This window comes from Athene noctua, chromosome 6 (genome assembly GCF_965140245.1).
Source record: "Athene noctua chromosome 6, bAthNoc1.hap1.1, whole genome shotgun sequence".
Classification (NCBI taxonomy): Eukaryota; Metazoa; Chordata; class Aves; order Strigiformes; family Strigidae; genus Athene; species Athene noctua.
In genome coordinates, this window is record NC_134042.1 from 21243728 (window position 1) to 21315816 (window position 72089).

Genomic DNA, 72089 nt, shown 5'->3' on the forward strand with positions numbered 1-72089 from the left:
ACTACATCTCAGCCTGGATCAGCTACCACTGTAACTCCCTCATCAGTTTTTGTGATAGTTCTGTTTACATTCAGGGCTATCAAAGCTGAGAGAATGTGTCTTACTCACCTGTGTTAGCTCTTCTGTAAAAGGGAGAATGCAGGGAAGAGGTGAGAGTACAGGTGGCTCTAGACATGGACTGCTGGGCATAAGAGGTATCTATCCCAATCCCAAGGTCCATGCCTCTATTTTTACATATCTTGCTAACAGCTGAATAGGATCTCACTAAATCCTCTTGATTTTCCTGAAATGCATTCCTCTAAAGACAATATTTTAGATAAACCAAACAATCTTATTCAAGAGGTTATATTTGTTTGTTTTTCCTGTCATCAACCCTACCTGATCTGCCTTTCACTGCCTTTCTAACTCCCCTATTCAAATGGTTCTGCACTTGCTTTAAACATCAGTTCGTACTTCCTGCCTGGATTTGTTGCACCACAGGTGCTGAATGCAGAATATCTGCAAGGGCACACTGATGAGTCTTGTACTGCTGGTTCTGCTTCTTAATCTTTTTCTTAAATTCCAAATATTCAGTTTCCTTCTGATGAGCTGTAAATTTCTTCCCAATTTCTTTCTTGACTGTCTGAAAAGACTACTCAGATTATTTGCAACTTTACACAAAACTGCACTTCAGCTGTCTTAAGCATCTTCTGTAGATTTAGTGTTGTCCTGGGGGAATACAAAAAATTTTCCTTCTTTTCACACAGAAAGGCTTACAGCTTCCTTTCCAGATGAACTGTTCCCCTAAAAAAATCTTCTAGGTAGGAGAGAGTGTCTCTCACTCTCTCTTTCTGTCATACTCAGCATCCTAATAAAAGCACATTCCTTGAATTTCTAATTTTCCTTATTCCACATGTGGCCAGACATTTAAACCCATGTTTAAACCTGTCTGGCTGAGATGGAGTTAATTTTCCCCATGGCAGCCCTCATAGTGCTGTGCTGTGTATTGGTAGCTGTAAAGGTGTTGACAGACCAGTGTTTTAGCTACTTCTGAGCAGTGCTCGCACAGCATCAAGGCTGCGTCTCCAACATCCCCTCTCACCAGCAGGCAGAGGGAAAATAGCCAGGACAGCTGACCCAAATGGACCAAAAGGATATTCCATACCTTATGACATCTGCTTAGCAATAAAAACTAAGGAGGAGGAGCTGGGGTGTTTATTATTACAATGTCTGTCTTCCAGAGCAACTGCTATACATACTGAAGCCCTACTTCCCTGGAAGTGGCTGGACATCACCTGCTGATGGGAAGTAGAGAATAAATCTTCTGTTTTTCCTTTGCTTTTGTGCTCAGCCTTTGCTTTTGCTTTATTAAATTGACTTTATCTTAAGCCACAGATTGTTTTTTAAAATTTCCATCTTTTTTTCTCCCTCCCTGTCCTGCTGAGGAGGGGAATGATAGAGCAGCTTAGTGGCCACCTAACATCCAGCCAAGTCAACGCACAACAGTGTTTTAAGTCCAAGCCAGCAAACTGTGTCATACAGGATTAACTGGAATTTTTGATATCTCACAGTCTTCCTCCTTTCCAAAAGTTTACACAAACACACACAACAAATACATTTTAAGAAAGCTGAACTGCAAGAAACAAACTTTAGATATATTGCAATCCAATACAAATTCTATGCTTCTAAGTAGTTTTCTAATATATGAGAAGCAATAAATGTAAATTTTTTTTTGTTGCTGCACACAAAACTTGAAAAATAAGTGTTTATTGCTGTAAGTTGCAGTTACTGGCAGCAAGACAGCTGACTAGGGTCCTGAGGATGTGCTGCATTTGATTTTTATTACCCTAAAGATTGATATTCACTGTCGATCTAGCATGAGCTAAAGCTAAAGATATGTATTTAAGTTTTAAGGAAAGATTTCACCCAACGGAGCTATATACAGAAATTTCTACATTGCTATTCTATATATTTCAGTTTACATTCTATCAGACATAGAAGTGTTGATGGTACAAATTACAGTGTAAGCTGCTATTTTTTTTTTCCTTTTAAAAGATCTATATTTTGCTAGTTCTGTTTCAAAAACCGTTGAAGCTGAGTTTCATCAATAAAATATTTTTGTCACTATAGTGTATCATTATAACCCTTTTCTTAAGTGTTTTGTCACAATTTGATCATTTTCTTGCAAGGAACATCTTGCAATATCATATCTAATGCTAACTATATTAAAGAAAATTTTTAGGAGTTTGTAACTTTTCCTTCTGGCAGCAGAAAGCAATATTTCAGATAGACTGGAAGATCTTTATAATGTGAAAACATTTATTGCATAATCATGATGATACAAAGTTTACTTATTCAAATTCCTCTGTCCACTTTTTCAAAACCCTGTGTCCCTAAACAGGGTCGTATTGCCTGATGTGAGGAGTTACAGTTAAGTGAATTGTGCATAACTCTTTCTGCAAAGTCTGTTCCTCTTCACTCCTTACTCATCTGAACCACCTGACTATAGTTTTTCCCTGTTATGCCCCTATCAGAGGAAGTCAGGCTCTCCAAAACCTGTTGGCTCAGCAGTACTTGTCTCCCTACAACATGTACGTTTCTATGAACTACAGTGAGATGTCTCTGCGCACAGAGCTGCTGAGGCAGGTGACACTAGGGATCTTGAATGACTCTCTATAGACCAAGAAATCATCCAGAAGGATCAGTCTTTAAAGAATGTGCTGATTATTTAACTACTGAGTTATTTGCTTATACTCCAAAAGCATCCAAAAGATACTCCAAAGTATTTTTTATAATTTACAGCTACTTGAACTAAAAGAAGTGCATGAGAAATTAGCATTTTGTTATTGCTTCGCTCAATCTTAATTTTTTGCCCAAAACGCATTTAATTTTATGTGGGTTTTGAAATTTAAGTTTTATGGACCAACACTTGATTAATTTCCTCTTAAATTCCTTGTTTGTTTTGGGTTTTTTTGTTTGGTTGGTTGTTTGTTTCCATAAAGAGCAGTTTAAGAGTGCCACTATACACAGGTTACTTTGGAAAGACCTGAAAAATGTTTAACATAATGTAATGTGCATTCACCATATAAGTCAAAATAAAAAGGAATCTTTTGCACTCCCTCTAGTCTGAAAATGGTCATATGAAACAAACTCCAATTTTATTAAAATCGACATATAATCATATTTTTAAGCAACCTTCACTTAAAAAAAAAATTATTATAATCTGTAATTAATCTGACTAATTGCATTATGAAATGGTAAATTAGAGGTGAACAATAGACAGCTAAGAAAACTTTTGTTAATTTTCTCCAGTATAAAGTAAAAGAACTTGGTAATATAATTCTAAACTTAGACTGTTGTGATTTTAATTCTTCACAGTTTCTAGAACACTAGAAGAGATATCGGCCTTGTTTAAATTCTTTAATTAATTTTAGATTTAAATACATTTTTATCCATATTTTTCCAGTGGGATAAAAATATATCTACAGCTGAATCTATAAAAACCATTAAGTTCTAATCCTTTGGCAAAGTGCTCTGTCCTTATGGTTCTATGCTGAATTCTATAAATATATCAAATAACTCCCTTCCATATATTCCAGCTGTGACACTGTATGACTTTGTGTGGTCCAGCTGCCTTCTCCCTCTTGTCCGATAATACCTCAGTCATATATATATATATATATATATATATATAAATGTAAGATCATTGAATTGGCTTGATAGAGCTTTTATGCCAGTTCATTTGTACTGACAGTTTTCAGCTCAAAGCTACTGGATGTGACAGGAGCAGGAGCAGTTCATTACCTCCACTGTGGCTCCAGCTCTTTCAAGAGGGGGAAATAAACTGCATTAATCAAAGGCTGATCATCTTTGGGTTTACTTCAAGACCTGACTCTGAAAAGTCTTTGATTCTTTGAATGGGGTCAGAGTGACATTTCAGTAATGGTTTTCCTTTCTTCCACTTGGCAGAACAGCTAGACTATCTTGTAATCAGGCTACAAAAAAGACAGGAAGTATCAAAGCAGCTACTGAATTTTAGATGGCAAAATGGTTTACCTGAAAGCTGCTTAGGTATTTTATGAATGCTTTCTGTAAATATCCATAAAAGATGTGATAACCATGAGCTTCAATTCAGGACCTGTCTATTTCACAGGTTTGAGACTCAAACATAAGTCTATAGAGGACCCTTGGGAATAATTTTGCAGTATCTAATTTTTAGATATTTTTCTTGTTTGTGTTATCATCCTCAAATTTGCTGCACTGCCTTCTTACACGTTGTGCAAGGAGACCTATATCCATAAAACTGGTATTACAGAAGAACTGACCCACACTTTTACTAAGTTAAGTAGCTTTAACTTAAATAGGAAGATTTCTGAAAATGTCAACTAATTTAAATGACATTCCTGCAATTGTTGTTGTTGTTATTATAATTATAATTATTTATTATTATTACAGGTTTCCCAGAGAAGTTTTGGATGCCCCCTCCCTGGAAATGTTCAAGGCCAGGTTGGATGGGGCTTTTGAGCAACGTGATCTAGTAGAAGGTGTCCTTGCCCATGGCAAGGGAGTTGGAACTAGACAATATTTAAGGTCCCTTCCAACTCAAATAATTCTATGATTCTATGATTATGCCATTACTGTTGTTATTAATATTATTTTACTTTGCTATTCCAATAAGGCTATTGACTGCGTGGCATACATTTTTGTCCTTTCACTATGGAATTCTACCATAAAAGGATTGGCCTTGCACAAACTGATGTATTTTACCTCATGTATTACTCAACACATAAGACTGGGAGCTTTTAGCCTAAAGTGAGGACTTAGACTTACAGTCCTTATCTAATACACATAATTAGATCAAGCTAATGGGTTACAGTTTACACAATCAGGGCATTTTACTGTCTCTGAACTTTACCTATCTGCAATTCTAATACTAAATGCTGCCTGATTTAAAAGGCTAGTTATTTGTTGACAACTCTAGCTTGCAGTGAGCTGTAGTAAAGAAGCGTGCTTTTAAGGTCTTATTTACTTGACACAAGAACAAATATTTCTTTACATTAATTTCATGTTTTATCATATTTGAACAGCTATTAAGCCATTAAAATAAAACTGTGGTGGGCTTTTTTACTGTTAAATAAAACATCTGGAACTCTGTAATAGACTTATGAGTCTTACATCCTTTTTGCCAGGTCTAGCAGTTTTAAGAAAGTTAGTCTGCTGTCTATTCTGAACCACTTACAGGTTCTACTAGTTTGGGGTTTTTTGTCTTTTTAACATGCTTGAACACTATTTTTTACCATATAACCAAGATTCTGGCTATGTTATGGTACTCCATTTCTGTTATATCTCTAATATATACAGCTTTAAATATCAGACCATTTTATAGTTTTGCACCATTTCTCTTCCTCTTTTTTCTACTTCCATTTTAGAGACACATGAGTCTCTAAGAAATTGAAATTTGGCATTTATTCTAGTTCACACAGCAATAAATCAATAGAGCCAGTTCTGAATGCTGTCTCTATACAACACAGAGGGGCTATTTGAGGTTCTCCCTGACTCTACCACATACTGAGTGGTACTAGCAAAATAACTGGGGTACTTTCTTTTGATTTTGAGCTTTGTCTTGTCCACCAGAATTCTTTTCATATGCTTTGGTATCTGCCTAATTCATCAATATTAAACCTAATTCCCCCAAGAATTATGCATGCATTTTCTCATTCTGCTATTTCTAAAATAATTTGAAAAGACAAGGGACATGTTATTTAGAGAATGTGAATTTTTAATACAATTGTTTTATTTCTTTCCCTCTTTGTCTGACTATTTTGGAGCTTTTGTTTCAGAAACACTATGGCTAATACAGTTATATTTACATTCATTAATTAATTCAAGCATTTTAAGAACCTGTCAGATGCTTTTTCTTTTTTGGTCTCCAATTATTAGTTTTGTAGATGGCAGAAGGAAAAAAAGAATGTCATGATTGTTGGTAAATAAAGAGTCTTGCATGAGTGCTTTTTAATAGCTTATCATCAACATGTAATCGAACTGAATAATTGCTGCATAAGAGAGTGGCTGCGAACCAGCAGCTGCCCCTAGGCAGTACTTTGTTGAGGAATGTCACTGCGACAAAAAGTGCTGGACATATAATGCATCATCAGCATTTGTGCTATAGGCATGTCATGTAGGTGGATAGGAATCACTGAGGTGTGGTAAATGTAAGTGTGTCAATGACATCTGAGGGGTATTAGATGGATAGGGGGCAAGCAGAAAGACAAAGAAGGCAAAAGACAAAGAAGCCAAAAAATTGAGGAAAACAGCTTTTACCACTAAATGGAAATTACCTTCAATGCTGCAGTGCACCACTGACTCTGACAGCTGAAGCAGCAGCAGAGAGAACTTGACAAAGATATTGGTTATAGTGTTTTCTTTGCAAGCAGCTAAGTCTGTTTGATTTTCCACTGGCAATATTAATCAATGTTCTTTCAAAAAAAAAAATAGTCTGAAGAGGAGAGTATTTTCTTAAGGCTATCAGAAATTATTTGAAAGCCTAGATTTGTGTGTGTGAATGTGTGCCTGCATATGTCGATATTTGTGGAATAATGAAACATGAGAATAAAAATAATTGTGTACTTTTTTTCATTGCACTATAGTCTATGTTTTTCAAAATATAAAAAAGGTTCTGTAACAAATATGTGCTACCTTTATTTTTCATAACTTCCTCTTAATAGAACCTGTGTATCAAAACTAGAAGCTTCTATACTAAGCTTAATTTAGACTTAGATACAAGCTTACCTCCTTGCTTGCTCTGCCTGGAATTGCTTTTCCTCCTAACCCTTTATTTCAAAATATTTTCCTTTAGTTTTTCACTGTCATATTGAAGATATCAAAGCTGAGTAGAATTTATATAGTTATTACTATATATACCTTTAAAAACCACACACATGTAATAACACTTCATTATCATATTTTCTTTCAAGTTATAGGAGAAGGGAGAATACCATTTAGATACTTGAGTGAAACGCTTCGTATAAAGTCATAGGGTATGTCAGTCCTAGAGTCCTGCATAAATCTAAGTTTCTGGATCTTCCGTTTAGAACATGTTGTTTTTTACCACTATTGCTTTCACATTTCTTCATTTTGAAAGACAAATCATTGTTTATGTTACCAACTGTAAAAATTTATTTGGCAATTGCCTTACAGTACTAGTATGAAAAAATTAACACTTTAACAGGCTGGATTCTATTCTCATGATTAAGGTTTCCTTTATATGAAAGAATTTGTCTTCATAATGTTACTTTAGGCTGCATATTCTACTTAAACTGCCAGTCAGGGTATAACGATGTTTAGCGTCAGCTGCTTGCAGCAGGGTATGTTTAACAGAACTGGCAGTGGCAGTCTTCTGTGGCCTAAACTGTTGTTCCTGAATTGCTTTGAAGCACCCAGCATTATGACAAGTAACCTGAGCTGAGAGGTTTTTTTTCATAACTTTTACAGAAGAAAAAGCTAAGCACAGGCATTCACTCACAACTTGGATGCTTCCGACAACAAATATGAGCTAGATCGCTTCCACACCATCACAGTTAATGTGGGGAGGGAAGCATTTCCAAAAGTGTGCCAATCTAACTCTGCCTGTAGAAAAAGTAAAATTCCTCAGTGTGCTCAAATACGTACATTTATTATAACACAAGTAGATTAACATACTTGTCTGAGAGGCCAACGTTATCCTGCTCAAACACTGTGCCAGAATAGGTGGACTGGGAGAGATTCATGTCCAGCATGCCTGCCTGTCTATAACCCCGTCTGAAACAAATCACTCATAAGCACAGCAGAGTCTATGTACTGGAATTAACAATTCACACAAGCTTCCTCTGCTGTGGAACAATTTTAGCAAGGAATTGTCTGTCTGCCTACGTGAGTTTTTACACGTCCATCAGCTAACCCAAAGATTCACATGTGAACTCCAGCAGCTGGGTCATCAGGTGCATATTCGATTCTCTCTGCAAACTTGTGGGTCTGGTAACTAATGAATAGGTTAAACTCATTCATGCACACATTTTTTCACCTACAGTAGTTAAAACATGGGCTATTTCCCTGATTAATAAATAGTTGTAGCATGTTTCTACAGCTTCTGACTGCAAAGAATTAACCTTCATTTTAACAGGGTTAAGACTGCAAGTGTCAGAGAATAAAATGGAAGGAAAGAACTTCTACTAGTAGATGAAGACTGTGATATTTTTGACATATAGCCTGGCTGTCAGAAAAGTGATCAACTTGACACATGCTGAACTGCTGTGGTGGTGCACTATTGTCAGCTGAAAGCTTTGAGAGGCCTTTCCTTTTACTGAGAGCCTTTCCCATTTTACAAAATGCTCAGTCTCACTGAGATCGCATGTTGGCCATACACTGACATACTTCAGTTGACTGTAATTACTGTAACCAGAGGCAACACAGTCAAAATAGTATAGTCTGTACTTCTTGCTTAAATATCTGCTCATTATTATGTGGACCTTTCAGAAAAATCAAAAAGCTTTATTTCTCAGATGAGATCAGTCTGGGTTAGTAATCTCAGCTAAATTATATCCAGAAATAAAGATGAAGATATGTTTCCTCATGAACAGCTAAAAAAATTTAAAAAATATATTCACACTGAGAAATCCAGCAGCTCAGCTTTAATGCTTGAAATGGATAAAAAAATAACATACCATTCTTTGGGTTTGGGGGTTCTTTGTCTTTTTTTTTTTTTTTTTAAATGTATGTACCTTCCTTCTGGGAGAAAGTCTTAATTTGGAGTGACTGCAAGATCGTGACCAAAAACATTTAGTGCAGCAATCCACTCTTTAGAGCTTCTGCCTCTTACAACTGCAAGATACAGTCTCCCATGAACTAAATATCTTATTCCACTATGAGAGATGGAAGTTCCATAATCCCAAAATCTGGCTGAACTCTAAATTTGCTGGAGGAGAGATCCTGCATCCTCCTAATGAGCCTCTGAAGATACTATTTTGAGCTATGGCTTCCCTCCTGTCCTGCTTAACACTGTCATAACAGTCCCTGTCTGCTAATACCCAGGAAGGGAAGGAACAAGAATAATAAGAATACTTTCATTCTCTGAACCTGACTCTTGTTCCTGCCATATAATTACAACTAATGGACTTTCTCCCTGCATACACCTGAAAGAGACAAGGATTTAGAAAAACTAAGTTAGAGAATTTCTTAAAGGATGGCTTGTAGGAAACCTTCTGGAGTCAGAGTTGTGCAGGTGACATACGTAATAACCTGAGTGGAATGGATGTGAAGGAAGATGTAATTTGAGGATTAACTGGCAGAAAATGGATGAAGTAATGGGTTATGCACAAATCTCCAAAGACAATTTTAACTAGATGATGATCCAGATGACAAAAGAGAAACTGAGAAGAAAGAGGAGTTTGAAACAGAGTTTTTGTAAGCCTTGGGACTTTGAACAGAAGGTAAGGAAACAAAATACTGTGAAGAGACAAAGAATTCAAGGTTACCATTAAATGTTTAAATATTAAAGGCTAAAGGATTAATTTTTGAATTTATTATGGCTGAATCTATAGTTGACTAGCATGAAGGAGGAAACACAAGATAATTTGGGCAAATAAATAATTATATTGAAGTACCAAGTTTGGACAAGCAACTGAAAACAATTTTGGAGCTGCAGATATAAGAAAATTAATGCAAGGATACAAGAAAAAAGAGATTATTTTGGGAGTTGTAGAACAGGTGAATCAGCTACAAAAGGATTGTATGGAATTATTAGAAATAAAAAGAAATAGAGGGACATGCTAAGGTCATATATTCATAGGGAATATTTTGACAAGAAATTGTAGATATATGGAAGTGGGATGGGGTGATACAAAGAAAATATAGACCATGAAAATTGAGCAGGAGAAGTCAGAAAAATGAATTAATGGTTTTTAAAGAAAAAAAGGACTAAGGAAAGGAGATTGGCAAACTCAAGAGTTTTGTTAGCTTCATAGATCTTAAGGTAATAAGCTACCATTTGCTCTTCTAATTTAAGACATTAGATTAGAGTTATTTCACTCAGCTTTCTTTGCTTTGAAACCAGCAGCTAGTATTCATATCTTCAAGTACAACCATTGTGTCCCAGAATGGTAGAACCACAAAGGTGAAAATGCCATGAAGGTTTAAAGAGCTTTCACTCAATAAAATTGTTTCTATGGGAAAAAAATTAAGATGATTCTAGTAGGTTGCCTAGGATCCAATGTGCAAATATCTATTATGGATAATTAGACATTCAGAAAAATTTCTTCCCAATCTAATCTAGGAACCATTAGAAACCTATTCACCTGAGTCACAGCTAGACAAATGTCAATAAAGGTAATAACCTTCTTCTGTTAAAATATCTGTTAAAAACATTTGTCTATGAAAGGAAAAATATCTCTTTCTTTCCTAGTTTATAAGTGTCTAAGTTCATTGTAAGAGTGAAGATAGTTTGATTTATATTATTAGATAAATAGAAAGAACATAAACAATAAATATTTAGGGTAAATACTATAAACCCCCCAACATTTCTGTCATTAGGATGGGTCAGAAAATAACTTGGAAGACTCATTTTGGAGACAAACAAGATATTATAGAACTTTAATATTATACCTATGAAGAAAGTTTTCTATGGGGATTTTTTTATTTTGCCAAGCTATAGGGCAATTTTGACAGCATCTAGATTTGCATGATTAAAGTCACAGACTGTTATTTTGTTTGCTTCAGTGGAAATAACCTCAGACCTGCTGTACTGCTACAGATGAAGTCCCCAATCTCCAGCACTAATCTAAGTGATGATTAAAGTGAGTTAATATGCATCTGTATTTTTTATTCTGTCAAAATAAAAAATTATATTAGGTCAGTTTGCAGAAAGGAAATATATTATATTGCATATTGACACAGAAGTTGAGAGGAGAAATTCTTTAAAGAAAATAGAGAAGAAAGTAAGTAATAATTTAAAAAAAAATCTGATTTAAGCTTTTGTTCAATACTTGAAGAAAATTTTCATATCTTGAAAAAGTTATATTTTTTTTCTTTTCCTGTTTGACATTGTGAGCCTTGATATTAGCAAGGAGTAGAAAACAAAGCCCACATAAGCAATTGGACTGTTTGAGATGTTTATGAAACAGACAGACCAGCAAATTCTTTTTTTTTTTTTTTAAAAAAAGCAGTCAGCTTCATTTTTAAGTTAACATCTATTCCATTTAAATGTCTAAATATTTGAAACTATAGCACATTAGTATCTTAGTTCACTTTTATTACACAACTCATGAGATCTTCAGCTCATCTCCTAAACCCTCTTCATGAACTGAGTCTTGCTTGGATTTGGGAAAAAAAATTAAAAGACTGAGTCATGTCTTTGCTGTGAATGTTGAGACATATAGACTTCCCGTTGTAAATATAGAGGTCCTGTAGAGGTCTCTATGTTGTACATATAGAGGTCCTGTTGATCACTTTTCTGCATAAAATAGAGAAAAGCACTCTTGTTTTTCTGTGGGGTTTCTTTGACCATCTCTTCTTTCTATGTACGTTTTTAAGTATGTGAATTGATTATGTCCTGAGTCCTTGTGCATGAGAAAAAAGGTACTAGATAAATACAGAGCAAAAAGGAAAAAGATAGTACTGATCCTTTTCACTCTGAGAGACACACGAGCCTTAAAATATAACACGTACTCTATTCATCTTTCCTCCACTCAGGATCTTACCATAAGACAGATCAGTATTGAAAGCTAACTGAACAACAGGTTGGAGTACAAAGTTATCTTGTTTGTCTTTGCCTTAGCTAAACTTGGCTTCTTTGCTAGTACTGAGGAGTAACAAAGCAACAACACAGAGGAAGAGATTGATTTAATGATGTTGGAATGATGAATGAGCAATTCATCCAAAGCTTCCTTTTGGTCCGGAGAACAGTCTCAGACCTGTGTGTGAACTACTCTCTGGGCAGCTGGATAATAGGTCAAGGCAATGTCCTTCCCTTCCTGAGCTGGAAACAGTACTTTGTGTACTTACGAGAGACGAGTTCTTTCCAATAGAAGCAAGAAATGCCATACACATGAGTCAGCCTTGAGTGTCCAGGTGGTGTCATTACTCAGTTTTTGGACACTGTGCTACAGCATATTCATACACTCATTCAAACACTTCACAGCTGTGTAGAAGGAAAACATCTTTTCACATTTTTCCCTTTGAATTTTTAAATTAAGGACATTAAAACAGGCATAATGCTCCTAGTATCTGAGCCAGGCACTACCCTGTCAATTTTAATTTCCCCTGCCATTTTCTCAGGTGTTCCTAAAGTGTAAGTAATAAATTAAAACAAAACAAAACAAAACAAAAAACTACAGAAGATTCTCTCTTACTGAAAAGCAATAAAACAGATTTCTGTCTCTGCAGTGTCAAAGTCCTCTTTGCAGCAAGTTTCCATCTTGACATCTTAGACACAAGGTTTCTGGAATGAAATAGGACTTGAAGAATCTACCTAGAGCTTATATGACATGAATAACCATGACATTTTATTGTCATTGTTTAAAAACAAATTAGAAACAGAAAAAAGATTCTGATTTTTTTTTTTTAGGGGGGGGGGGCAAGATAAATTTCTTGGCTTCACTATACTTAAAGTTCTAGCAATATGAAGTATAGAACATACCTTAATTCATTTTCTCCAATATGCAAAGTAATATAAATATTATACCTTTTCTGGCTTAATAACTGTGGTGGATTGACAGTGTTCTGTCACTCCCCTCCTCAGCATGACGGGGGGGGGGGGGAAATGAGATACAAAAAAGGAAAAAAAGCTTGTGGGTTAAGATAAAGTCAGTTTAATAAAACAATATCAAAGTCTGAGCACAAAAGCAAAGGAAAACAAAAGATTTATTCTCTACTTCCCATCAGCAGGTGATGACCAGCCACTTCCAGGGAAGTAGGGCTTCAGTATGTGTAGCAGTTGCTCAAAAATAAAAACGTCATAATAACGAATGCCACCCCTCCCTTTTCTCCCTGCTCCCCCTTTATCTTTCTCTTAGCTTTTATTGCTGAACAGATGTCATATGGTATGGAAAAACCCTTTGGGTCAGCTGTCCTGGCTATGTCTCCTCCTAAGACCTCCCCCACCTCCAGCCTGCTGGTGAGAGGGGATGTTGGAGACGCAGCCTTGATGCTGTGCGAGCACTGCTCAGAAGTAGCTAAAACACTGGTCTGTCAACACCTTTACAGCTACCAATACACAGCACAGCACTATGAGGGCTGCCATGGGGAAAATTAACTCCATCTCAGCCAGACCCAATAGAGACAGACAAATAGAGCACTGCATCAGTATAGTTATCTCCACGTCAGACAGTCTCTTGCCTAAGTGCAAATGGGAAAATAATTTCTTCATGGTCATTGGATGGAGTTAAATCTCAGTGACAAATATGTGATTGATATAGGCAGATTCTGGATGGGTTATTAAATCTACTGGATGTTACTAACTCTTACAAATTCCTTTTAAATTATTCACATAACCCTCTTACAACAGTTTCCTAGTTGTTGCTATGATGGGTAAATATTTTCTAATTGTTGCTATACAGTGGGTTCTTGTATATTACACGTATTTATTACAAAAAAGCTTAAAGAAGAAAAAATACTCCTCATTTTCTGGTAAACTGTGGTAAGTCTCCCTTTTTTATTGACTATCCCTAACACTGTCACTTACAATGTCTTTTAACTTTGTGAAAAGGTGATGATTTGCTGTGTGATTTCTTCGCATATATTACTAAAAGAATTGAAGAGTCCCCGTTCTGGTAGAGCATCCTGTTACCCTCCAATATATATGCTTCAACTCCAGCTCTCAGCTGTCTGCCATACTTTATCCATCCAGAGAAAGTTTTTCCTAGTCTCTGAAGAAAGAGTTTAGACAGTGATTCATCTTGTAAATAAATCAAAAAATCAACAAAACTTCATAATCATACAGCTACATGAAATTTGCTTGTTAACTTTGATCTAAACTATTATTTTTTTCATTAAAAAAACATTGGAAGGAAAGACGTAGCAGATTGTCTCATGATTTATTACTGAAAACTAAAAAAAACAAATGAAGCAACATTTCCATCTTTGTTTTGGGCTTTAGCGATACAGATGAGACTCTCTAAGCCTAGAAAATAATCAGGATGCTTAAGGATTCAGAACAAATTTTCTAAATGGAAAAATCCAGATGATATTTATATCTGGCTGTAAAAAGCATGCAAAAGCATGTATTATTAAAGGTACTAAAAAAAAATCATAAAAGCAGATTTCTGGGTTGGCATGGTTTCAGGATAGAGAGGAGTAAATTTATTAAGGGACAAACCATAGTTGTAGCTAAATGGAAGAAATAAAAAAACTGAAATTAAATTTTTACGGCCACTTTCTGCTATTTTACTGGATAACTTGCTTAATGTTTACTGTTTTATGTATTTTGTTTCCCTATCCTGTTTGGGCAACAGCTTTTTCATATTCTAACCCCACACAGTAGCTAAAAGAAGTCACTTTAACTCCTTGACTTGGAAACCCTCAGATCTCTTGCAATATAAACAATTACTAATTATAAACTTGACCTCTTATGTTAAAAAGTTTGCAATATGTATATGCCCCCCCCTCCCCCCCATGTGAAAATTCAACACCCATAGTGCTATATTTCTAAATAAATTAAGCAGCCCTTTGACATGCTGGAGATTTTGCATGGTAAAAGTTCATGCTTACTAGTGTTTCCATTTTCTTCAGAAGTATTTCAAGGAACATCGAGTTACATTTTGCTGTGACGTGCATTATTATACTTGTGAGGAACAGCAGCATTAAAAATGACTACACCCACGTATGGAGAGGTGCTTGTGGTTATGAAGACAGTGAAGAGTATTGGGCTGAATATCAATTACATTTTTGTAAACAGCTACACTGTGTCACAATGTTAATGCAATATTATCTTTGCATTGTACCCGCTTAAGGTTGCCCCATAACTACACTTTGTACTTTGAAGAGTCTGGAATAGTGGAGACTATAAAGAAGGCTTCTATCATCTCATTCTATAGCTGGAAAGCAAGCCAGGAGGCTTGTGTCATAGCTGTTGAGTTATTGACAAGAGTGCTACCAGTGATACCATAAATGCTACAAATACACTCTATAGTACCTCACCAGGCAGCACCACTAAAGATAGCCATTATGTTTTTTTATCCTACTTTCCTCAAAATCTTAAAAAGCTGTACAACAAAACAGTAAGGAGTGAAGAGAACAGAACACAGTTTAATGTCTGAAACATAATGGTTAATTTTTACTTCAGATTTCCTTTCTTGATTTCCATACACTGCAAAATTTTATGCTCTCTTCTTGTGCAGCCATAAGTGTTTTGATGAAGTGCAGGGCAGTTTTGTATACATAAAAACTGTTATAATATTATTATTCAATGTTTCACAAAACCTTAATTATCATCTATTGAATAGTTAATCTTCAATAAATAAGATTTCAATAATCCAATGGCAATTATTTTGTCTACTATACCTGATTTTATAAAACCTAAATTAAACAAGGAGGCAGTTAAAACGTTTAAGGATTTCATTGCTTTCAATAAGGTCTGTAGTTACTGCAGATACTGCATTAGTACAAATTTACTACATAGTATATCAGTGTTAGTCAATAACAACATCACTCTAAAACTTTATCCCCAAAGAGGTATGTAAGATATAGTGCCAAAATGTTAAAAAAGTTTTCATCCGAACTGGCGTTCCTTCAGCCCAGATCTATGTAGTAACATAAGCCCCTACAATACTAACTACTGTGGTTTTCTGGAGAGTTTTGAAAGAGGCAGTAGTCACCACTCATGCCAGACTGACACACCGACAACTCACTAAGTTCCTGAAAGCTGCAGGCATCGTCTCAAATTCAGAGATAAATTCTGTTAGTTCTATGGGGTTATCTTCCCTAAGGGCTAAATTTAAGCTAAAGCATGAGCTTAAAGAGCTGTGTTACCCAACCTGATGTAAAATATACTCTGTAGACAGGTAATATTGTGAGAAATGTGATCTTACTTTATTTATTGTAGTCATCTGACATAATAATGGCATTTAGGTAACTCAATAGATTATCTTGTTAAATCTCATACCCTAAGACAGGTAACTCTATCTATATTCAGATCAGCTAGGGTGTTTCCTTACCTTACTGATACAGTATTTCTAATGTGTTTTTAAAAATGTCTCCTGAGAGAGGTTTCTGAAGTCTAACCTTATCTTCTCTTCAATTTAAGCTCCTATTTCTCACCTTCTCAACCATAGATTTGACAAACAGATTAAGCTCCTTTGCATACTTAAAGACTGTCTGGACGTCTCTGGCAAAAAGAAGCTTAGTATACCCAGTCAGTGAGACTGGCCATTTTCTCTCAACTATCTTCAACTAGGTCCTAAGTCATCATTATCACTGCACACATTACTTACCTTCCTAAAATCCTAAAATAATAGAATATTTTGAGGACAATAAGTCCGAAGTGAATGTACAGTGTCTTTAGGAACCTCATTTATCTTCTCTTTTTGCCTTGACTCTTGTATGGCTGAATCCCATGCAGTGCTGTACATTCCATACTGTCACTGGCCATTCCCATAATATAACACTATGGTATATAAATAATACTAACAGGTATTTTAACCTTATCAGATAAATATGTTTGCAGATTGCAAAACTAAGCCTGAGTCATGTAACTGAAGGAAAAAAACCTCAGGAATGATGGCCAGCAAAGCTACACATCTATCAGCTTCTTCAGAGTCCATTCTGGAAACAGCTCATCCATGCTAATAGTAGTTATAAGAGTATCTGGAAGCCACTCATGGTCTGAGCTATAGGAAAGGTATATCTATACAACACAGGGCTGCTTGAATAGTGTTAGAAAATAATATAGTAAACAAATAATTTCTGTAGTGAATGTAAAATAAATAAATTATTTGCTAACAAGCATCTTTATTATTCTTCCGTTCTCAGAGATAGTGGCGTAATTCAGCTATTAGTGGCACAATTCAGCTGTTACACTACTTGTGGCTTTTAAATGATAAATGCTCAGAATAAAATATTTATGAATACATATACATATCTATTCCATTATTTGATCAGCTTTGAGGGACGTTTGTTACTGTCCATGCCCAATGGAACTGACATGAATAGGCTAAATTCTATACCAACATAAATCCACTGAGTTTGCAACAGGCTGATCTTTGACCCTTTGTTATTATTTAATGGGAAAATAAACATTCACACTTGAATTTGTGAAAGGGATTGATAAGAGGGTTGTACAGGTCAGTTTCCTATTAATGAAATAGATACCCTTTCAATTCTGAGCTACTCAAATGAATCTGACGCAGGTCAGAAGTAACCAAAAGTCATTAACACCTGACAGCTGGGTGATGGCCTGTGTAAAATGAGTTGGTGCTCTCAGCCCAGTACATAAAACATCAGAATAATTGGTGTTAATTTGCACCCCTGTTGGCAGTCTTAGTACAGAGGCCAAAGATTGAATGGGCATGAAAATTAAACTATCCTGTCAGCTATAAAGGTTCTTTCAGGTCAGGACTGAAGTGCATTAAGAGGGTACTATAGAGGAATTTCCACTGTCAGTGCTGGGGCTGACTTTGTGACTAAATTCAGTAATATGATGCATTCCCCAGACATTACAAACACTGAGAGGTTTTCTTATCCATTTATTTATTTATTTGAGAGAGAGAGAATATATTTACATTAGAAATACAATGGTTGCAAGAACCAAGGGGGTCAACAGCTGACCTCCACATGAAGTGCAAACTATTGTATCAGTGTCAGGATCTGTGGAGAATCACTAATGTGTTTTTGCAGCTGAGAAGCCATAAATGGTACTTTGCACATGTGTGTTGATGGCAAAAGAATTGACCACGTGGATAATTAGTCGCAGGTATGTTAGGGTTCCCTGTTAACTTCTTGCGTAACTTTTTATTTTGGATTACCGATCTGACAGTGACAAAATGTGCAGTCTTTTTCAATCTAATGCAATCAATATTTAACACCAGGCAAGCCTGTTCCTTTCAATTGTGGTTGCACATGAGAATAAAGTTTGCAATTAAATTGGAAAAGCATAGAGATCTTGAAAAGATGAATGCCTTCACATTGCCAACTGACAGAAAAGCTGGCTGGGGAAGTTTGAGAAAATTCTGCCATTATGTATCTCTATACTAAGAAAGACAATATTCAGAAATGGGGAGCGAGTAAGTAAACCTCAAATTATATTTGCACAGAGTATGTTCACCACTTGTCAAGTCTAGCAGATACCCACAAGATATAAAATATATCCTCTGAAGATTTCATCATAGGTTTAGATTTGCTTTGGTCTAAAAGGAAGGCAATCCTGAGTGAGCTGCGGAGTTAAGTAATGCGGATGTGGCTTTCATGTGCAAATTTCTTTTGACTCACTGAAACAACAGCTCCCAGAGTCTGGACTGCTGTCCACACAACCAAGCCTGCATGGGAATGCAAATGACTTCATTATAGGCCAAGTCTCCTTGCACCAATGAGCTGTACAGGACACTTGCAGTGATACCAGCTTTGTGAGCTGCTTTCTTGCTGTTTCTGTTTCCTGTCTGAAAATAAGCGGCATCTTATCTGTTGCTAGGCAGTAAGAAAGGGGTCCAGTGTGGCAGGGGAAAAAAAACTTTTCTTTTGTTGGTGTAATTCTTTTGCCCTGATAATTGATATAATTGATAACTTTTACATTACCTTTTTCTTCCGTCATCTTGAATTTCATAATGGTCACCTCAAAATCAGTCTGAATTGTCTTCAGCTTGTTTTATTGCTGAACTCGTGGAATGAACATAGCAAACAATATATTCATCGGCAATAGTAATAAAAAAGATTAGTTATTTTCAGTTAACTATAGCACAGTCTTTTATACGAAATATCAAAGGAAAATATAGAGACCAAGGAAAGATCTTTGTGTATATTTTCACCCTTCTAGCTCAGAGACCTCTACCTCTGTACTGTGAAGAGAATTCTACATAAGCACTCGAAGCTTTTGTTTGGCTTGAGAGACAGTCTCACAAGTCTTTTTAATTATGCCACACAAGTAGAGCACTTTAACAGTTTGGGTTAAGAGTACATCCTGCAGAGCTTCTTAGCAGTTCATGTAGCTAAAGATCTTTTCAGGTGAGGTGGGAAATGTGAATTTGTATCACACTACCGCGTAATTGAATTTGGATTACTCAAAGCATACATGGAGGCTGTCATCCCCGCGGAAGGTTTCATCCCCTACTAGGGAGATTTTAGGCACTTTGCACAGCTAGTGGCTTGTGGACAACAGGTATTGTATATTAACAGTGTATTGTAAACTTGGTTCAGAATCCTAGGGTCAAGACCAAGTCTACATCCCATCTGAATGGCTGAAATCTTCAAATCCATGCCTGGCTGCTTCCTCCTCTGAACTACAAAATCTGTGGGACATTCAAGGAGTAGTGCAATGAAGCATAGACAGGCAACTAATTGTTCTTTCCAACTCTCAAACAAAAGGAGGCATTTTCCCATAGTGCAGATGTTTAGTTTTAGGCAGAGATAAGAAACAGTCCTTACATGAGAATATGTTTGTGAGTCCTCAAGATTATTCTCTTTTCTGGTTACTGATTATTGAGAAACCCTCTCTCAGACACATAGCCTTACATTTGTACCAGATGCAGAACTTCAGCTCTGGATTTTGCTGTAGGTGTTGTCTGACTCCTTTGATAAATCTGTCCTTTTGAGCATACAAATGTATTGCTTTATCCACCCTAGCTTTTATATGTTTGAGTGCAAGAGGAAGGGACCTCAAATATGCTGTTTGGCTAAAACACTGTTCCTTAAGAGTCTAAAAATGAAAAGAAAATCCATCAATATTTCTCTCTTATGGACATTCTCATGTTTCGGCTGAGAAAAGAATTACACCCAGAAGAAGAAATTAAAATACAAAGTAAAAGGCTGATCTCTCAGCCTGTGTTAAAAAAAATTAGTTTTTCCATCCTATACAATTATACAACATCATCAACTGCAATGCACTGGTGGATGTAGATATTTGAGGGTCATTAGGCACTGAGCATTTCCTCGAATGAATCGCAATTACATGATCACCAGTCCTAAGTCATTTTGTACTGATCCATCATGAAGATTTATTAGTCCTTAACATTTCTCATTGTTTACTGGTGACAGGAGTGCTTGGCTCTTGAAGGTGATCTGACACTTCTCTGGTTGCCAGTACTGTATATTCCAGTCCATATGAAAATGACATACAGACACCTAGTACCAAACACCCGTATCATCTAGTACCAAACACCTAGTATCAAACACCAGCGCCTAGAAATACCTCTAGGGATTACAGGCCCCTGGCTGCTTTCCCACATCTCATGATAAGCACACAGCTATTTTATATTCCATTACCCTGATGTCCCTGTGCTTGAGCATATGCTGTTGTCTGTCTTGGGCGTATATCCAAACAGTGCCTGCAGGCTGTATTCTCCTATAATCCATTGTATGTTCTGAGAAATCATATGATCTTATTGGTTTTTCAGATACCATGGTTTTAAGCTGTCAAAAGTGACCTTGTGTCTTGTTTCTCTTTTGCTTTTTTCTGTTAAGCCTGTCCTAGATCTTCAGGTTCAAGTATGATTGAGTGCAGCAGTATGCTTCTGTCACAAAAGGAACAGATTTTCTCAGATCAGACACAGTATTATATAGGCCCTACATATTTCTAGGCTGTGCAAATTAAATTTTAAAATTCACTGTTCCATCCCCACAAGAGTTGAATTCACATTTTTTGTAGCTGGAAACTCAAGATGGTTCTGATATATTCAATAAAACTGTCCATCACTTCAAACCTTGGCAAGCATTTTCTTCAGAGATGCTACACTCAGTGTACCTATTTGCACTTTTAAGCAAAGCTCAGAAAAAGAGGTAACACATAAGCCACAGTAGTCTATGAGTAGAAGTCCCTCCCATGAGTCTCTTTTCACCCATATCCACAGCAAATTACACCACTATTCTGCACCAGATGTGTTTCTTAACACAGTGACTGGGCCAAAGCAAGGCTATATACTCTTACCTCTGCTCCCTACCTGACTGTACCAGGAAGGAGAACAGGCTAAGGTCAGGACAACAACCAGGACCAAATATCAAAATCCAATCCTACATTATTACCAAAAGATATCCAGTATTTCTCATGGTTTCAATGGTTTGTAACTTTACAACATGTTTACTCTTTGAAATAACATCTCATTCTTTCTCAGGCTGAGTTCTTGAGGGTCTTTTCCAACAACAGCAATTCAGCTGGTTTGAGAGTCAGATAATATAAAACAGTAACAGTCTTACAGCTATTTTTTAAAAATGGGGAAAAATAGGAGCAAAATTACATGTAGTTATGTAATTAGAGATGGCATCATCATCATCATCATCATCCGTTCACTCAAAGAAGTCTACTTGAGGCTGCACAGCCGATACTAATTTTGGTATTTTCTGTTATATTTTTTACATGTTAACAAAATTTTCTGTAACAGTATGCTTTTGGGGATGTGTGTATATGCGTATTTTTAAATTTCTAGGAGTGGTATTTAATGCATTTCCCTGAAGCTTCTAAGTGCTGTTTCTTTTTGTGAGGAAGAATATTTTTACTCAATAGATTCCACCCTCATAGCAGGAAATTTTCAGCACAGCAAAGGAATTTTAAGACCCTTGAACCAAATTTTACAGTCTATGTGTAAAATTTACCTGATAAAAATCTCATTAAAGTCTATTTCCAAAACTAAGAAAGGGCCAGAAGGAGTTTATCTCCAGCACTATAAGTTTCAGATAAGATTTCTTAGTGAGTGCTAAAAGATAGCATAATTAAGAAATTAAATACATTTTAAAATCTGAAATGAATTTTCATTTACAAGGAAACAAATAGCTTCAGAAAATTTTCAGAAACATTATTCTGAGATCTTCTTGTATGACAGGCATCCAGTTGGCATTAGGGGATTTGTATGTGAAATGGGTTAGAGACTTCTAATCAACTCCTATGTATTAAAAAAACACACACACAAACCACAAACCAAAATCCAAGCACAACAAGAGAAAAACATTCCAGCTCTCATAAGATCACAATCCAGCAGGAATCTGTCATTTTCTTCAGTAAACAGGACTGAGCGAAGATGAAAAATTAACAATAATCGGATTCTTGTGGTGGGAACACTGAAATGTCATCAAACCATATACCTATACTATCTCCTATACATGAGATAGGCATAGATGTGAAGGCATTATAATTATTTATTGCAGTATAAAGTGGTTATGTAGGGAGATAAAACTTGACAAACCTGAAGAATAATTGATTTGATGGGCTTTTCATTCCCTTGTACTCAGAATCAGATATCATAGTGTGTGGTCCATAGAGCCCTCTGCCTTCTCCTTAAAAGCCTCTGGCACCTTGTGGTTACGTTTCAGGGTACGGTAAATCTGTGCATGTTCTTTTTATGTCTGCAAATAATCAGAGGAATTCAGTCTGTGGAGCTGCCATGATTACAGCTTTCTTGAACAAAACACAGCACTCTGGGGTGCTGCCTGTAGGAGAATAAGGTGGGAAGGAATCTCATGAAGTTCAAAAAGGAGAGTGAAAAGTACTGCACCTTGAGAGGAGATATTCAAAATCTGTCTGGACACAGGCCTGGACAACTGGGTCTAGGTGGCCTTGCTTGAGCAGTGGAGTTGGACAAGATGACCTTCAGAAGTCCCTTCCAACTGCAGCCACTCTGTGATTCTGTGATATACCCAGGCTTAGGTTTTTCTAAGTGCAATTTAACGTCTACACAAATCAAGGGTTAATATAGGCCCATACTAAAAATACAATATAGATTCTCCCAATGAGAAATGTGGTGCCCAGAAGCTTGTAGGACTTGTTCCTACAGCAATAATTCTACTAAATTTTCAGGGATAGAAAATTGTTGTACCCAGACAAGAGAGTGGGTTTCAGTGAAATTTTATCTCCAGACACATGCAACAAATCAAAGTTGAATGAATCTAAGTTGAAAGGCAAATCAAGACTTGTGAAAGACAGTAAAATAATGGGAATGCTCTTTTATTTTTAGTAAATAATAACATAATATGAAAATTAAAATACTGAGAAAACTTGGAAACACCATGTCATATTTTTAATCCAAATGTTTTCCTTAGTGTATTATAAAATCAGAGTGAGAAAGAACAGTAGAGCTATTGTCAACCTGCAGGGAATGCAGGGTACCCTGAACAAAGATGACGCTTTTTTCCTGTAACTATTAAACAAGGATAGGTCATAAATTGTTTCCAACATCTCTCTGACAACTCAAGAACTGTTATATAACACCTACTTAAGCACACTGCTTTCAGAAAAGACAAATCCCAAAGTTCTTGTTAAATTTATAGCTCATCATGTTTTCTTATGGGTGCTAGTTGCAGGACACCCTCTCCAGCAGTTAGATGTGTCTTTACTATCTGAAACAGGGACTTGCATTTGACACAGAGCAGATGTCTTTATTTAGTGTTGCATAATTTAGTAGTACTTCATGTTTTTTAAAAGAAGACTAGTTTGTTTCCATTTCTTTTCATTTCAAGGACCAACATCTTATTATCAATTGTGAAAATTTCAGATATGACTACTGCGTGTGATAGCAAGTACTTCATTAAGTTCATGGCAAATTGTTCTCTCGCTTCATTGTAAGCTCTTTGGGAATGGAAAGTGTGTTTTTGGAGTGTGTACCACAAAAACTCCTTTCCAAGCATTGGCCTTTATTTACAGAGCTCCAGCAATGCAGCAGTAGAAGTTACTCTGTTTTAGCTCTGTAGAACTGTTTCACCCTTCTTCTGTTTAACTCGCTATTAAACTCTGCAAACACCCTTCTGTTTTCTTTTGTGTTTAATTGTTAAATATAGTGCTTTGCCATAGTTTTGGTATAAAGTGCACAGAAAGATTCATTAAGCAGGCAGTGAAGGATTTCTTCAAGGGAAGGTAATACTTGAATGACATAAAAATAGAGCATCTCATTCTTTTCATTTTTAAAATAAAACAAATGTTGTCCATTTGTTTCCTGCTGTCCTGAAGTATATAAGTTTCTGGCAGGAAAGGAAAGCCTAAAACATTTTCTGATAGAAACTCTTAATTCTCAGCCAAACTATGAACATTCAGAAATGCCATTATGTGACCTCCAGGGAACCTTAGGTTAGAATCTCATGCTTCAGTCTTTTTTACAGGCTGATTTCATGGCAAGACACAAAGACCTCCCAAGATGTATCTTGAATCTACACAGAGTACACACGATGCATTGTGTCTTTTCCAGCTATAGCCACCTGCAGCCACAGAATGGTATAGTCACACAAGCAAACCAAATTATTTCAGAAGAGACATTAGACTGTTAGTATAACACCAGTTTTTCTACTTGGGAGTGCTCAGTTCTTTCCCTAAAAAACCCAACAAAACCCAGACCACATAAAGCAACATAGAAGATACTTAGGAAAAAATCACACTGAGTCAAGAGACAACTTCCAGTACAGAAATTTCCTTTTAGAAGGAAAGGTTTCCCACTAGAAAACGTGTAAGATTTTCCACACTGTTTTCCATGTAAGATGAAGGATCATATTCTCGGGCTACTCTTTGCGTAGGTTCATAATAATATGTTAAGGAAAAAATAGTGAGTGTTTTCATCTTACAGTAGTCGCTTTGACTACTTAAATGGCTGACTATAGAACTACCAGCATTTGGGAATGTGAGGACCAAAATAACCTGGGAAGATTCTTTGAAGAGTTGATATTAATTTCAGGCTTTATTTTCTTACCTTTATACCAATAGTTCCAGGAATCAATAATTCTCTGAAACAGTCAAAAAACGCCTACTTACCAGAGATTTGTACAACAGAATTGGACAGATATTTTCTATTAAATTAGAAAATTGAGAATTGGACAGAATTTTCTATTAAATTAGAAAATTGAGAATTGGACAGAAATTTTCTATTAAATTTCTATTTAACCAAACCAAAACTTCCTCCAGAAAATTTTAATCAAAGTAAATAAATATATTTTCATTGCAGAAGTGAACAATGGCAGCTTTCTTGATTCTTTTCATCATTACTATGCAGGCAGCAGCTTCCAACCCACCTTACTACCGTGTCAGAGGCTTTTGGCACATGTATGTCTTTTGTCTGCAGGGACAAAGAGCTTTCCAGGCAGATTACTGGCAGACCAAAAAATCTGGGTGAGAATTCATTAAAGGGAGTTATTCAGAAAACTCTTTTGTGGGGAAAAAAAAATCATATACTCTTGCCACTTGTTCTGTTTCTTGTGGGAGAAATAAGGGAAGCCTGAACTTTGATGTATGGATGTACATTTTACAGATCCACTTTCAGTTCTGATAAGTATACATATATATTTGTTAGAATACATTTATATAAAACAAGTATGTATAAATACATATGTTTGTATAAACGTTTAAATGCATATATTTTTTATACAGGTACATTTGTGTTATAAAAACAACTTCCCTTAGCTTACAACTATGCTTCTGACCTATTAATAAACTCAGTTTACAGTATGCTTAGTAAGTAATACAGTTCAAATTACTCACATCTTAATTCTCTATTGATTTCAAATCTGTCTCCTCTTCTCATGTATTTCCACCTCACACACCTTCTCAGTGTTTTAATAATTATTCACAATCAATAAATAACAACACTATTGCATTTTAAGGAAAACAGTTACATTTATATATGTATTATTTCGTTTTCAGATAACGTAGAAGCATATTTATGTTACTTAATCTCTTTTTACCATTCATTTGCTATCTGGTGGTCTTGAACTACTGTTAGATTTCCATGTTTAAAGAACCCATATTATAATTTTAGATGCATCTTGAAGTAAATGTCAAAAGCATTTTCATGTGTTGAAACGTTCCTCAAAAGATTTATCCATAACAAGAAAACCAGAAATAGGAACTGCACTCAATTAAAAACTGATAGGTTTGTATGCAGTGTGGAGCTCTATTCACTGTGATGTTATTAAATATTCATACATTAAATTATAGTTGTTGGTTATAGTAATCTAATTGTTATATTTCTATGAATATAAAATGGTCTGTTACAAGAAAGTTTTATTTGCAATAGTAACAGTATAAAAATAATGTTTGTTCTTATTTCTAGCTTTGATGTTTATAAATTGTTTACAGAGAGCTAATAAATTCATCCAGTTTTTTCTAGAACCCAAGACAAGGCTGAATGTTAACAGAAGTGATCTATCCATGTGTGCATACCCATTATCTTCTGTTCTTTAAATCCTTAATACATTAGTACTTATCTACTTCCTGATCTTTCAAAATGTTATATAAATTGGTATGGCTAACCAGCATCACTAACCATTGATCTTCTTTTAGTCACCATATAAATTGAATCCTTTTGTAGCAAACTCCTTCCCATCCTGCCCCGCTAACTTAAGCATTTTTACAATGAGGAGAAGCAATTACCTTGGAACTGGTTTGAAATATATAGCAGGTCTAATAAATGCAAAGGAAAAATGTGTTTATGACTATTTCTTACACATTTATTTCGGAAGAAAACAGCACAGGTAAATTGTCATAAACTTTGTATGTAGCTCAATAAGGTTTATTTAAAGTAGCTGTGATGTGAGCTTAAAAATGGTTTTCAATATCATAATTTTTTCAAAGGCAGCTATAAGTTTTCAGAATCCAAACAATTAAATCTATTTTGCATGGTTTTAATCAGATCATATATTTAGCTAAAAGAAAAAAATGTAAATGCAGATAATCAATTCTAATCAGTTTATAAATAGCTTACAGTTTGAAAACTTGTTACAATAATCAATGTATTCAACTACAAGAATATGCAAATGGGAGGCAGAGTCAGATTTGTAAGACCAGTTTAATACTTGTGTAAATCTTACATAACAAAATTCCCCTTGACTTTGTTATCGCATGATCTTCTGGTAATCAGATTGATTTTATTGTTTGTACTAAGATGGCTAACTGTAATGAAATACTTGTTAAATTAGGTTCTTAGGCTTTCTGATCAAGACTCAATACATAAGATATTTTGCTACACTTCAGGTATTAACTGATTACTGCTGCAAATTTACTCTCCCTTCATACAGCAATTGTCAAATACAATTGTCTAAGAAACTCAAAAATTGAAATGCTATGTATTCTCCTGCAGAAATTATGCATAACTTAGCATTTTCTCTGAGACTAACAGCAGTAGATAAGTTTATATGTGTTACCTCCCAAAGTTCTCTAAATGTGTTTGAAAAACACTTTAAGAACTGCATCTACTCAATCAGTATTTCGGAATCACTTAACCCATCAAAGAAATGCCACCTCTGCAATGGGATGGAGTAGTGGTTTAACAGAGCACAGCGATATTTTATAACAGCTCTTCCTGCATTTACAGTTCTTTTCTAGAAATGGATGAAGTATTATATCACCGAACTAAGTACTCGTGCAATAATGCTCAGTTCAGCATCAACCAGAGCAGGAAGCAGTTAAGGTCTTGTATGTGAGTCTCCCAAGGTTCTAACATTTCAGGCACCAGGCATAATAATTAGATTTTGACTTTCTTAAAATATTTAAGTTGGGGAATTAATAATACTTAAAACCAACAAAAATGCAAGGGAAACAAAAAAAAAAAAAAAAAAAAAAACCAAAAGAACATAGTTAGCAGAATCCAGGCTTCAATTTATAAAATACAGACTCTCCTGAGTGATCTATCTGCACTGAATTGAAGGGGTTCTAATACTTATTTTTGTTTGTATTACTTTGAATTTACAAGGGAGGTGTCACTGTTATAAATGATCCTTTTCTTGCTTTGGGCCCTGCTAAGTAATGAAACTACCTTGATATTTAATGGTCCATTTTTAGAATTGTTGTTGCATTCTGACAGTGAATTTTGACTTCATGTGATAGATTCAAGTAGATAAGATATGGAAGAAGAACTTCCTTAGGTACTACTTGGAAAGACAGCATCATAACTGACAAAGATCTTCAGATGCAAGCTGCCATAAATATTCAAAGGTAATGGATTTTTAGTGTCACATTTTACTACTCTTTTTGATGAAGTTTTTCATATTGTGTTTATGAAATAAAACTACTGATATATCCCTTGCTGTTAAGTTCACTTGACAGAACAATCATTTTCAGAGAGAGTTTTACATTTCTTTCTGAGAAAAAAGACAGTGTACTGGTTCTTTCCAATGTTTCTGAGAAATGGAAATGACCCTAACAAACTCAAAGCAACAAAGCTGACAAAATGCAAGTTTCTCACCCATGGTCTTTCATGTGTATGGTTCAGGTTCTCTTATTGCTGCTTCTTCATCTGTGAATGGCACTGCCTGTTTAGATGGTGCTACAGTGCTGTTCTCTGTTGCTTTATTTATGGGTAGTTTGTAATTTCCCCAGCCAAGACTAGGACATTAGGAACTCCATAAAAATATTAAGTACAAGTAATTTTCTCTTCCACTGTGCACTTTGAACATAGAATAGGGGATCTCAGTGAAGAGCAAAAGCTGTCACTCTCTTGCCTTAGCAAGCGAACCAGAATACTTTTAAGTAATGGAATGGATCTTTGAGTGTGAAACAACAATTTTTCCTGCTCTTAGTAACAAAACCTGTAGTGACCCCTCCTCCTCTCCCCAGAATTACAGTGGTTTAGTAACATTTTGAAAGCCAAGAAATTCCATTCATTCATCAAAATCATAGAGTCCCAAGTATGGACATGTTCTAAGATTTAAAATGTGCAGTCAGTTCTATTTTCTTAAAGATACTGGAAATATTAAAGATATCTTTAATCATGTCATTAAAGAGAAAAGAAAATAAAACTCTTTTCTCCAGCAGGCTGGAGGTATTTCTTTTTTATTTCCTTCAGCATTGGTGATAAGTAATATATGTATGTTTTGTGAGTATTAGGAGAAGGAAGAAGAGAGCTTAATTGTTATTCCAGACTTCAAAACTGACAAAACCAAATAATAGGATAATATTAGTAATAGTACTACTAATAAATATGTGTTTGTTTGTTCTTATCTAAAGTATCATCTAAAATATGTTAAATCTCTGTTTACTCAAGGAGAGACATTAGATCATTTACAATCATCTGCAAGTGGGGGGAAATGGGGAGTAGGGGAAAAGCTGTTCTCCAAATGCAGCCATTTGAATATCCATGTGTTGAGACTTATCATGTTCTCTTACTTTTAAACTGTTCCTACATACATACCTACATATCACAACAGAGGAAAAACTTTTAAAATAAGAAATTGATTTGTAAACTATGGTGTTTTTTTTTTTCCTACCTGAATCTGGCTTTTAGAGTTTAAGAGTTTTCATGCCTGAAGTTTGAAGGAAAAATAGATTGTTTCTATGGGCTGTCACAGTTTTGTATATACAGTGGCATATCACTTTACTACTCCTGCTGACGGCCCACCTGTCTCCATTGCTCTGAACTGACACTTCAGGACTCAACACCTACTGTTAGCCACTGAGAAATACTCCCTAAGGCAGGAAAGAGGCAACAAGCCAAAACCAACATTCACAGCCAGTTAATGAAAGCAGAAATTAAAACAAACAAAAAAATTACCCCAGAAACCATTTCCAGAAAAGCAATTAAATCATATGATAAAGAGTAAAAAATAGAGTTAAAATACAGACTGCTAGAAAGAACAGAAACAAAATAATTTCATAGGACACCAGATTAGTTCCCTGTCCTGTTATGTACTGAATGGTTTATTGTCTTTTCATCTCACACTAGCCTAACTGATGCCCTTAGACTTGATTTAAACTGTATCGAATGGAAAACAATCCTTCAACTTTGAATTTCTTTGTGAATATCAGATGGAACATTAGAAATAAAACTCTTTCCTTGTAGGATATGAAATTTTTACCCAGCAGTTGAAGGTGCTTTTGAGGTTAGTAACTTCCAGTCCTGTCACTTTCTCCTGTAAAGTGATACCATTAGATGAAAAAGAAAGGAAAAAAAAATATTATCTTCTAGAGGGATTTTAAAGCACAGTCTGTTTTAGTCCAGGTGTATGACCTGACACACGGACTTTTGAAGCAGCTCAAAAGATTTCTTTTGATTTCAGCGCGAGTTTGCATAAGCTATCAGCACGCTGCAGAATTCTAATGTTACCTGAATGGTAGGGGGGAAAAAAAGTGTTTATAAAGTTCTCAGCTCAGTAGGAGCTGAGAGTCATTCACTCTCAGGCTGATTGGAGGTATTTTACTTTTCTCCCAGTTCCTGCTGAGCTAGAACACAGTGGGAGCTAGAAGCCATTTTCTGTGGCAAAAATGAGATTCTAGCTCTTGTTCCTGAGCCCCAGAGGTGGGGACATGCTCATCTCTCCACATGTGAGAGATGAGGACATACTCATCTTGAGTTTTACACTCAATGGAACCTGTGAGCTAGAGCTTCCAGATTCACACCTGACTGGTGGCTGCCAACATGTTTCAGGATTTATCGAGTTCAGGCTCTTGGGAATCAGACTCCACTGGCTCCTGCAAAATCTGTGATCATCAGATGTTATCACTATCTTGTCTAGCTTCTGCTGGGAAGAAAATCTCAGATACTGCTAGGAGATAAACTGCCTTCAGAGGTCAAGTAGAAGTTCAGCTGGAGCAATACACGTTACTGATTTGCAGATGGTATGCAAATTTAGTAATTTACCCCAAAAGTGGCAGTATGTTAATCCTCTGAAGAGTTGCACTCTATCGCACACTGCCTTACTGAACGTACAGGAAAGCAACCAAGAAGTCAAAAATAACTGAAGTAAAGAAACAGCAAAGGGTTCAATAGACTTGATCCTGAATAATGCTGACTTTATTTCTCTGCTTATGTTCACATTATACAACAGGACCTTGGGATTGGGTCATGACTCTACTGCTACTTCATTCAAATTAGAATTTACTCAGACATGCATATCATCAGTATAAAAGTAAGCACTAGCCTTGTCTGTTGTAGCACTACTGATAATCATTGCACAGACTAGTTCCTGAACTCAGATAACTTATTTTTAGCTACTGTTTGGGGCAGAATGGAGAAGGAACAAATAGATAGAAGCTAAGAGGCCACTTCACACCTGAGCAGTTTACTACTGTTATGCTCAACAATTTCACTTCAGGCAATGATGGAGCAGAGCACAGAAATCAGCTGTTGTTCTCACTAGAAAGCAAAAACTAACAGCACCTCTTCCTGGTTTAAAGTGAAAAAAGCTCCATTCTTTCCTTTGGTTTTAAGGAGGAGAAAATCTTTAGACTGCTAGCTACTGAAAGCTAAGCACTGAAGAGTGAACTCACATGGTGAACCTCCACTTTACTTTGGGAAAAGTACCTTTAACTGCAACTTCTCAGCTAAGAGTAAAGACAAATTGTGAGATTAGTCTTCTTTTCCTTGACTTCAGATGGCCACATGGGGAGATATTGGTCTCAGCTGGGAGATGGAGCTAATAGCTGCTACTTTCTAGGACAGAAAAGGAAGATCAGTCCAGCTCAGACTTAGCTGGGAAGTGGTAATTAATGATAAGTGGTAGCAGGGAATAACCTTCTATCCTGCTTCTCAACTGTCACTCACCACTGAGTTCACTTATAGTGGAGGGAGCGCTGACTTTTCTAGAAGAGAGCACGTCAGCATAGAGATTCCTTAGTAGTAGCTGTCCTACGAAGACAATTTTCCCCTTCTTTTGAAATAAATAGAGAACAAAAGCTGAATTTGCTATTTACAATTACTAAAAATGTTCTAAAATCTATTTCAGTGATCTCCAGAGCTGAAGCTGAATCTGATTTTTTATGGAGATAACCTTTTCCTAACCGTAGAAGTTAGTTTCTTTCTAACTGTGAGTATGACATGATAAACATATCATTAGAAAACACTGGGTAATTTCCAAGACACAGTAAGAAACACTGGGGACAGGACTATTAACTACTTGTAAGACCTTCTTTGGTTCTATAAAATGCCCTTAAGGCTGGCATATAATTACATGTGGGTTTTTTAATTTCAATGTTATTAGAGGTATGCAAAAGGTTTTAACACTTATAGAATCAGGCTTTAAGTAATCTATATAACTTTGTGACTATCTTAAACCTCTTGCCTACATAAAAAAAAAACTAATGGAGCTCAAATCGTCTAGTTCTAAGACAAGTTAAAAGCATTTGAAAAAATATAGATGGAAAAATTATGGATTTTCATCAAAATCAGAGAATACTAAAATTTTTTAAGACTCTGTATTAGGCCTGAATTTAGTTCTTACTCTTGTTCATAACCTAGAGATGTAGCAAAATCTATAGAGCACATGGTTATACAAGTCCATAGAAACCTTTGAAAAACATTAATGGGATCCAAACAAGTTGAGTGAGGGGGAGACTACAAGTGCAATTCTAGTTCCTTGTCGGTAAATATTGTGTGATGAAAACTGGGAAGAAAAATAGAAAATAAAATATAGCTATCCTTATTAGGTTTCAATAAGCTATAACCACTCAGAGGTCTCAGGCATCATTATATGCGTATATAGTTGTGGCCATAATGGTGCCTATCTCTTGACAAATCACAGTGACACTTCGACATACATAGCCAGCAGAGTTACGGGGCTTCTGTGATGGTTCCCAAATGCAAAATCGTCCAAAGGAGAGAGTCTCAAGGCTGACATTGTCAATGCTGCATCAGTTTTGTACTGGCACAGTGACGCAGAATTTGCATTATTATAGAAAAGAAAAATGCTGCACAAAGATTATGATTGAGCTTGTAGTACCAACTTGTTTACTTCAGTGCACATTTGCCAGTCTCTACTTCCTGCCCTCTCAGAGTTGCTATAGTCATACTAAATACCTTGCCATTGACTTAAAAAGAAATAATGGCAACAAGGGATAGACCGAATAGTTCCGAGTCAGCTGTTCTAAGTGGGTACTGATTGCAAACGACAATTTTTGAGGGTAAGCAGTTATAGGGTAGCTAGGAAGAAGGAGAAAAAAGAGAAACAGTGAAGAATCTGAAACAGAACCAACCTGACATTTAAATCAGTGATTAGCTGATCAATGACTGTTGAAGCTTTCCTACAAAACAGAAATGAAGTTTTCTGCCTCCGTACACACAGGTTATATGACAGAAGCCAACAGTTTTTAAAAAAGGAACCATTGCAGGTACGTCCTGTTGTGTGGCTTTTGCCCCGCACATTGTTTCTGCATACAAATCTTGTATTGTGTTACTGCTAGCAGTCAACAGTTCAATGGAATTCAGGGAAACAAAAATCAGAAGGGAATCCATCCAGTAAAGGCAGCTTCTAAATAGTGTGGGACGAGTATTAAACACCCTCTGTCATGGATTTGGTGGAGACAGTTGCAGTCTTCAAGTCTGTATCTGGGGTGTATTCCAGTTTCCCAGTTGCAACAAATCATCAGTGCCAGACTCACAGACATCCTTTGGTGGTGATCTTTTAATTTACTTGAGAATATTTGGCATATATGAACCCAAGGAAACTTTTCAAAAATAGATTCCATGTCATACCACATGCAAATGTTAAATAAATTGATTTCCATTTCAGTGATGTGGTTTGTGCTGTTAGCTTCCTATTGGAAGCACTGCAAGGAGAAAATTCTGTGAGACGTGACTGAGAAAACAGCTTTGTAAATGAGAAGCTGAAAGCATTGCCTATGCACTGACCATGGTTATGTGATGTTTTACTCCAGGATTCCTCTTTATGGATTTGATGTTTCACAATATGACATCTTGGTAATACACTGCAGATGTGTTTTAAAAGGAGCTGTGCAACCTCTGATACGCTTTTGCTTATGTTAAGCTCTGTGGGCCTCCAGCAAAGCTTTGCAAAGCTGGCTTTCAGTTCACATGTGATTTAAAATCTGATTAAATAATACAATCTTAACAACTCTAGGCATCAAACAAGGAGAGAAAATTTTAAATTTAATTTGAATGACTTTTCATTTGGAACTACATTAAAACCAACTGTATCTGACTGCTACAATTCTGAGTTAGTAAGCAATTTAGTATGCCAGCCAGTAAGACTCAGTTCTCCACAATCAATATTGCAGTTATTGAGTAATTACAGTACTTGCCTGGGAAGATGGACAATGTGATATTTGTTCGGGGGCTGATGGGTGATAATGGTGCTCAATGAAAGACAATAATTGAAAACAAAATGATCTTAATGCAATCGAGTGTCACAGTAGAAAGATTATGGTTTTAAATCAAAACACACTTTATCTTCTTGATTATCAAAACATTAATTTAAAAATAACAACGAGCAGCAAGACTTTTAGGGGGTAATATACCACTTGCACTTCTTTGTTAGGTTCAGATTGTCAATAAAGACTCTTTAAATGCTAATCCCCTTGAAAAAGCATTTTCTCAATTAAGGTATTCTTACAGGTTATTACCAATAAGAATGCAGACTGTTCCTCTTATTTTTCTTTAAAATCTAAGAAAGTTAAACAGGCAATTGACTCTTTTTGACTCTTCTGTCACTTTCAGTAAGTATTCATTTAACATATGTCATTAGGCTATAAAGCATACATAGCATGTATTCATCATCTCTTTACTTTTACACACAGGGGAGTTTGTCTTGACTCCATGAAATTACTTCAGGTTCATCAGCAAGCACTCCCAATGAGTAGTTAAATGTTTGAACGTGCAGAAAACAGTGAAAAATTACTTAATATCATAGACTTTTATAACACAGTCATAACACATTCTCCTCAAGACAATGAGAAACTCACCTGAAAATACCAGAATAGGAAAGATGTGATTTGTCAGAAACCATTCTTTGATTCCATGGTATTTCCCCATTCTCCGCTAAAGCTGTCAGTCACCAATTAAGCATTAATTCTGTGAATTTAACTATATCTAGCTGGGCAAAATACTCAGCAAGGGTAATGGCCCTCTCTGAATCTTCATGGTGATGATAAAGACTCAAAAAGGGGCAACTGAACTTGTGTACAACTCACTGACGAGTGCATTTCAGAATCAAAATATTCTAGTTTCGGATGTAAAATCTTGAAAAATGAGCAAATAGTGGAGTTTTTATTTTTAATTAAAATTGATACTCTTCACGGGAAAAAGGAAGTAATCCTAGATCATGCAGCATGGAACAACTCATAAGCATCTCATTAATACTGTTTTTCTGTGTTAAGCTGCAAGGAAGTTGATGATATGTTTTTAACTATTACACTTTATTTCTTATGTATGTTGCCCCTAAGCCTTACTGGAGCATTTACCAATGCTTACTGCTTGAAGAAAAGGCTGCCTGAGGCACTGGCAAAAGTGAGGTGTTACCAAATGCGAGTAATTCATGAATCCCTTGACAAGGCAGAAGTGACAAGGTACCGACATGAGGATGACCAGAGATGCCAGGTATGCAATTTATCACGATGGAAAGAAGGAAATCTTGTGGAAAGTGCATGATGACCCATGTGAATCGGGAATGAAATATCAAGAACAGGATGTCCTTAAAAGGGGGAAGGCAGAAATGACAAAAAGGAAATTTGGTCTTGTTTGTATTTGAACATGATAGAGAAACTAATATTAATGTCATCAGAATAAAAAAAATCTTATAGTGTTATGAACTGTGAACACCAGGAGAATATGTTTTGCAATCTCGTATCTAAAATTCAAGCATAGGTATCTGGATAAAAGAATTTCCTCTAATGAAATCCAAGTTTTTCCAAACATAATGGTTTCCTATGAAATTTAATTCCTTAAGTACCTAGCAAAATACAAATCCTTATCTAAATCTGAAGAGTAATCAAGTAATTTGGAAACAATGTGCACTGTAAGTAGTATCCTGTGTAGTAGAACTACCACTGTGCCCAATTATCTAGAAATTGTTTTTGTATATTCCACTACTAAGGGTTATGTTTTTACTGCCCAGTAATTCTGTTAGTATGTAGGTTCATCTAGAATTACAGTGACCTCTAGAGATACAATTTAGTGTGATACATCAAGCTTTAAATTCATAACTACAGATTTTATATTACATGTAGCAATAGAAAGAGCATATATAAAAATGCTAAGTGAAGTTTCTCAGACCTTCTGGGATGTTGAATATACATGCTCTAATCATGAATTAAATTCACATATGTATTTATAAAATATTTATTATATTATAAAATTATATTAAAATATTAATAAAGTTTATTGTAAATATTTATATATACATGTTTAGGGACATTATGCTTTCTGCTTTTTGCAGTTTAGAGCTACTATAAACATTCATTTCTGACAATGAAAAGATTTATTCTTTCAACATATTATTACTTTTTTTCCTAGATGTATTAATAAATAATTTGGAAATTAAAATCAGAAATGTTTCATTTTTAAGTAGTATCTTTTTTTCTTATTGCTCAAACAATTAAAGTAATTAAAAAGGAATTTGAAAATTCTTCAGATTTACCTGAATATGCTTTTTTTCAGTGAAATTTTATGAGAAAATACTTGTCTCTCTTCTAACTGGACAAGAAGAATAGAAATGCAAAATAATAGTTAATCTATTTTTTATTACTTCTGTAAAAGAATATATACTCCGAAATCTTGATTAAATATTTTGTACCAGTTATTTCTTCATCTTTAGTATTATTAGCTTACTGTCAAACTTTGCTTACTCAGATGAGATTCTTAGTAAAAAATAGAATCTTTCTCACTAAAGAATATTCTGTGTGCTGAGGATTAAGCTTTATTCAATTTTAATATACAAATAGTAATAATATTATGGACAGTATAATGATTTGGTTAGCCTAATGGTTTGGTTAGATGTAGGACTAAAGAACTTCTATAAATTTTCAGTATATTTTTAACCACCATGAAGGAAATTACAAAATTGTTGAATCTGTTACACAGTAAACAAGTCAAACAATCAATTTGTAGTTCAAGCTAGGGTTTACAGATGCAGTAGGCATTAAGGTTACATTAGTCATTCTGGGTGTCAGACAGATGAGGAAATTACAAGACCCAGTCTTGTTGTAATAGCTTGAGTAATCGACATCATTGCACACATTCCAGCAAACTCCAATCTCTTTTGTGCTGTATGAAGAGACAGTTGAGGACTTCTAAAAGTCAAGAATCTGTGATTTGCCAAAAATGTACTTGGTGAAAAGTGCTTGTTTCTACACAAACTAGGCAACTGAAGAGGACAAGGATCCTTAAAAAGAGTAAAGGCTGAGGGGTCTGTTGCTGTCCTGTCCCAAGAAGGAAAAGATGAGGGTGTAGCTGGAACACAGGAGAAGAGGTACTCCAGAGTAGAGAACGGATTGTGGCTGGTGACCTCACAGAATCACAGAATCGTCTAGGTTGGAAAAGACCTTGAAGATCATCCAGTCCAACCATTAACCTAACACTGAGAGTTCCCAAACCTCTGCAAGTTCCCACCTCTGTTAGCAACAGACACAAACATGGGTAAAATAGGCAGCAGGATCATGGCTATTTTACTGCTGCTTCTTTGCTGCCCTAGGCAGGTACCTTCTTTCTTTTTGACAAGAAAATTGCCAAGAGTGCTAGATATGCTCTGATTATCCACCCATCCTTAAGATCTGGGGTTGGCATAAATTAAGACCCCAGGGATGTCTGTAACTTGTGCTGTAACTAAGGGGCAACAGTTGTCTCCCAGGGTCTACTCACAGCCTGAGCACAGAGGAGAGATAGCTCCTCAGTCTGCCCCTTCCCAATACTGGTCTCCTCACCCCATGCATGGCATGAGGGCAGTTAGATTATCTGAAAAGACAGTCTAAAATCCAAGTCTGTACTAGCTGTGTCCTCAGTGGTCTCTGTGTGCTAGAGACTTAAGTAAAAGAAGGCAACCTTGCCCTTTTTGACACCTTGTTTTTTAACAAATATGTCACTATTCCTTCTTACAAGAAGCTACAAGAGAGTTAAATCGCTATACAACCTTATAAGTCATTAGAAACTAATTGCTAGTGAAAAAATCAAGCATGTATGACATAACGGAAGCAAGAATATAAACAAAAGGCTCCCAGTTTGGAAGACTGTTATTTCTTTCAGTGGATTTTCTCTCAATGTTTTCTTTGTGATTATATAAGATCATTATTTCTCTCAATATATATTCTCCCAGTTCTGCAGTAACATACTGATTCTTTTTTTCCTCTTATAGACCAGCACACCCTAAAGCTGTGGTAGCTCTATATATATGAAAACCAGCTGAAAAATTGTTGTAGTAGTTTACATCTAACAGAAACAAGCATTTTCTTGTTATGTTTATATTGTTTATCTTTACTGAAATATGTGATCCATGTATGACCAAAAGAACAATATTTCATTCTCCTGGAAGGTACTTGTAGTTTTTTAAGCTAGCTGAGATTAAAAGGAAGGGCCATATGGATCAGGTGGATGATGATGATGATTCTTTCTCTGGGTTGGTGTCCCGATCCAGTGTTGGGGAAGGTTTCAATATGATCCCAAGAGTGAGATTGAGACACAAACAAGGTCAAATGCTGTACACCCAAAAAGTGTAAGTGGGGTAGCAATAGGGCAGAATGGAAAGAAAAGAGAGAAACCAAGCAAGCATCTGGAATAGAGTCGCAAGAATGGTCACCACCATGGATCCAGCAGCGTCCCATTGGCCCTCACTCTTCAGTTCTTTGGTGGTGGACACACACTGAGCAAAGTTCTCGGTAAACCTTTAAGTTCGCCTCCTCAACTGATTAGCATATCTGCCTACCTTTAGTTTTTCCTCTCTTCCCACAGGTTTTTGCTGACTTCATTCTTCTTGAGCAATCACCTGGCTTCTGGGGCAGAAACGCTCACTTCTTACCAGTTCAATGGTGATGACGCAAAGTCCTTGTTGAGAAATACCTGGTTTCACTCAGCCCACCACTTTGAGGCTTATCTAAGGAGTCTGTCAATACAACTGCAAGGGATTGGGAGGGTGCATCCTTCAATACACTCCTGCTTCCTTGGATGATGTTCCTTAGACTAATTACAAAGGCCACAGCTGGTCCTTGATGAATGGCTGAGGCCCTACTGACACCACCCCGTGACTCACAGCACACACACAAGCAAGCTCTGAGACAATCATCTGACATCTCTCACAGTAGCTCAGCAGACAGAGAACGGGATTTGGCAGATACCTTTCTGTCTGAGAGTAACCAGACTGGATCTTCTGTGTGGCAGCATTCCAATTCTCTAATATATTGCACAGTAAGGTATTCACAGCCGATCCATAACAAAATTTAAACTATTCAGTAATCAAAAAATAATTGGGTATTTTTTTGTTGGACCAATAATCTTGAGAGGTCCTTTTCAACCTCAACTATTTTCTGATTCTGTGATTTTATATCCTTATGTACAGGACAGTTGCAATTTTTAGATATGTGGGTTTCAATTCTTTTCCTTTCCCTTTCATTTCTTTTATAGATTATTAATATTAGGACACTTGCTTGAAAACATGGCAATATGACTTAAAGTCCTTTTAGGAAACAGAAAAAGAGAATCTGAGTTTTGTGCATCTTGGATGAGATTCCTGGCCTTGAACTTGTTGTAAGATGAAGTAGCTCTTGGTTTCAGAAGTCAGCTTTGTGTTCCTCCCTTCCAGGCTATTTTTCAGCTGAAACTACTCAGTGAGCTTGGATCAAAATACACAAGTAATTTCAAGTCACTGTAAATCGCTTTGTTCATCCGGTAAACTATTTGCCAAAATACTGTTGTTAATGATTAATTTGAACAGTTCCAACCAAATTTCTCATAGGTTTTAGGGTTTCCACTTACATGGTCCCATACACCTGCTTTCAGTTGTATAGAAACTTAGAGATGGTAACTTCTATTAATTTATAAGCCAAATCAGAGCTTATAGTTCACTTATATTTTGTGTATATCATCTACCATATATATAGAGCATATACATCTTCCAGCGTTATCTCTGCAGAAGAGAAAAACTCAGAAAATGATACATATGATGTGTATCACACAGTTTATCAGCAGTATGACTTTTATTAAGTCAATTATGTCAACAATTGTGCAAAACAGAGTTAATCATTTTACGTTACACTGATTTGATTGTCTCTAATAATAAAATAGTATACTTCAGTGGGATTCTTCTCTGATGATTTAATATTAAAAAAACATAAATCAAAGCTGTTTTGACAGATCAACAGCACAATTTTGTAACAGAATGGAAAATTTTAAAAACTGAATAACTGATAAAAGATGAGTAGAACCAGGGAGGACTGATGTTATAGCTGAAGGCAGCATTAGAGATTAGGTACTCATTTGGCTTTTCAGAAGGCCTGGTGACTCATTCCACATAAATGAAGTTTGTGATATGTAATGAAAAGCTTTCTATCTTCACTGCAAGCAAATTAGCAAGTATTTTGTGGGAAGAATGTTAATGTCATCTTGCATTTGTTTCAGAGTAGGAACACATTAACAGAGGAGATTTGAAAAGAATTTCACTTTTGTAATGTCAGGTGCTGAAGGTATTAAAACAAGGTCACCTCTGTAAAGCAATGAGCAAAAATTAGGTTATAAACAAGCAGTGCCTAAAAATATATTCTGTCTGTTTCACTGACCAAATGTAATACAGCATTGCCCCAAATTGCTAATTTTCTTTACTGAGAGTGATACTCATATGTCCAGAGCTGAATCTGCAAAGTTAAACAATAAAAAAGCCATGGTTTTGTGAGGGAGAAGGGATAAGCACCTCAGTGGGCAAAGTCATTTCATTCCATTAAGGGAGAAAACCAGCCAGGCTGTTTTACAGCCTTTACTGTTCCACATTATAAAGCAGTAGACTATTTGAAGACTTTTTTTTTTTTTTTTTTTTTTTTTTTTTACAGGAAGGCAGTGAAAAACAGGAAAGAAGAAATATCTGAAGAAGAAAAGATAAAAATAAACATTTTTTAATACTGAATAACTCAGCAAAATAGTGATCAAGATAGAAAAATGAAAAATTCATTCAGAAAAATAAAAATATTGTTTAAATTACACTAGAGGAAACTAGAGTATATGAGAGATACAGAAAACCAGTATGCACTAAAACAAGACAAACAAGACAAAGAAATAAAAAATACCACCTTTATTTTTTATTTGAAAACAAGATAGACACTAATTAAGACTGCACATTTCCTAGCATTGGAATAAAGAAAAAAAAACAGGCCAAAGAATAGACTGGTTACTAAATTAACCATATTTCCTTAGAGAGGACTAGATTACTTTATGGCTGGTTTGTGATTTAAGAATGATAAAGTCTTAGAGTGAAAAAAAAAAAAAATATATATATATATATATATGCATGTATAGATATATACATGTAGAGATAACATAATGGAGATTATTTAGGAAGAAATACTGAACATGAGGAAATGATAGCTAGATAGGAAGACACAGATAGGGAAACAGACAGAAAATTGATCTTCAAGGCAACCTGAAAAGGTAGATAAAGAAACGTGTTTGATGATAAAAGTGACCTTGCAACCTGGGAGATATGACTTACTATCGTGATGACTTGTGGCAACAATAGAACTCCTAAGTAGGTAGCGTATTTCTAGGCATAATACACGACTTTTTCATCCTTCCTGGTTTATGAAAGGGCCATAAAGATCAGAGACACCTTAGTTACTCGATTTATATTAAAGTAGATATCTTCTATTTCATTCTTTTAAAAATATGTTTATAAAAACCTTGCAAGCCTTACACCAAAAAAAAATAAATCACAGAACTCTTCATTCAATCAGTTCTTTGTATCTTCACTCCGCTGGCTGGCTCTAGGTCAATGCAATGAATCTGATCTACGATGTAAAAGGCAGTAGGCTGCAAACTTTTCGAAGTTTAGCCAAACCTCCTTCATCAAACAATTTTTTTGTCACCTTTACAATCTGGTAGGTGTTCAGGTAGAAGTTTATGCAGGTTGGGACAAGTTAAAGTTAAGTGAGCTTTCCTGTTAGCTTCAGTAATTGCTTTAGAATTTTAAGACACAACATTTTAATATTCGCTTTCTCTAGAAAGTAGTTTTCTTCCCTTGAAACAATTTATAAGCATGACAAACGTTTCCTAAACGTTTCAAACGTTTGATAAAGAAAATGTCAGGGTATCTAATAATGTTTGTCTTCCACACATTGGCAAAATAAAGCTTGTTCAGTGAATGTTTCTAAAAGACCTTGAGGGCTTTTGATGAGGTGCTTGTTACTTCTTGAGTATGCCCTTATAATAAAATATTGTGCTCTATAAATTCTGCTGGGGTACACTGACAGAGCACCAATGAAACCAATACAACTACAGATTTATACCAAAAAAAGATCTGCTCAAGAATATTTAATGCTTATTACAGATAAATCACCTGAGGAGCCACATAAATAAAGAGCACAGTGTTAATATTTTCAAAGGATAATGTCATAGCAGGAGGTAAAAAAAAAAAAAAAGAAAAAGAAAAAAGAAAGCTTTATTTTGCATCACTCTTCCAGATAAAAGCATAACATTTCAAGTAAAGATTAAATCTATGGATCAAGAGTCTGGAGGAGAAAACATATGATCACTTATTGTTTTATGAATAACATACATTTAAATTTGTCAGAGCACTGCTTTCAAGTGAACACAGAGTACATCCAAGTGTGTGAGAAGAAGTGGAGGAGGAAAAAGGAGGTTTAATACATATTGCCATGGGTTCACCATATGCAAAATATATTTCTGAAAACAGGACAAAAGCCAAAACTATGTCATTATTTGAAATGCAAGATTATTTGAAATATGACTTCTTTTTCCAACTTAACGCTTCTAGTGGTCATTGATTTTAAAGCAAAACTAAAACAGTCTGCCTGTCAGAGGGACTGCAGTTATCACTAGGAGAACCAAACTGCAAGATAAATTAAAAACAGAGATGAAGGAAAGGGATAGTTATTAATATGTTGTAAGTATGTCAAAATAGACCCATGAGAGCTGCCTATAGTTGTATGAATAACATTTTTGGAAGCTGTGGTTAAAATTCCATTGAAATGTAATTATCTGAATGTGAAAACTGTATACATCTTTTTCACAGTGAAAAAACAGAATGGAGGAAAAAAAGATGAAAGAAATAGAGGGCACCTGTATACAGCAAGGGTCTACAGTTACACAGAATTTGTATCTTATTCTACAATAGTCTGAATGAGCTTTCACTTAGGTTTGAAAATCATATTCACAGTGAGGAAAGTGTTTTTTGTATTGATATACTCCCTCGTAATACAATATTGTCTAGCGACCTGACCACACTTACAGCTCAGATTTCATTTTATATTCTCATTGGAAAGCCTGAAGTTGCACTCCAGGCAGCATCAGCTACTGCAGAGATTTCTGAGTTTTATAGCCATGTAGATCTAATTAGGTGTGGCCTGTGCTGTGCAAGTGACAAAGTACCAGAAGGGGCAAGTGTTCACAGTCAGCTCAAGGTTCTCAGCAGGGTAGAAAAAAATTAATGAAATTGCAAGATTTAAGGAGTGGCAAATTTTACTGTTTGAAGATAGCTAAATTATTTCCATGGAGAAGGAGGTAAGATGTCAGTCTGAAATATCTTCTTCTGTGTCAGAGGATTACCAGGTGTTTGTTTAATGCAGATTACCCATTCTGTAGCCTCAGTTTATCTTTCAGAATCCACAACTCTTTCTCTCAAACATAAGAAATGCTTTGACTACAATGGCAGAGAAAGACCTACAAGCCTTATGAGGGATTTCTGAGTTTCACACTTAAGAACAGCTTTCTGGTGTTCAGACTGAATTCAGTTAATTTATTAACATGTCCTACTTAATAACTATTTCTGAGGTAGTTCTTCATATACACTATGTAAAGTGATGTTGCTTGGAAGCAAACTTAGATGTTTTGGGTAAGCTTAAGGACCTTTGTTACTAATAAACTGATAAAGCTCTTCAATTACTGTAATTTTTTCTTCAAGTTTAGGAATATGCAGGGCAAATAGCTCAATCATTTTGTCAATTGATCTTGTGACAGATAACTTTCAAGACCGCCAACAGGAAATTTTAATATAAATCATTTGTGACTTTTTCTTGTTGACTTCAACGACATGGACCCTCTTTGTTTGCTTCACAGATTATCCGTGAAGACTCCTATTTGGTATGGGATTGAGGGGATGGTCAGAGTTTACATTTGCAGATCTTCATTTGGTGGTTGAAGGTTGCATTAACTCCATCTATTCACTGTTTTCTTGGAAAAGTCTAGTCTTTGGAAGTTCATCCATCATACACAAATGAAAAATGGAATTGTTCATTAAAAACTGTGTATCATCACTTTCATGGATGAATATGAATGATTCTTATTACTAAAAACAATTGTATTATTTCACCCTGGAAAAAAACACTTAAATATATTATATAATATAACCATAAATATTATGCTGTATTCTTCTGTGATGACAGTTTATAATTAGAAATTTATTAGTTTGTTCGACAACTATTTTAATACCTGTATTTTATGATATTAACTTTTTAAAATGGTTTATTTCATCATTTTATTTTGTTTTCTTTTAGTTTTATAAGGAAGAGTACTGAACATTAATGGGAATTCCAGCAAAAGTTCGTAGAACTGATTGTTTATAATGAAGCTGCATTAAATTTTTTGAACTGTAAAATCTAACGCTAGTAAAATATACCAGCCACTCAGTGAAGCCAGTTACACACCAATTGAAGAAGGTCCCTTTGTTCAATAAAGCAGGTTATAATGTCCATGAGTACAAATCCTTACTGGTACTTAGTACTGCAGACAAGGTAGTTTTTCTGGTTGATAAGCATCACTGTGGAAGGAGCTCAGTACTCCATGAAAGATTCTTTTCTCATCTATAGCATCTGGTGTTTGACAACTGTTTGAAATACAACTGAGCTTAATGGTGTTCTGTTTGCCTGCATAGTCTGTACGTTATTAGTTTCTAATTGTAAAGTGCTCTGTGATAATTTAGTACAAAAATAATACTAAAAGGTCAAATTTATTAATTTTTAACATTCTTTAGATCTCTTTTGATTGAGAAATGTCAGTGATGGTTTTGCTCTACCAATGAATGTCTACGTTACCAATTAAACTATCACACTCAAAAGTAGTTCTGATTGGCAAGATTTCCCTATTTTCTCAAGTACTCAAAAGAATACTGGGAAACGTGCTATAGTAAATTGCCAGAACAAATACTTAACCTGAGCATCGTTGGAAGGTTCAAAGGAAAGCAGTTCAATGCCTTCTGTCTTGGACTCCTCTCAGGTACATATTGATGTATCAGGGATCCAACATGTTTCAAATACTTTCAACCCTGCGCAAAAAGACGGACTCTTCATCATACACGCAGTGTGTCCTACACATCTATGAACAATTGTAGGGTTTTTTATATGTCACACATAGGAAACATGTGCCCTGGATTCTTAGATGTCAGGATGCTGGATATAGCTTGTCACTAGCTGACAAGGGAGCATTCCAGTCACAAATTATGACCAAAGTGCTGGTCAGCTTCCATGCCTGGAGGACTGAATGGGTCTGTTGGTCTGAATATTCTTTCTAGCAGCAAAATACTATTCTTGATCCAAGCTTCTGGTTTCATATGACCCTATAATGGTACCATACAAATTCACATTTTGAGTAAATATAAAAAAACTAAGCAGAGAGCAAGAAATAGTATATTTGTGCTAAAGGCCAAATTTCATTATTCTTAATCATAGTAAATGGTCCTGTACTATGAAAGTTGTTTCAATGGTTTTTACTGAAAGGATCAGAATCAAACTATTATTTTTGCCTCCTGCTCATTTCTCAATTTTCCTTCTCTTTTGAGAAAAGACAAATCACTTTGTGTTTTTACACCAAGAGGCTTTAGAAAATGATACTGAGAAGAAAGAGAGAAAAAAATAATGTTTAGATCTTGTAAGCAAATTGTGGTGATATTTAGGATACCTAGATGATAAATTTGCTTTCTATTAATGGTACTTAGTTGTCCTTTCACAATAGAGACAACTATTCATCACAAATAAACATTATGGCTTGGACTCTTATGCATGCTAAACACTGGGCTATTTTGATTTTATGGCAGTTTTGCTTTTTTTTTTTTTTTTTTTTTTTTTTCCAGGTTGGGGAAATCCCCAGCTGCTCTTTTGAATCAGCGGAGGTAAGCAAGTATAGCAGTAGAAACTGGCTGTCCCAAGTCTCACATACATCTCTCTAAATGATTTCCCAGCTGAGCTGTTTATCAGGTTGTAAATATTTATATTTAGGAAATGTTATTACTATCATTATTATTTCTTATGTGGTGATAAAAATATGAGTGATGAGTTCATTAGAGTTCTAACAAAGCTTCTGCCCTGAAGTGTCCTGAGTTTAAGTTGGAATTTACCCTAACTGTCATATAGCAAAGTGAAATTACCCTGACGAATACAGCAAAGTGAAATTTCACAGTAGACATAGCTAAATAAATGGTTTCATTTTCAGTCTAGATCTGTATTTGTATTAAAAAATGACACGCCCCCAACATAACTTAAATTTACTACCAGAGGTGAAGTAAATACTCATAAAAATTAAATAGATATCCACAAAAGTGCATTCTTTTTCCATTTTCAGAATTCCTATTTTTAACTAATTCATCAAAGCAAAAAATCTGATGTTCCATCAATCTGCATACCTGACCACAGGTATACTTAGATTGCCCTAAACTATATACACTGACAGTCATTTATCTGACATTATATAATTTTGTCAGTCTTCTTTTATATATTCTTCTGGTGGTTTTTTTGCGTGTTTTTTTTGGGGGGTTTTGTTTGTTTGGTTGGTTTTTTAACATTGAAAACTAAATCATCTATTCTAGTGAAAGTTTGTCCTTTGGAACTAGTTTGAAAACACTTTGCAGGGAACTAAAAAATACATAAGTGACCATCAGACTTATAAAGATTCTAGGAACAGATTGTTCCTGAGTCATTCTTTATGGCACATAGGCTAGATTTTTGTTCCTTTAAATTAAAGGTTATTATTAACTGAAATATATAAAGAATTAAAGCCACTGGAGCCCCAAATTTAGCCTTATAGTATGTATTTTTAATTAATATCTCTGTATTCAAAATGTGAATCCATTTGCCTGTGTAACACTGGTATGAAATTCTTTAGCAAAGCATTTCAACACATTGTGGTATTGAATTGATGTACAGATTAGATAAGAAAGTAAAAGGTGCCTTCTGGGGAGAAAGGTGACTTATTTTACTTTAGAGCTATATATCGGTGTCTCCCAGAGTTTCATGGGTAGATCACAGTCTGTATCTGTATCTGACAACTGAATAGCAAATCCTACCAACATGTATAACATCTACAATATATCTGCAGGGGGTAGGAGGTGTGGCTGCACTAGGAAGGTTTTGTTTGACTTCTCTGCCTTCTGAACACATAAAATGTCAGAGCTTGTGTTAATTGTGCACGCGATAAAGATTTTCAAGTGCAGACCATTTTCCAGACATAGCATAAAAAATTTATCAATTATATTCTATCCCCTTAAGACTACTCTGCAATTCATTCACCAACAGTCATGAGACTGAATCCTAGCACTAGCAGTCAAACTGAGATTTTAACTCAGTGAGTTGTTATGGCATGTTTCCAGGTCATGATCGCAGGACAGCTGTTTTCTTCCATAACAGGGTGAATTATAGCAGACAGTGAAGCCAACAAACCTCTTAGCATTTGAGTAGGGTGCTCTCTGCCAACCAGGGAGCAGGCATTGACAGACATTGGCTTTGGAAGGGTTGGCATTTATTCCATTGTTTGAATTTGCCAAGAGTCATTATATAGAATGGTCCTGTGGTGCCTCCTGTAGGGACACAAGATTACAGTAAGAGATAGGTAACGGCACAGAGAACACTGATGTTCTCCTTGGAAATACATATTTGGAAAATCCTATTTTAAGATGACATTTTGTACATGTATGGCTGAAATAATAGCCCCTGAATCTAAGTGAACTCTGAAATGCTCCTGACTAAATATCTGATTATCAGGAAATAATTATAGAGTCTGTTCTGAAATACCTATAAGATGGAGAAGCCATATATGTAAGCCTCTGCACTGTTGAGAAAAATCATGATCAAGCTTTGTAGCCTTTTGGGAAATTTGGTACACTACACTTCCATGAACAAACTGATAAGATCTCCATGGACCTTCAAAAGAAAATAAAATCTCAAAGTGGATGTAAAGACAAGACTTTCTGAGATGCCCTTCCTTGAACCGTTATGGTAAAGATGTCCTAAATCTTTCACAGATTTCTAAGAAAACAAGTAGTATTATCATTGACTGTGGGTCATTCAAATACTTTAGGATAGAATAAAAATTAAGTGCCTCTATATGCAGTGTGAAAAGTACAAACAATCTATATCCTACAATGACAGAAGATAATCTGAATGATATTACTTTGTATTTGTGTTTCATAAACATCAAATGAATGAACTATCTACATCGCAACATCAGGTCAAGTCCTAACCTTTACTAATCCAACGGTGAGGTGCAATAGTAGTACACCAATCCATAAAAAGGACCATCTCTAACATTGATGTGTTTAATAATTGTTCCCTAACCAGGAAAGACTGATATTTTTTCATTGTTTCTTTTTTAGGCTGTCTCCTTCTGGGAGGTTACAAGCCCATTGTTTTATAACTAGGGCTAGTTACAAATCTCTGTACTTAAGAATAGTTTGTTATCTGTCACTGGTTTTCTTCTAACATCTTGTGTAATAATACTTTTCCCAGCATGAATTCCAAACAAAATGCTAGCAATAACTTTAATCTATCTTTTTCAGGCATCCTGGTTAAACTGAGGCATTATGATAGAACAACCCAGACTGTTCCCCTCATACAAACATACAGTCATAGTAAATGTTAAAATACAGTATGTTTGTGAATAAAATATGAACTCAATCATATTTGTTAACCATATGTACAGACACACAGAAATACAGAGGGATAGCATGTAAGAATGTTTTCCATAAGAGGATCGAATCAGATCTGTTAATCTTATCAGTATGTGAAAGAAGAGTTCGGTTTACAAATTAAGTGAACACATAGTTCATTTTAATTTTTCACATTAAGAGAATATGATATCCAAGACTGAGATGTCAGGATAATAAATGTAACCTGAATAGCAAAATTTGAACTGATTGGAAATTTGACATCTTCACGTGAATAACAAGAAATTAAGTTAAAGGTGAAACAAATCAAAGGTAATCTATAGAATATAATATTGGGGATCTCACAATAACACAGAAGTTGCTGTCAAATAAGATTGGAATTTAACTTTTTGTTTTCTTTCTAAAACAGGTACCAGTTTCTTTCAGATTGCTTTCCAGGACAGTCATGATCAGTGAGGTCAAATAACATTTAAGTATAGGAATAATAGTATTTGAATCAATACTACATTTAGGATAAGGTAAACAACACCATTAAAAGCAAATTAATTATGTGAAAGAACTATATCCAGAGTTACCGCTGCATCAATGAATACTGTATTTTAAATAAATATTTCTGTAGTGCAAATTCACATTGACCACTGTGGTCAAAAGAATTAATGCTGATTTTCATAATCTAAGAATCTGCTTGCTTTTTTTTTTTTTTTTTTTTTTTTTTTCTGTAGTGTTGTAACGCTGGAAATCTAGAATGCCACAGTGTTATTTGCAGCACGCAACCAACAATCTTCTTTTTTCTAATAGTCACTGGAAATTACATTAACTGAAATAAAGCTGACATAAAGAGGAGCACTGGATTAATGACTAAACTATGCAGATTTGCACATTTTTGCTGTTGGAATCACTTCCTACTTACAAACATTTCCACATCTACATCATGCTTGGATGTAGAAGGATGTGTATGGTTGCTCTAAAGCAAAGCTTAAGGTGTTATTGTGAAACTTCACAGTATTTATTAAGAGTAAAACCTCAACCATACATATGGAAGCATGTAAAACCAAGCACGTTAAAATATTATACAGAGAAGTTAAAAATAACACCAGTAATATTTCAGTACTACTAGGAATGTTCTGAGTTTCACTTAGGAAGAATATGGAGGTAGATTTGATTACTGACATATGTGATGAGATATAGAAGAACCAGGATCAAGAATATAAAGAAAGGCAATGGAAAGGGTGGGGAGAGGGAGACTAAAAGACATAGAAATCCTCCATATTTGTACAGAGTAAAAGGAATGAAAATATGTCAATGATACCAATGAAAAAAAGGGTTATTATGCAGGTGTCCTATAATAGATATATAAAAAGTAAATGGAGGAGCTGTTGAAACAAATTACAGATCAAGTTTCACTAACATGGAAAGAAAGGCAAGACATACCTTCAGTATGGCACTGAAATGCCTAGTAGCTATCTGGATAGGTCCACATAGTGATAACTATCAAAGAAAAGAAAAGCATAGAGCCTTGAGTTGCTTCAGCTAGACTATGGCTAGCATTTGATCTAACCAGTTTAAGGTAGTTTAGGTATCTCTCTAGCAGACCGATGGCAATGTAGACATGCTCTCCATTTTGTATCTTTGCATGGTTCCAGTTCACATTTTTAACATAACTAAGAACTGGGCTTTACTTTACAGATTGCACGCAGTTACGTGTAGCATCCCCTGTACTTAATTACCCATTTCATCCATCTTGGATAAAATGCAGGACTCCTGACTCTTATGAAAATAAAATTATTATTTTATCTATCCTGGATAATTTAAAAATAAATAACATGGAAATCAAATTTTAGTGAAACTGCGTTTCACTTTTTGTCTTAGGAAATTAATTTGAAAATAAAGGAAAAAAGAACATCGAAAGATCAGTCTAAATATCCACTGACAGGACTTTAGTAATGGAGAATAAATAGAAGAAAGTTACATATCAACCAATTGAACAAACTCACTCAGCAAAGATCACAGATAAAGTGAGAGAATGAGAGATACTTCACGTTCAGCATGTAGGAAACAAACTGAATTCAAAGAAGAAATCCAACACTTTTCATTTGTTTAAAATACTTATTTAAAAAAGTTGAACTTGAAAATTATTTCATCCAGAGATCTCAACACAATTTTTAAAAACTAATTTAAACCACTAAGGAGCACCTTAAAATGTGCCTATGAGGACTGTAAAAAATATTCTTTTATTCTGATAAAAAAATTTGAGACATGCTTGGGATACCTGGGAATAGCTCTTGACTTTCAGGTCTCTGTGTTAACCATGAGTCCATTCATAGAGTGTCAGCCAATATGCCAGTTGGAGCTGGCATCTGAAATGGTTGTAACAGATGGTGAGTGTGGTCATTTTTATTCGGCTCTGAGTGTATTGCTTGAGCAAATATATATAGAAAAATACATTCTAAAGGTATTTTATAGAAGATATCTCTGTGCTGGTCACATGTGAAAGCTAGTAACTGTCACAGCATAAACATATCAGAAACAGTTACAAAATTTCTGAATACAGCTAGACTTAAAAAGAAAGATGGAAAAGGGCAATTAACACATGCTCCTTTTAAAGATCTTCCTTCCCACTCCAAGCATATTTTTAGGAAAGATATTTAAGACATTTGTTACTAATTAAATATTCTTGTTGATCTTAAGGAATAATTATTCTTTCTAAGAGAAATTATTTTCCTGAACTTGAGCTTCCTCATTCAAATGATAGGTGCAATGGAGAGAGGCTAAAACATTTGAGGAGACATCAGCTACTGTCAATAGTGATCACTGATAGAACAGCTACATTTGACATTGTGAATAAGCTGTACACGCACACATTGACATAACAGAAATAATAACTGTTACATTTATAGAGTCTCTAAACAAGTATGTATCTACTAAGCCAACTATAAGATAGTGTCAAACTAGGGATGCCTGGGACTGTAGGGAGTGTTATATTCCAGAGATGGAAAGAATTTAAATATATTTTTTTCATATGTTCATTTCAGTTGTTGATGATTGAAGAGCATAGATGTGTTGGGGAACAGACAATATATGACAGTGATTTATGTCTGTTTTTCACTCTGCCTGTCATAATTTTATCCATAGTGGGTTCCAAACATCAAAGACTAATTTTGTTCTGGTACATTTGGTTATTGGTACTCTCAGCAAATTCTGCTGAAATTTCTTACAGAGTTAGAAATCGTAGAATATAGAGTCAGAGTGCTCAGACTAATCTTTTGTGTAGTCAGGAGTCAGGTTCTTTTCTTTTCTTATGTGAGATCTACTAAAAAAAAATCCTCTTCAGTCTTTTGTGTGCAAGTTTAGTCAATTTAATGTCCTTATGTGAAGTATTTTTGTCATAGCACTCTTTGGTACATCATCTTTTCTGTATCAAAACATTTAGTTACTAACAGTGTAACTGAGATAAAAACATCACACTTAATTCAGGCTTTTAAATATAGAAATGGAATAAAACAAAGATTGCCTTTGTATATGTTGCTCACCTATGGAAAAAATGTAAAAATATATTTAGGAAACATTAAAAAGTGTAAGCAATTTTGGGTTTTAGAGTTGGAGAAATATAGGTGAATAAGCCTGTAAAAAGAATTAACCAGATAATAACAAAAAATCTGAGGAGTTTACATCCTGGGTAAAATCAAGCTAATATAATTCTGGTAAGTGGTTATCACAATAAAAACCAAAACTAAAACCAAGTACTGCTAAATTTACATTAGAAATATTTGTGAGTCAACTTTTTCTGTTGTCTATCTTCTTAAGCACAGTGATAACAGGCAACAGCTGCTGGAAACTTACATGTTGGAGTCACATAGAAATGTTGACAAGTCACAAAAAAGACTGGCATAGAATGTGGTCAGATTACAAATGAGATTTATGTAGGACATTTCACTCTGTGTAAGTAATAAATAATAATTACTCACTTTTATTAATTTACATATCAAATAAACTTTGTTATTTTTATCAAAACCACTATGATATAATATATACTAATAATATGATGAACAAGTCATGAACATCTTTTTTGATAAAATTATCTGCTTTGTCTGTCCTCATCCTTTTTTTAATTCCCAGAGAGTAAATTGCCCACATGAAAATATTCTGTATATCTTCTGGATCACACTTATAATCATCAGAGTCTAAGTAAAACAAAACTTTAGGAGAATGTTAAATGTTGACCAGGAAAATAAGACTTTACATGGTGTATTAAATATTTCATAGTGGTTTTTGTCAAGTGGAAATAGCTGTCATCTTATAAACAGTTCAGAAACAATTTCCCATGAGAAAATGTATATTAATTTGCCTATATTTATAGATGTAGGATTCTCAGGACCATAAAACTTGCTATCAATTATGTTTTAGGAATCAGCACAACCTATACACACATAATTTTTGTTCAGTGATTTCATATAGAAACCTTTGGGGTTTTCTTCATTTTTCAAAAGTAACTTGCAAATATCAAGATAAAAACAACAAGATAACTTGTTATTAAAAGGCAGATCTTACCAGAAGATCTGCAGCGTTTCTGAACACCTATAACATTTTGGTAGAAAATTAGAAAGTATGTCTCTTTCAGGTAGTATTTTATGATAAATTGTTGAATTCAAGTATCACATAGAAAATTCAGGAATAGCTTTTCATTCATGAAACCATATAGATATTGAAAATGCTTGTCTGATTTTGACAATTATTAATTCCATGAAAGAGATATAGGCTCAGCAGTGTGCTGAACCTTATGTAAAATACAAGCTTACACCTGTTTATTTGTTTTTTTGTTGGTTGGGGTTTTTTTCAGAATTCAAACTACCTTTTATTAATCAAACAACTAAGTAGAACTTTTTCATTGTTTCTTTGCAACAAGACTACTACAACTATTCTCACATTCACCTATGATATTGTTTAATTCACTATATTTGCATGTGAGGAGTTTTTTAAGAAGTTAAAGGTTTTTTACTTAATTTGATTTCTAAGATCTTAAAATTCTTGTGATGATTTAAACAAACCTTATTCTTAAAAATTTTATCACATATCATGCATCCTGCAGAAAATGTATAATAATTTTGTTACTAACAATAATAAATAACCTAACATATATTTGGAAAATAAATTGAAACTCTCATAAAGACATATTTAAAATTGCATCTTCCAGTAAGTTAATTTTCTATGACTAGAGAAAAATCTTACAAATTATCTTATCAAAGCTATTTTCATTATGAGAACTTGAAATATTGCAGTTTGAAAACAAATTTGTGCTTTCAATGTTTAATCTTTACTTTGTCATTCTTAATATGATCAATTCACTATTTCTATACTGCATGAAATTATTCAAACAATTATTTATCCTAGTAGAGGGAATGCTTCAGGAATAACCCCTTTCCCCACATGTTATCTTTGATTACTGCTTATAAATATTAATCATGTTCCTGGGTTATAATACAGTGCAAACACAGAAAAATTCAACTACATTCATATGGTGTGACTGCCCAGATATTCCTACTCCATGTGAAAAGAGACATAACCTGTATTATCAAACCCAGTGACTCCTCTGACTGTATCTCATTTCTCAGAAGTTCCTGAACTAAATAGTTTTGCTCTGATATACAACATACTATAGGACGTGAAGATTTGGGGATAATACATATTCTTTCTTCTTCTCTTTTTTTTTTTTTTTTTTTTTCTCTAATTAAACCTCTTGGCAACACTTGTTTTTAACTATATTTATTTTTTCTTTAGTGTCTACATTTATATTTAGTGTGAAAGCCAACTGTACAGATGGTATTTTCATAAAAGCCCATTGAGAAAGGCTGGGAGAATAATTCCAAACAAGTTCCTATGAGAAATAGCAAAAAATAAGGTTACATCTGGAACTATGAATTTCTTTCACAACAACATGCCTTACAAACAAGTGAGTAGTATAATACTTGACAGTGACAATTAAAACTTATCATCTCACTGTGGGCTAAATCTACAAAAGGAATTCAGCCTAAAAGCTCAGTTCTTGAGTAGACACCTACTATCCATAGTTAGGAAAGCTTCACGAGACACCTGGCTTTCTGCCAGTAGATGCATGCAAGAGTTCTAAATTTTTTTCAAGTCCAATTCTCAGTAAGATTTTCATTCTACTTTTTTCCAACCTATTTATTTCCATGTCCTTATTTACACTACACATATGAAATCAGTTCTTTCAAAAAAGAATTTGAGGACCGTGCTGATCTGTTACCACAAAGTCTGCAAATTAGATGATCCCTTACTTAGGAACTGGAAGACATCATCAGAATAAAACAGGGGGGAGAACGTTTTCTATGTAACCCACCTTACTGGGTATGATCAAAAAACTTACTGGGTATGATCAAAAAACTGAAAGGACTCTCCAAACATCTTCCACTATTATCTGGCTAATTTCACTCTATGTTTTATTTCCTTGTAAATTTTCACATCAGCAAAATCTCAGTAATCTGCTCTTGAATTTAAATTGTTATAATTTTTAAAAGCTTTGTTTAGGCTGGGGTTGGAATATGGCCATTACTGCAACTCATCCAAATGGAGGATGTCTGCAACTCCCTGTTACAAAATGGCCACAAAACTTTCCTTCATTATCAAAGAAAACTTGCACAAATGAAGTAAACACAGACTTTTTCCCTGATCATGTGATTTTCATCTTATTGTAGTCCTCCACAGGTTCCATAGTGGTTAGAATTACCTTCAGAAAATAAATTTTCAGGAAGTACTTTTCAGTCCTAAAATATTCACATTCTTGTCAGTATTGCTTTTTATAGTATTCATTGGTAGTATCAATCCTTATTTAAAAAGTATTAATATTTAATCATTTCATACTAGAAGTTGTTGGATATTGAATTACCAAGTTTTGACAGATTTTTTAATTAGCTTGCAATAGAAATATTCATAAAAAATATGCACACTCTTATGCAGCTCAAAAGAAACCAAAATAAAAAAATCTTAACCCCAAGATAGTCGATAGATATAAAATGGACAGGACTTTGGAGGTGACTAAAAATAACCCGATTCTATTGAGATTATTCAAAGATAAATGAACTACAGCTTTTAAAATGAAGTTTTATTTTTTCTCAGATATGCTCTTACAAAGGATAAAATGTTTTGTAAATAAATAAAGAAAAATGGGGTACCTGCTCTCTTACACCATATCATTAGGAGAAAGAATATCTGTATTTTTTAATTATCTGTATCCTGGATACATATTAAGCAAAGCATATTTTAAATCATACATAGACCTTACTCAGGAACCTTGATCAGATTAAGGACTACCTTAAATGTACAAAGTTAGAATAAGGTATTACTTTTTGCTTGATTCATTTTTCTATCCACAGCTGAATGTGTTAAGTCTATTGATCCATTCTTCACTCTTGCTTCACTTTCATTGATGGTACAACTGAAAAAGGCGTTCCACACTAGCTGTATAAATATCATTCATTTCTGTGTCAATTGTGAGAATGTTATGCATTCGAATATAGAGAAACAGAATTAAGTCATCGTACAACAAACTTCAAATTCAACATAAAAGTTTTGAAACTAAGGAAAAAAATTCAATTCTGCAGTGACTATGAAGAACTTAATAAAAATGAATCGTTTCTGGCACTAGTAAAAATCATAAAAGCCTAGATACTAAAACGAAAAGCAGAAAAGTGTGCAGCACTGCAATTTTTATATTGTTCTATACTGCAGTGCATCAACTCTATAAACCTGCAGTACAGTGCATCTACCTTACCGCTGAAAACAAACCTAGCTAGTGCAGAGCATGTCTATGTACTATACCAACCCCACCAATTAAATTGATGCTGTGCATGAAAAAAAAAAAAAAATCTTTATCAGTTTGTCTTCAGAGTTTGTTATCCGCTATAATAATATTCAAGTACAATGGCAAGAGCCTGCAGTCTCATCCCGACTAAATGCCTTTCTTCTGTGTCCTTACTCCATTAAATTTGAGGCTTATCAGAAATTACTCTCTTAATCTATTGATTCTGTTTTCAAATAGAAAAGAAATTAAATTTGTTACCCAGTAAGCAGAGAAATATTTGGGTCAAGATTTTCAATGGCATTTAGACACAGAAATATATTTGAATAAGGAGCTTAGGCAACTAAATCTAAACCCATGTCTTTAACAAGCCCTTAACTTTCTTTGCAACAAAGTTTTCAGCAGTCAGCAGTATTTATGTACCTGAAGTTTCACAGCTCTGTAGCCACCTTGGAAGGACTGAGCAATTACTAAAATCTAGTGAGAATCTACTTACAGTCTCTCAAAGGCCCAATTCTGTAGCTGAGCTTGCAGCCAATATGCATGAAGAACAGAGCGCCATTCAAAATAAAGTCAACAATTTTCTTGAAAGGAAGATGGTGGTCTTCTTCCTCTAAAACATACAAATTAGCAGGTACTACGGTTGTATCTAACTTTCCTTCAATCACATCATCAGCAAGTATCCAATGAAACCTTTGTGAGACCACAAACAACAAAGGGGTCTCTGCATAAACTTATTCTCTGTTTTACTGAAGCTGAGTCAGTCTTAAGAAAGAACTCTAGGTTTGCAGGGAAGGAACATGATTCTCTACCCTATGATTAAAGTGACCAGCTGTGTGAGAGAAGGACCTCAGTCTTACAAAGTTGATAATAAATTTAATAATAAAAGTTGTAGAAACAGAATATGCAGCCTTTGGAAATTAGTTTCTTTTCTCCAAGATAAGAGCTATTATAAAGAAACAAAAATCTCTGGCTCCTTCTCTCTGGTCTTTTTTTTTTTTTTTTTTTTTTTCCCCTGTGGAAGGATAACCTACAGGTGGAAAGAAAAATGTCTTTCTGCTTAAAATATGGAAGACTCCTGATTTATCCCCATTTTTCAAGCTACCAAAAAATTTACTGAGGCAGTCACCATCACAAACTACAAATGTTTTCCAGAATATAAGAAATGTAACAATAATCAAAAAGAAGAGTCCTTCCAAGATCTTGAATACCCCTGGGTTTAGTTTTCTTTGTAGAATTAAAATGCAAAACAAAAGACAGAGAAAATAATGCTGGGAATAACAAGGGAAATGTCCAATGCATGGCAAACTGTGTTGTAAAAAGGTTAATCAAACAGCAATCAACACAGCCCCTGCGTTCCATGTTGTAGTAAAAATTCACCCTGATGGATTAAACACCTGCAGCCAGGTAACAGATTGTCAGAGAGAAGGCAGCTTTCATCTATATACCAGTGGCTACTGAGGTCTGGTGTTTTTTGAAGAAATATTATCAGCACTTCCTGCAGAGATGAGAGTTTAAGTTCACAGACATGAATTTCTAATGTGTTTCATACCTACGTAAGTGTGTTCACTTGAGCATGCCACTCTGCCAATGCTTTTCCCACAGAAATTCTCAACACCTAGTGAATTCAAATGAATTTAATACACAGTCTCATGATTAATGGAAAATGGCAGAGAGTAAGGGACTGAAACAGTTCGTGCTTTGTTTGATTAATTAATAAGAGACTCTCTTTTCCCAGCTTCAACTCATTATGCTAATGAAATGTCATCAATTAAGGCTTTCCCCTGATTATTGAATCTGTCAGGTAGTGCTCAGTTAAAAAGCTGCATTCCTTTGCTGTCTTTGTAGAGTTGCCATCACAGCTTTTTATGAAATAGTTCTTCCATTAGACAGTGTTTGTTCTATTTTCTCATTATTGTATTATCCTGCTGACCTTGAGACAGGTGAATATGGAAGGCCCAAAATGAAACAGCGACAACACTATCTGTGGCACTGTGAGTCAAGATAATGTGTTAGCAGAAAGATAAATACCATTCTTCATTCACAATTCCTTCATAATTATTAATAGTCTGGTCAAAGATAAATCCAAGGAGAGCATGTCACATTCAGAAACCTATGCCATGCTCTACTAGACTATGCCAGAAAGTTAGTACAAGATAGAAGGGAAATATTTTAATCATTCAAAATACATCTTTTGCTAGGAAAATTATTTAATAGACATATGGAAGTGAGACTGTATAATAAAGGTATTCTCCTAAGTAGTTCACAGAGACAGAATAAAGAAATCCACATTAAAGAAAGTATAGTTACAATAGTTTGGGACATTCATTTTCTGTGCATACATTTAGGACTCTCGACTAATTTGAATACCAACATTCAGGGTTCAGAATGTCAATCTATGTGCTGCCAGTGGCTACAGGAAATTCTGATGAATCAGTTATCGTAGAGAGAACATAAGATGTTAAACAGCTGCTTGGGAATGACTCTTTGGAGGGGTGGGAGGTGGGGATTCTGAAGGTCTTATCTTCCACTTTTGCTCCAGCAGTTGTAACACATGTACTCCAGCATTATCACTTCCCTCTGATGAGATTCTGCACATTAGTTACAGATGGTCATAGGTCCAGTCAAATACCTGTGTCTGGCACACGGGTCAAGAACTAGGGGACAATCTGTTGTGCTGCAATGTAAATGCATGAGATACAGGCACCATGGCAAGGAAATCTGCAGAGCAAGCAAAATGCATGACTTGAATTTTTCTGATTTTTTTTTTTTTTTTTAATCTCATAAGAATCCTCTTTGAGAAAAACAAAACTCTCAAAAGAGTGGATCATCTTGTGATTTAAAATATATATTTGAAAGATAGAAAACAGATTAGAGAAAAATCTTCACAGTGATTGATATGGGTGATGGCTATATTGGGTCATCCAGGGATCTGTATTACCTGCACAGTGATCTATATAACCTGCACAGGCTCATATATTATATGCACAGGCTGAGCTGGAAAAGCAACTGAATACTGAAGCAAAATTTGCACATGATATGAAATTATTAAATAAAATCAAATAGAAATCTAACTGCAAAAAGGTGAAATACAAAAAAAGGGTCTCATGATACTTTATGTATAGTTAGATGATAAAATGACTAGTGAAATTCAATTACAGGCTCTAAGTTATCTAGTACCACAATAAGATGATAGCATCAGTGAGGATAGTTTTTAGAAAACTTCAGGATTCAATAGCTTTTTAAAATGGTCAAGATTCAACAGCTGTCAAAAGAATAAATAGGATATTAGCTATTACTAGGAAAGTAGAGAGAGAAACGTTATAGCACTATTTTTATTTGGTATGAACACACATCTTTAATATTAATATAGTTCTTGTCCTTGGACTTCAGAATTATATAATAACACTTTAAAATGTACAGAGAAAGGCATCAGAGATGATCAAAAGCATGAAATATCTTTTAAAAAAAGGAATTAAGTAAATGTCAATTTCTTTAAAAAAAAAAGTTTTGTAAAGCTTGAAGTTGAGTTTTGTAAAGCTTGAAGAAGATGGATCAGTAAAGATGTTTTCATTATTTACATATTTATGTTATTCAATATATAAAATATATATTCAATAATATAAAATATTCATTTTATTCAATATTTACATATTATGTTATTACACTGAAGGAACTAAAGAGAAAATAAAGTAAGAAGACATAAAACAAGGAAGTCTGGTGATTTTTTGACTCTCCTCTCAATATGGCATCAATTTGTGGAAATTATTGCCACTAAATTTTGCAGAGGCCAAGAATATAAATAACATTTGATTAGATGGGAGATTCTCTTGTGTAGGACAGGTCCAACAGTAGCTGTTACATGAAAAGACTCTGCTGTAGTCTCTGTCTCAAGAAGTCCACTGAATACTATACATTGAGAGAAGACACTCCCAAGAATCATTCTGCTTCTTACCATCTTTCCCTAAGCATTTATTTCTGGATACTGTTAGAAAAATGGTGCTGGGTTAGAAAATAGGGCTTTTGGCTTACACAAAAAAACCCAAAACAAATCAACCCAAACAACCAATCAACCAAACAAGCAAAAGAAGCAGAGATTTAAGTTATAGAACTGCAGTTCTTGTACATCTTCGAGAAGTCTGTAAGTCATAAATTTGTCACTTGGCAACCATACTTTACAGACCTTTAATCAAATAAAAATATCAAATTTTTGAGAAAAGAAAGAAAACACAACACACCAAAATTATAGTATTTGAAGTATGTTTTGCTGCTTTCTTCTTTCTTCACATTTTCCCTTTCTCCCCACATCACTTCTGTTGGAAGGGGTATAAAAAGTTATGGAGACTTCTAGTCTTAGGAAATTAAAATAAATATTAAAATAATAGCCTCTGAATCATTTAACATATTTTTTTTGTGTTGTCTTAGTGTGCTGGACAGGATTTTCCCATTTAACACAATGTTTATAAGTTACTCTAGCGATTCTACATTGCAAGTTGTTTAAGATATAGTGTTCACCATTTTATTTTCACCTTCCCACAATCTAATCACTTTAATAGCTAACAACTGTCATCCAAGGCAGATTCAGGGAACTATAGGGGTGAGAGGGTTCTGTTTATTGCTAAAATAAGTAGTTCTATGAAGTTATTCTTAAAAAATCCACAGTGTAAAAATGGTTCATATAGATACAGAAAAAAAGGCATAGCATATCCTCTGACTATTTTTGCAGTTACTGAGATAGCAGAAAGATTTTTTCTTTTTATTCTTCTTTTTGTATATTAGTAATGGATTTCTCAGTTTAATGACATACATTTGTCTATAGTGTAAGCTGGCCTGTGGCAAAGATACTTTTTTTTTTTTTTTTGTCAGTCTATTCATTTAAAGCATCCACTCATCTGCAACGGGGAGTAAAAAATGAATAGTTATTGAAGGAATACATGCAATTTGGGTTCAAATTCAAGTCATGCATCTATTTTAGATGGGATTTAATATTTGTATGGTTCAAATCCCTTTACAGTTCTTTTTCTTACCCCACAAGCTCTTTTTAAATTGTTGGATACTCTTAATTTTTCATGGTTACATAAAACCTACAAAAGAATCTAGAAATTATCAGGGTTTTTTCATGGTTTTTAATCATTTAATACAATTGAGCTGTATGTGATTGTAAATCTCTCCTTATGTTTGCTTGTAGGACTTTAGGACTGTAATTGGTGTTGAATTAGTTATTCTAATGTTCTTGGGGAAGAGTGGAAATACTCTGAATACATTTCATTTAATGAGATTAAGCACCTTGACTGAGACTACAGTATGCCTGCAGCAGGGCCTGAGACTAAAGTTGCTTGACTGATACCTTCAGCTTCATTACAGATTTGTTTTATAACATTTGTGGAGATATGTAACTTGTATGCTTCACTTCATTTTACTCATTTATTAAGCAAACTAAATAGTTTAATTGAAGAAGATGCAATAGCATGTTCATTCTCTCAAGGCTCAATGATAGAATTCTACTTCATTGTGAACTCTATTGTTTACTACAGCCATTACCTTTCTAGTGTTTTGAACACTTGAAATTCCTAATTTAACCTCTTGCTATAGTGATTATGTAGTAGTCAGAAGAGCTTCCATGTGTTAGGAAGCTGTACAGATAAAGGAAGAAACTACTTCAGGAAGTATAATATAAAAACTATATATAAAAGGAGAATAAAAAATTAGAAAAAGAAATCCAAATATAGTAGCTACATAGTTAAGAGGATAACAGTCACAGGTTAATAGTTGTATTTATCTGCATATTTATTCAATGCTGTTGTACTTTCTCTTAACATCAATATGGCCAACTTTTCTTCTACTCCTTTCTTCTATACAAAATGAACTATCCATTTGGAATTATCTGTAACACATTCCTGATAATTATTTGGAAGGGTGCTGCTATTATAGGCCGGACACTCCTTCAAGGAGAACAATAATTAGTTTGAAGAGGAGAAGGCTGAGGGGAGACCTCATCACTCTCTACAGCTCCCTGAAAGGACATTGTAGAGAGGTTGGTGCTGGTCTCTTCTCACAGGTAATTAGTGACAGAACAAGAGGGAATGGCTTTAAACTGCAACAGGGGAGGTTTAGACTGGACATTAGGAAAAAAGTTTTCACAGAAAGAGTGGTCAGACAGTGGAATAGGCTGCCCAGGGAGGTGGTGGAGTCACCGTCCCTGGATGTGTTTAAGGGCCGTTTGGATGAGCTGTTGGGGGATATGGTGTGGGGGAGAACTTTGTAGAGTAGGGCTGAGGGTTGGACTCAATGATCCCAAGGGTCTTTTCCAACCTGAATGATTCTGTGATTCTGTGATAAGAGTTCACCAGTACAGATAATTGCATACTAACATAATACATGGACATGTGCTTTGGTGCTTTGGCCCAGTTTAGTTTTGTAGTTAAGCTGCATATCAGTGGAAAATCTCACAAGGTTTTCACTTCCCTCCTGTGAGTAATGCAGTTTGCCTTAGAAGCAACAGATTTGGCAATTCTGGTGCTGAAACCATCTTCCCATCTCAAGAAATAAGGCCACAGAGAAATAATATTTTTAAAGTCATATAACCACATGTCAAATTGTGTATAAATATCCCAGTTCTTTATGAGGAAACTAAGAAATCAACCTGTGCATTAACTTGATGTTTTGATCAACTATTGAGGTAACATACATAATAGTTATATTAGATCACATCTTTTTGATTTAACACGATAATAGATACAATAGCAATCAGCAGCTCCAGTGGTTCTAGAAGAGTGGTGGAGAGATCCAGAGTCTGACCCTCACTCTCATCAAACTTTCTGCACAAATGTCTCTCTAAAAGACTAAATATTTAATAGGTTTTATAAAGAACAAAAGTATTTGGCTACAAATTTTTCATAGCTTGCTAAAACTACCCAGTAAGGTTTTGAATACTAGATTTACTCTCTATAAAAATTGGATTTTTAATGATTTCATAGAATTTCATTGTCTCTTTTTGTTGTTGTTGTTGTTGTTGAAATACAATACTTTTAAAAGCCAAACTATCTGACATAGTCTATGTTAAACCTTTTGTCCAGTGAAAACTCATCTTACATTATTCATCCAAGTCTAGTACTCATGTCACAGTCTGGTGCTAGACTAAGGGGAAAGAAGAAATATGATTACATTGAAGTCTCTGCCACCTGTATTTGCTGAGCAACAGGAACAGTTGTTCATCTGCATTATATTAACGTGTACAAATGTTTTCTGAAGCAAATTAATTTTAGATGTAAATAGGTGCAACTTACCTGATTTAAATACCATACATGTACTCAAACCTGCAGTAAGTATGTGCCTCTGTCTTTATCATATGAGTTACTTCCATTTCTGTTCATGATGTGATTCAAACTTCTTTTAAATTTATTACATTTGAACTCATCTTGATTTCCGAGGAAAAGAAGGCTATACAATTTATTATATCTTTCAAAAAACATTTTTTTCCCTTTACTCATTCCTGATGCATCAGAATGGAAGAATCAATATACTGAAGAGCTGTAATACCAGAAACTGACTTTTTCAACTGGTCATTGAGCTGCAAACTCTAGATCTAAGCAAATTATTCTCTTGGTTCAGAGGCAAAATGTATCTAAGAAAAGAGTTAAGGGCTGTCTCCTGTGTCTTCATACAGGAAAAATAAAATGTATTTAAGATAACAACTGTGCTATGTTGGACACAAATGGACACAAATATCAGTGTAATTGTTTGCAACACAATACCAAAAATACATTAGGGAACATAGCTTTTTGATGGAAGCAGTTGAATCTTCTCTTTACATGTTATTACATGTTATGGTGCAATGGTCTTGTCAGGTTTACTGTAAAATCAGTACAAATCAAAACAAATATCAGTTTCTTAACATTTAATCAACTCACAGTCTATGCCACTGCCCACCTTTGAAGTGAATAGGAATATCATTAAAGAGGCATTTATCTGTGGTCATGACTTAATACCCTGCACTGTACATATTGAAACCATCAGCTAACTTCTTTGATATTAAAAATAACAGCCAAACTTTTAGAGACAGAGACATAGAAAAACAAAAACAAAAACAAACCACTGCTGAAAATGATCCTGACCATTGGAGCACCCATTTACTTATAAAAATAGTTCAGTTACATTAATATGTTGACAATTTTCAATTGTCATTGTTTCAATGAATTGAGTGTATACGGTATATATCACACAAATGCCATCATATGCAAAGACAACAGCAGAACAAATAGGAAATCTAAAGGTCCCCAGTTTTTATGTTTTACATACAAATGTACATGTAGAAACACAGAGAATGATAAAGAGGTGAAGGGATTAATAGTTACCAAATTAAATTCTGATTTCTCTTGCATTTGTTAGGTAAGAGGTGTCCTGAAGTAAGCTAAAGAATCTCCATTATTGTAAAAACCAAGATCAGAATTATTTTGTTTAAGTAACTGAAATTTTTCAACAGGTTAGGTTCTCTAAAATAGATATTTAGCAGTCATTCATCAGGGAAGAGTAAAAAGAAATATGAAGCAGGCAAGTACACTTTAAGCATAAATTTCCTAATATGCAACCAGTGCATGACTAATCCAAAAACTGGAATAGTTGTAAATAATCAGCTGACTCATTAAATGTAATGGATAACTAATAAACACTACAAAAAGTAGAATTATCCATGTGAAATTTTGTGAGCCTATTTTCACATCTTAACCATAGTAGGAAAAATTTGAATTTTAAGGAATATTTATAAGTAGAATGTTATGTATGAAAAAGTAACATTAATTCATCAACAAAGTTATGCATTGTCATATTTTACCCATATTCTTTCTTCAGATCTTTTAAGAGATATCATAGAATACTCCATTGTGGATAAAGAGGAACATAAAATCCTACATTTATATTCCAAACACCAAAACAAAATACATAAACTGACCCTCTCCATGAAAATTAATGCTCCTGGTGACACCTTAATTTGGAACCTGAACTCTTGAAACTTGGTCTTTTAATCAGGATTCTAGCCTGATATCTCAATAAAGAAATCATCAGATTTCCATAGTTCTTGACTACTTATATAAGAATCGGAGGATAAAGCTTTTGTTAGCTTTATGCATTAAGACTGTTACATTGTTAATTTCCAGGAAAGCCTGGCTATAAATTTATTTTAATTCACTAGATTAGCTAGAACTGCCATCCTTTATTATATGTAATGTCTTTCATGTTAACACATAATTAATTATATGTACTGAGCATGTCTTCCACCACCAAAAACTTTTTTCTTGCTGCTGTGCAGCATCTGAAAGATTTCCTTTATATGATCTGTTCACTTGTTAGAAACAGCTTTCTCTGTATTTAATTTTTATATATTTTTTTCTACTTCAACTGTCCATGGAGTTGCATCAATGGTTTTGAAGTTGGGTTTGGTTTTTTTTTTTTTTTCATTTTGGGGGGATGTGGTAGTGGGTTTTGATGGGGTTTTTATTTTTATTTTTATTTAATTAAAAATGTAAACATAATTATCTTGCTTATGCAATCAGCAGTTAACTGGCAAGATGTTACCTGTGTGAAAAGGTATCAGCAGTTCAGTATGTAATACAAAGAACTGGACCATAATCTCTGCTTACTTCTGCTACATATATACTTATACTACTCTACTACATATATATATTAATTCACACATACTATATAATTGTTCAGTTGCGGGAACTAGGATTTTGCCTGATTAGGTAGTCAAGACACAAGGAATATTGAGATGATAAAGCAGGAAAAAAGAAATAAGGTGAACATGTTTGTATAAATGCATGCAAATTTGTTATGAGGAAGGTTAGCCAACTAGTTGAGAAGTAACAATTTCCAGCCACGTTAATGTCCTAGGGTTTGAAGACTCTAGAGGATATTAAACAGTCAAAGTTGATTCTCCAGGTAAGGGCAGATTACTTATCAGATGCTACTCATAAAAGGTAGAGATGAAGTCTCTAGCAGACTGGATGACCGCTGTTCTAGATGGGGTTGCCAGACCTCAGCAGAGGGCTGGAGCTGAGTCTGTCAGTGCTGTTGCTTGCGTCAGGGTCACAGAAATCAAAGTAATTGTTATGATGTACATTCTTCCAGCTTTCTAGCATCTTCTGCCCTGTCCTAGGATCTTGCTTGCTTGCTCTGGTTACGAATCCCTAAACAAGCTTCTGTGTACCACAGATCACAAACTACTATGCTACTAGATTCTGTGAGACAGATTAAAAAGCTTTCAACTGCTACAAGTTGGCCTGCTGGGTCAGATCTGTTTCTAAATTTTAAATATCCACTCAATACCAGTATTTTTGGATTGCCAGTTCTGATGAAGTTAAAGAAGAATTATCTTCAAGAATGAAGATTTTCTTGTTATTTAGAAATATGGTCCTCAAAACCCCAAATATTTTACTAGTTATGTTTATTTTCTAAGGAATTCCTAGGAAAAGGACAACAATTCTTAGCAGGTAAGTGGTAGCTATGACAACCAAGCTATGGATTACAGTGATATCTAATTGCCAGATAATAGGAACCAGATATTTTGTTCAGAAATTAAAACTAGAATCTTAAGATACTGTAGTCATTTACACTTGGCAAAAGGAATATAAAAAGCTACTAGCTCAGCATGGTAGTACTTAATACCCACTTCATCCAGGCAATAGCAGGTAACCTATAGTACAAGACAATGGAAGAATCAAACACCAGACTGTGAAATTATATTTTTTTCTTTCCTCTTCCTTACTTAAGAGAAAAAGAAAAAAAAAATCAGTATAATTGGTGCAGTACCGAGCATTGAGATTTTTCAAAAAAGTACACATCGTGGCTAGGTGGTACATTTTTATAAGGCTAAAAGAAATTGTAGAAGTAATCTACTCATGTAGGATAGAAATCATAAAGTACCAGATGAGAGAGTATACCAGAACTCATTTTCCAAAAGACCATAATCTCAAAAATGTTAGCATGCTTTTTGAACTTCCTGGAACTATGAGCGTTCTTCCATTTTGTTCTGCAGGTAGATATTTTAATAAGACTGCTTTGATACCATAATACTACTGACAGCTGTGTTTGTGACTTTTGAGGCACAGATTTGTTAAATGGTTTGGGATTTGGGTTTTTTTGTATTTGCTTCTTGTATTTCCACTTCTACTGGTAATTTTCAGACTGCAGTATACCTTAAATATACATTATACCTTAAATTGTAAGCAATGGTGTCAAAAGTGTGCAGAATGATTTCTCTGTTGATGTTGGGCAACCATAATTTTTCACCTGGCTTTAGTTTACTTTAAAAAAAAATATTGGAAGTCTGCACAGGAATAATAACAGTAAACCAATCTGAAACTTACTAGTATATATTCTGTAGATGTGCTTATCCCTGGAGTTGTTGGAAATGCAACAAATCTGAATCAGCTGTCTTTACCAAGAAGTAGAGAGGCCACTGCAAATTATTTATACTTTGGAGGCAACAGATGCATCAGATCCTACATTAAAAATTACCACTCTGAATATTGAAGACAAATAAAAAAGGAAAATGTCAAACAATTCAATAGGGAATTCTGACAATATGGATTTTTTTTTTTTCATTACATGTAAATTACACAATTAAGCAAGGTGGCTTTTGCTATTCTTTCTTTTAACTACAACACCTAGGATGCTTAAGAAACCTACTTAATTTACTTTGGGTTTTGGCTGTAGTTACTTCTTTTTTAGTCTATTGTCTGTACATGTCAAGGTTTTGGTAGCATGATGGGTGCAGTGGTAACATCTGTGAGAAGAGACATGGGGCTGCCCTGTGCTGGACACCATTAGTTCTAGCTGGCTCCAAAATTGATTCAACACAGGGTCAAGTGCGTGGCACTTCTGTGAAAACATATCTAAGAAAGGGCAAAAAGTGCTGGATGGAGAGAGGGGAAGAGAATAAAAAGAGAAGCAACAAAAGGAACACCGAGGTCAGAGAAGGAGGAGGAGGTGCTCCATGGTGTTGGAGCAGATATCCCCTGCAGCTCATGGAGATGACCGTGCTGGAGCAGAAGGGTGTTCCCCAAGGAACTGTCACCTGTGGGGAGCCCATGCTGGAGCAGAGGAAAAGTGTTAGAGGAAAGTAGCAACAGAGAGAAACTACTGACCATAACAGTCCCCAACCTACTGCACTTGTTGGGGGGTAGAGGACTCTGGAGTAAAGGACTGAATTTGAACCTGGGAAAGGTGTTGGTTTAATATTTGTCTTTTTATTTCCCACTACCTAAACTGCTAACTACATTTTTATTTTAACTGGCAATAAATTAACCTAGTTTTCCTCAGGTTGAGACTGTTTTGCATATGACACCAATTGGTAATCTATCTCCTTGTCTTTATATCAACCCTCAAGCTTTCTCATTATTGTTCTTCCTATTTTCTTCTCCTGTCCCACTGAGGGAGAAAGGGAGCGTGTGGCTGGGTGGGAGTTTGTCTGTAAGCCAAGGCCAACGCACCATGATTAGTTACAGAATAAATATCTACATACAATAGCCCTCAGCTTCTCATTCTGTAGGTCTTTGGATACATTAAGTATTAATCCATGTACAAAGAAGATAAACATGCTTGTCCAAGCACCATGTTCAAGTGGGTTCTTTGTGTTTTAATAAAGAAAATGAAACTCATTAATACAGATGAATGTATTACTGATTTATGCATATATCTATTCTGCATGTTAGCTCTACTCAGTGTATCACGGTAAGCAGTAAAATAAATTAGCATTAGAAATTGTAGTAGTTCCCTGTTAAGAGCTAAAAGCTTTCTGATCATCTCTGTATCTTCACGTAGAAATGCATGGAAGATCTTTTGTATTTTACATATGCATTCAACATTCACCAAAAGCTTTGGGATCCTGAGTTCTGAAATAGAAGTAACAGCAAAAAACTGGATGCCTCTAATTTTTTTCTGCCTGACATACTGAGGTAAAGGCTGATGAAATTAACATAGCTTCAATTCTCCTTCAGCTGTGTCATGGAAGTTTTCCAGGGTTCTGTGGAAAGAGAGGCTCTGTAAATATGACCCACCAACATATGATTTTTTCACAATCAAGCAAGACCTAATAAATTGAAGAGCAGAGCAGTGGAAAGAGATCATTGCCTAAGAGAAAGTTTTGGGGAGCTAACGTTAAGGCAGAAGTTAGCTGGGCAATGTTTCTACATCCTTTTTCTTATGTAATTGGTAGCTTCTCTACAGAATGTAGATCACAACCTAATGTATGTGCAGTGAATTGTTTTCTGACGGAGTCCGTTTTTCTCCACAAACTTTAGAAGATGACTATGGAATCTATTTAATAACACAGATAATTAAAATTTAAATTTTGTCAGTATGAATATCCTTCACTTTTCATTCAGTATTAATGCTATTGGGGAAAACATACCCTGTGATGTATGATATTTAAAACAACATTGAACTGTGAATGTCTTTGTTTGCATTACACTGAAATTTATTGAAGGAGTAGTATCTGTATATTCAACATTGTAAATCCAGATCGGTGGATCAGAATTATTAAAAACTAATATCTGCCTCAGGTTTTGTACCCTAGAGATTGCAAGGAATAAAATGTAACACCTTTTTTTCTGGATGCCAAGGTGATTAATGGTTTTATTTCTGGGATGAATATTATAGACGAACAACAGTGCAATCTTTAGATAAAATGGGAAAATATAAAGATGATTAAGTAGTTTAATTTACTTGTTATAATTATGCTATGTTAAAATACAAAGAATTACAACAAAGTTTTTCTTTTTATCATTAATACTACTTTTGCTCCATCAGGTTTATATTAGGAAAACAATCTTTGAAGACAGACACAAAAAAAGCTTATTTAGTATTTTTTTAAAGCTTTCCTTTCTATATCATTTATGCCTGTCTTTTCATCTGAAATCAAGATATCTCCCCACATTTTCTTCTTTTCATTGCATTATAATTTCAGTTTCATCCTTGGAAGGCTGATCAAAAAATCTAGCTTCTTGACAGTGACAACATTGACTTCTATGTCATCAACTTCTACGACTATGTCATTGTCTTCTTTCATCCTGTTATGCTATACAGTTTGTTGTACTAGTTAAAATCAGTGGTATCCAGGCAGAAGGTTTACCAACATTAGACAAAAGCAAAAAAGAAATGAGATTTAACAAGGTCACACTGGTTCTAATGCAACCGCCACCAAAGGCAAAAGCCAAACTCTTTTTAGCTTAGTTGGGAGCAGAAGCTGTTTCTGCTTTTTCAGAAAACATCGTTCATGCGTATAGATGTTCCCCATTTTTTATTATTGTCTTCACATCCCAGTGTCTCAAAAATATTCCTTTCTATTTTAATTTTTTTTTTTAAATTACCCTTATCAAATATTGCATTTTTCAAAATGTAAATATATAAATATGCTGGACAGGCTAAAAAAGCATTTTCTTAGGATACAGCAGGAGCTTAGCCCTTTTGTTCTCTTCACATCTGTAACTAAAAGAGAACATTGAATGTTGCTATGGACCATGGAATTATCATTTTGTCAGGCATACTATGCAGTCTGGTTTTAAGTACTATATGACCCTTAGTTTCAAAGCGTGAAAGATCAACACAAGCGTGGTGACAACAGAGAAAAAAATGTCCAAGAAATGATAAAATGTTTAATAATACTGCATTATACTGAGCTACTTTTTAATACTATCTTTATTCAGACTGAATGAACTCTAAAAAATAACAGTATTACAAAAATATCATGGGAAGAAGTCAGAAGGTGGTAGATGTTTCCTGGTGATAGCCCAAATAAATTTTTTTTGAGTAAATGCCATAGATGCAGCATGATTTACCAGTTTACCCTATAATGAAGGTTGACATTGTTTAATTTGCACCTTCACCAGTACTATTTTATGACAGAGATAAGCAGACTCATTGTTGCAGGAAGAGTACCATGCTACTTACAGTGAGACTTTATTCATTTGCCATCTGGCCTCCTTTTCACTGCCCTAAGCTTGATTACAGATACATTGGCTGAACATTTTCACATGTATTTACAAGGCTAAAAAGGAGGAAAGCCAAGTTATTTCAATTTTAAGTGGATTCATGTATACCTAGGATACATCAGAAATTGACCAAAATAATATCGCATGTTATTGTTATGGGAACAGAGTAAAGTAGATTCTTTCCAGTGGGGGATTCTTTCTGCATGATTGTAATTTCAGATTTGACATTGCTATTTCGAACATGATATTAAGTTAAAGTTGTTTTCAACTTTAGATTTTGCTAGTACACAAAAATAACCTGAAATTCTTCCTGTCACACTCATCCTGAGTCCAAACTCACAATAAGTGTGGCCTAAAGGGTTAATACTAAAGGAACATTGCAGAGATAGGCCCATGCAGCCACCTCAAAGCACACATAGTACAAATCAGACATA